This window comes from Nymphaea colorata, chromosome 11, assembly GCF_008831285.2.
Source record: "Nymphaea colorata isolate Beijing-Zhang1983 chromosome 11, ASM883128v2, whole genome shotgun sequence".
Classification (NCBI taxonomy): domain Eukaryota; kingdom Viridiplantae; phylum Streptophyta; class Magnoliopsida; order Nymphaeales; family Nymphaeaceae; genus Nymphaea; species Nymphaea colorata.
In genome coordinates this window covers 21,466,043-21,538,131 of record NC_045148.1, presented here as the reverse complement: position 1 = coordinate 21,538,131, position 72,089 = coordinate 21,466,043, and positions in this window count along the sequence as shown.

The following is a 72,089-nucleotide window of genomic DNA, read 5'->3' as shown; positions in this document are numbered from 1 at the left end:
TTCTTCAAGTTTTTGATATGCATTATAATCCGACACTTATTAGCTAATGTTTGCCACTTAAAACCATTTTTATTAAATACCATGTTTATTTTTTAGAAGTATTTGAGTAATTGCACCCCTTCACCTTTAAGTGGTGCAACTTGCCATTTCAACCATATTATGAACATGGTTTGCCTGCTTATAAATAGCTGCATCCAAGTGCATGTTGTGTGTCTTCAATCTCTTAAAAATATTGTATTTGCATAAGCTATAAATGTTTGATGCTTTTTTCTTTCTATATAAATAGAATGCATTAAACTATGACACTTGCCTAAGCCATAATTGTATGGTACTTTTATTTTATTTGCATATAGATAGAATACATTCTTTCTTCATATTTTTGATATGCATTATAATCCAAGACTTATTAGCTAATGTTTGCAACTTAAAACCATTTTTATCAAAGACCATGTTTATTTTTTACATTTACTTGAGTAATTGCACCCATTCACCTTTAAGTGGTGCAACTTGCCGTTTCAACAAATGCATTCTTTCTTGACATTTTTGATATGCATTATAATCCGATGCTGATTAGCTAATGTTCTCCACTTAAAACCATTTTATCAAAGACCATGTTTATTTTTTACATGTAGTTGGGTAATTGCACTCCTTCACCTTTAAGTGGTGCAACTTGTCGTTTCGACAATATTATGAACATGGTTTGCTAGCTTATAGAGAGCCGCAATCGAGTGCACATTCCGTGTCTATAATGGTTAGAGAATTTCAATGAAGAGTAACAACTTACAATACGTTGCTTACATAAGCTATAGTCGTTTGACACACTTTCTTTGAGCGAAAATAAAATGCACTAAAAGATGGTGTTTCTGTAAGTTATAATTCTTTGTATAACTGTAGAATGTATTCATTGTTTCAATGAAAATTTTAATGGGTTGGTGTCGGCAGCCGGCCCCACCAGCCGGCCCACACCAGCCACTATGTTTTTCTGCCATTGTTCCGAGAGAAGCATGTAAGGGAAAATGGGAAAAAGAAAAGAATGATGAAAACATGTGGCAGACCCAACTATCTCACTACTTGTCATTGAAGCTGGCAAAGGAGAAAGAAAGGAAGGATGGACAAAGCTACCCCTTCAACCACAATTAGGGATGTCAATGGATCATAGTCAAATTGGATTTACCTTTAGCCATATCTAAATCCAAATCTGGAATCCTATTTAACAAACTGAATTTGATTTGAATATAATTTTTATATTCATATCTAAATACAAATTTTGAACTTAATTTGACCTATTTTCAAAATGTAAGAACACTAGACATAGGATATTTGCTTAATAACAAATCTGATTCAAATCCATATCCAAATCCCACCCGATGTTTATGTATATCCGAAAATCTGAGTGTAAGCCAATTATTAAAGCTGAATCCAATCCCACTTTTTAATATGATATGTTTTTTGTTTTCATATCCGATTTCTTCGAAACAGATCAATTAGATTTTCTATCCAAAGCAGATATATATGCATCCCTATGCACAACTATGGATGCCAGTTGTTTGGATTCAGCGCAGACTTGGGATTCAGATGTAGGCTCTACTTTTTAAAACTGAATTTGGATCCAAGAAGCATGTGATCCCAAATATAGACATAATCGGGTTGGATCTCAGTAACACAACGCGGACTCGGGCCTGAATATGGCATAAAACATAAAGGAAAACGAATGTGATTAGTAATGGCACAATGCTTTTTTACTAGTTACAGTTCAAAATCAGGTCCATAATCAGATGTGTCCGACCTTGAAAATGGTGGGGGCAATTTTTTTTTTTTGTAAATTTTAATCATAAAAGTCTGCTAAATTTTTCTTCTTCTGCCTTTTCTTGCTTTAGTTTATATGAATACCGTTGGTCTATTGTAATAAAAATGATGCTCTTGTCACCGTGTTTTCTTTACTGATTGATGTTTTGGATTAAATTCATTTCACAATTGTGATTTTTGCTTGAGTTTATATGAATACCCTTAAGAGGTTGAAACTGCTTCCTTTTTTCCTCTAACACGGTTTTCGGTGGAGAGCAGTACACATGTTAGCTAAAGCATCACGCATCTATCTTTTGCAGTCTCCAACAATTAAAGCCATAATAAATGAACTAACAGTAAACTTTCGGTGGCCCATTTGTCTGAACAACTAGGCTACACCACTTGGGGCTTTCTTGATATGTGGGGACAGATTAAATTGCTAATGGTCAATTTTCTATAGGTTATTACAAACGGACATGAAATGCAATTTAGGTACACTACCTTGTGAAATCAAGTTTAAATTTAGCTAATCAGGTTTTGTTGAAAAATAAGAAATACTCTAGCTATGAGCCTCATATTAGACAAATAAGAGACCATAAGGACTCATTGATCTCTCAACAATTTGATTTACATTTTCATTCTGAGACATTCAATAATACCCATCATGTATATTATATTCTCACTATAGCGATAATTTCTCTTATAACACTATGACATATTTGTTAGATTATTGGTATTTGATTTTTTTAATGTTTTAAAGCAAGAAAAATGATTAATGCTGAGACACCATTAAAAATTTAAAACAAATAATTTCTTAAAAAAATGAATGACTGTCTTGAAAAAAAAAAAGATGGGCCACTATCGATAGACTTTAGGGAGTCAAAATCAGAAATTTTACACACTTATCAAGAAAGCATCCAAAGTGAAGCTTTTCTCTCTTCTTTTGCTCTAACTTCTACAAAATGAAATTAAAAAAAAAAAAGCTAGCTTGAAAGGTAATAGGTCGAAAGACTAGTAACAAAACCTAACCCTAAGTACGTAATTGGTCTGAGCCAACTTTGTGTGGCTAGTGCCACTTGATCATGCCATGTTGCTATTGTTAGAGATACCTTTCACATCCCATTCTGAGCTCATAGTTCTGTCAAACTGAGTTTGTTGGAAGAAAACCGCAAAACTGGATTAGTATGAGTCCTGGACATCATCAGCTTTGTCTCTTCATAATAGGGATGGCCAGCCTTAAGTTTGGCAAGGTCGATGGCACTCCCTCACGGCACGAACAAGTTGTACTTCTAGTCAATGGTCAGATGATGCAAACTTGAATGGGATAAATAAAATTTTGGATTTGGAAAAAAAAATCATGCATCCAAACTTTTACATAATACAATGAGAAATCCGACAAATGTGAGAAAGAGGAAGGGTAGGTGATGTAGAAGTTTGTGGATTGGGAATTTTTTCGGATTTATTTAACACCAATCATGGACCATGGCAGCCTGTGGAGAAAACACTGATTGTTCCTTGACTGACTTGTGCACACAATTACTGGACAAGCTCTCAAAGGAAAAAATTTTGTTGGTCCTAGATGATGTATGGGAAGTAAAATGGTGGGAGGAAGAGCTAGGGGGAACATTGATGGCGAGTGCAATGGAGAGAAAATTTTTGATTATCAGTAGAAAGAAATATGTGTCGGAGGGGATGGGTGCTTTTTATATGGATGAATTACAAGAATTTAATTTCCACCAAAGTTGGTACTTGTTTCTGAAGGAGGGTTTAAGAGAAGGCCAAACAGAAGAAGTTTCGGTGATGCATAAGATCAAATTTGATGGAGAGGGAATAGTAAAGAAGTGTGGTGGGTTGCCACTTGTGATTAAGATGGTGGGGTCCATGATCCGCACGATGCAAATGAGTAGGGAGAACTGGAAGTCTGTTGTGGATAGTAAGACATGGGAATGGAAGACTCCTGCATCCTCATCATCGTCCACTGAAATAGGTAGCGATATTCTTCGTGGTCTCATGCTGAGCTACGATGACTTGCCATATTATTAGAAGAGTTGTTTTGTGTATTGCTGCATTTATCCAAAGGATTATGAGATTGAAAGGGAGACATTGATCATGCAGTGGGTGGCACATGGATTGATTGAGGTTGGCATAGATGTTAAAGCGACAAAAAACCGATACATTGAAGATTTGATAAGGCGGTGTTTGATTGAAGAAATTGATTTGATGAGCATCAAACTGCATGACATTTTGCATGACCTTGCCATATATATAGGTGGAAGGGAATATGGCCATGCCTCTACTACTGAGCACACCCGCCATCTGTCATTACTTGGTGTACACGATGCAGAGGCACACAAGCAAAATATCTTGGAAGCAGAAAATAAGGTGTGCACATTGTTGGCTGATTCCAATTCTTACTTGCAGGTTTATAGTGAACACTTGACCAATTTCAAGTGGTTGAAGGTGTTGTCTTTGAGGGGATGCAAAATCGATGAGCTGCCAAAGTCCATTGAATACCTTTCACTTGTAAAATATCTCAATCTAAACAATTCCAAAGTGAGAAAGTTGCCCAGTTCAATCTGTAGACTCTGTAACTTGCAAACATTGGATTTAAATTATAGTAAAACTGAAGAGTTGCCCAAGGAAATGGGTGACTCTGCCACATGATGTATCTTGGGCTGAAATGGACATGGGAATTGAAATTTATAGCGGAAGGCTTGGGGAAGCTTACCAATTTATGGACCTTGCATAGATTTGTGGTATGCGCTGACAAAGGGGACACAAAGGGATGCGATATTAGGGAACTAAAAGACTTGAACAAACTACAGGGGGAATTGTCAATACAAGGGTTGGGGGGGACAAGAAAAGCAATTGATTGTGCAAGAAATGCACAATTGGTTAATGAGAAGCATGGCATAATTAGTTTGGAATTCTACTTTGGCATTACTGGAGGTGTTTCTGAACAGAGTGGTACTTCTGAACAGAGTAATGACCAACAGAGTGGTGCTTCTGAACAGAGTGGCGCACTGGAGGCATTGGAACCTCCACTTTGGCCGGAGTGCTTGGAGATAGGTGATTATAAGGAAAAGATGCCAGTTTGGCATTGCAATACTGAGTATACCCAGCCACATTCACTAAAGCTGGAAAGATGCCATTTATGGGAAAAACTAATAAGCATTACCTCGTTGAAAGTACTAAAGGTCATCAATTGCCCAGCACTATGTGAAATAGCTAGCACACCTGCCTTGGAGTCATTGAAGGTGGAGGAATGCTGCAGCCTACAGCAATTACCTCATCACATGCCTGCTCTCAAGTGGTTGGACGTGGCACTTTGTGACAGCCTAGAGCAATCGCCTCATCACATGCCTGCTCTCAAGTCGTTGGTGGTGTGGGCATGTGACAGCCTAAAGGCTCCTGTTAACATGCCTGTCTTGGAGTCATTGGAGGTGAGTTATTGTGACGGCCTAGAGCATTTAGATGACATGCCTGCTCTCAAGTCATTGATGGTGCGGAGATGTGATAGGCTGAAGACTCTATCTGACATGCCTGCCTTGGAGTCGTTGGAGGTAGAATTTTGTGACAGCCTAGAGTAATTACCTCATGACATGCCTGCTCTCAAGTCGTCGAAGGTGTACGGACCTAATAGCTTGAAGGCTCTTGTTAATGTTCCGTTACTTGAGGAGTTGATGGTGGAAGGTTTGCTCAACTGGGAAGGGTGGCCAGCAGATGGATTAGGGGAAACAACATTGACTTCTATGCCAAGGTTAAGAGAGGCGAATTTTATGAATTGTCCAAAGATGCAGACAGAAGGCTTGCTTGATGCTCTATTGGAGCTTGCTTGGCATGACGGTCAAGTGACTCAGCTCCAAAGTTTGTCAGTGTGTTGTTGCCTAAGTGCAAGATTGGGATGTTAATTCCTTGAGCAACTGCCTAACCTCATTGAGTTAAGGTTGGATCCAGACTCAGCAGTACTACTCCCATCGCCATTGCCATCGGAGGTATCAACATTTCTACCCTCCCTCAAGTCCCTGTCTTTGAGCGACACAAATGTTGATGAGGTCAAATTGGGAAGGGTACCTCAGTGCTTGTGGGGTCTCTCCCAACTGGAGACATTGTACCTAAACTATTTCTATGAGGACATCAGCTTGGGAGAACACTGGCAATGCCTCACAAAACTGAGATACCTAGAGCTTCAATACTTCCCCAATCTGAAGTCTCTGGTGGACATTACTACCCACCAAAATGAAAATGATGCAGTAGAAACAACATGTCCCATGGATGCAAATGAACAGATCGCCTGCCTCTCAAAGCTTGAAAAGTTGGTAACTTACATTTGTCCAGCACTCCATCTGCCGGGGAACCCAGGGACCATCTTAGGGAAAGGTTATCCATCCTAGGCTGAAGTGGTTGAGGTGCTGTTATATCATGTTACAGAACCTTTTCTGTTTCGTTGGCTGAAGCCTTCAGAATTTACATATGTCCTGCACTTGATCTGCCACAGGAGTTAAGATGCCATCTTGGAGGAAATGTAACAATTATTCGATATGTTTCAGTGTTCAAAATCGGTGACAGATTGTAACTACCTTTTTTTTGGGTCAAGTATGAATCATTTGCATTTCGTGGGCTCTTTTTTCCTCTCCCTTGTTTGATTTAGGTCTTGTACATTTTTTATGTCATGTTTTCCATCTGCAAAAGTAGAGTGAATCTGTAAAAATCAATAGATTGCAACTGCTTTCAGCAAACATGACAGAAATCAATAGGACTTGGTCATGTTGGTGTGGTTTCACTGAGAACATCAGCTTGGCAGGCCACAGGAAATGCCTCCTGGAACTGAGAAAGCCAGTTCTTTTTTACTTCCCCAATCTTAAGTCTTCTGGTGGGTGCAAATAGTATTACTCCTCAACAAAATGATGCAGTAGCAACCCCATTTCTCACAGAGAAACAGGAACAGATCGCCTTCTTCTAGAAGCTTAAATGGTTGAGCAGCTAAGAGAGCCTCTTGGAGAAAGGTGAACAATTAATGAAATGTTTCAGTTTGTAAAAAATCGGTGACAGATTGAAACTATTTTTTTTTTGGTTAAACATGAATCCTTTTTGCTTTTTATCGGCTCTTTTCTTTCCCTCCCTTGCTTTATTTAAGACTTGTAAAATTTTTAGGCCCTGTTTTCCATTTTCTCTCACCCACCACACATTTGGTCAATTAGTTCTTAGTCGATCCAACCACCATTTAATTTTTATGCATCCACATAATATTTTTCATCCTTTATTTTTCTTGACTGACACATCATGATAGTTCCAAATCTGTTGGATCCATATCCAAAACCTGTAAGGTTGTTAGCAGAGATGCTCACTTTCTATTGTATTGCTGAGTCTTCCACCTAAGGCTAATATTGGCAAATATTAAAATCTCTAAGTGGGCTTATATTCTTAACTCTTGAGAAGATGCACTAGCCAGCACTATATACATTCCTTCACAATCATTTGTAGATCATGCATTTTAAAATTTCCTTTTAATTCGGGGGGATATATTGAAGTATTAAAATTTTAAATCATTTGCAATGTGTAAGGTTCTAAGAAATCACATCAACATGTCCATATGAAGCTTTTTGGCATACTTGTTTTATAAGGAAGCAGGCCCTAATGATTGGATGTCTTCTCTCTTGGCACATGTTATGATGATTTTAATACACCAATTCCAGAATTTTAGTTCTTGCTCTATCAAACACATAATTTTCAATTTTAAATCAAAGTACCAGACTATCAAAGGGAAACTAGAGTTGGAAGTTTCATTCCAATTCTAGTTGAAGGTGAAATTTTGTTTCTATAACACAAGTTCGTCATACGCCCCCTTAAACTTAGTCCTCTAAGGCTTTCTAGAAGTGTTTATGGCATCATTGAAGGTTGTTCCACGAAAAGTTATAGGTGGCTATTCAGTTCCACAAAAAAATATGCACGCAAGGTTGGGGAGAGAATGGAACTGCTTTTGCAAAGATACAAATGGCACCACATGTTTTCTTCAATTTGTTGCATTGACAATTTGTCCCTGTGAAGAGAGAGAGGGAGAAAAGGGAAGGGGGTAGAAACCCCTTGTTTTCATGGTTTTACCATATAATTTGTTCTTATTGGTGTGCAACTTTGTGATTAAGTGGAAAATTTTAAGTTGTTTTCTCATTTAACTTACAGCACTAAAAAGAATATCTTGGTACTACAGGACAATCATACCCCAGTTTGTATCACAAGAAAACCAATTTTCCTTTTAACTCGAGTTTTGCTTTGGTACATGAATTCAACGAGTTGATGTGAACAAGTTTTAAAAAACAAGTTAGGCCATAAATGAGTTAAGGAAGTTAAGGGAGTCGAGCTCAAGCTTGATGTTGTATAATCAAGTCGAGCTCAAGAGGGACAAGCTTGGGCTCGACGCGTGTGCAGCCCTACATGGCGATGGAACGTCGTTGCTATGAGTTTAGGCATCCCGAACATTTTTATTAACAATATGACAGATAACAAAATACAAGATACCTGAGCTAGAACAAACCAAAAAAGAAGAGACATAAACCTCAAATACAAAGATAGAAACTACAACTAACCAAAAAGAAGATAGGCAAAAAACCAACCTCACTGTACAAAAGGATTACAGCCTCATTACAATCTTGTTGACAGCAAATACATCAGCTACAGAAAGCCATTTTCTGCACACCATTTCACCACATACAGACATTTTCTGCATACCATTTCACCACATACAGATCGACCGCAAAACCATGTGGTAAGGAGGAACGATCACCTCTTGATGTTTCCACTTTATACCAGCTATCATATCCTTTAAATCATTGCAGACTCTCCATTCGAGACCACTCAGAATCAAATTGGCATGATGCATAATAGAATTTCTTTGTTTCCTTATGTTCCAAAAGAGTACATGTAAGCATAAACACAGCGTATTGTAGTCCATTTATTTCAAAGACCGTTTGAACCACTGTGAGATAACTTTTTGAATAGAGTTATGCACTTCTAGCCATGACCCCTCCCCCATCATATTTTGGAAAAAATATGATACTTATATTTCTAAAAATTTTTAATTGGGCTATGTAAAAATTTTGAAAAATAATGTTCAGTACTTGTATATTTTTTGCAAATACTATTCCACCCTTCCTAAAAAAATTGCTGGCTTCCCCCTTGTATCTAGGGTCTTCTATTTTTTATTTCATGTCCATTTCATCTCAAGTTAATGAAACTATGAGAACCCCAATCCTCACACCAAATTTTCTCCTTTACTGTAACCCAAACACTGCTAAATTAAGTAACAAACCTCTTCTCATCCCCGAAAGGCAGCTTTTCCATATCCAAGAGAAATAAGCATTACTTTACAGTGTTCACAAGCTCCCATTCAAGTATTGGTGTCTGACCAAAAGAGTACATAAGGAGTTGGTGACGTCAAGAAGGCCAAGACCACCTTCTTGTATCGGACCAAGCAGACTTACAACTAAGTAACTGATGTTTCCTAATATGATGGGAATCCCCCCAAATAAAATGACAAATTCTTCTCTATAAAGTTCAGTACAATAAGCGGAAGTCTAAATGCTCTCACCAAATAACCCACCACTTGCTGCAGAACATGCTTCTCGTATAAGTAAGTGGATGGTCCACCCTTCTACAAAGCTTCTCACATAAGTCGGGGTGAGAATACCAACAAATAATGGAACCTAAACAAGTTAGGTGAAGTTTAGACAATTGTCAATGAAATCAGTTTGCAATGACCATTGTGTTGTCAAGAACATTAAAATGAATAAAAAAATGAAATGAATTTATAGTCAGACATGCTTTGGAAGTGAAATCAGGTAAAACTTGGTATAAAAAAGAAGTGGATTTTCACAACAGCCCCAAAAAATAAAAGGATGTCATTTGAAGAGAAGAAGCACCCCAGGTAAGAAGTAAATTGAGAAAGTCATTTTAGGGGCTTCCTGCCCTGTAAAACTTGCCATTGGAGGTTTCCAAATAAAACTTCCACAACACAATGATAGTAAATAAAAGTGGAGAGAGAGGGTGTGTTTGTCATCGGCCTCCATGGCAACAAAAAGTGGTTCCCTCCCTTCTCAAAGTTGACAACTAAGGAAGCAGTAGAAACATAAGTAATAATTTTCCTCACCCAATCTTCACAGGATCCCAAAAAAGAAAGACCAAAGTGCAGGAAAGACCATCTCACTTTGCCATAACCTTTTGGAATATCTAATTTCAGGATAAAAGATTGTTCTATGTGCCCTTATCCAAGCTGTTGACCGCTTCAAGTGCAAGGTGCATGGTTGGTGAATAAATCCACTTGAGAGATCAGATGCTCTTGTTCTGAGCCAATAATTCTGCTAAAACAATGTTCATTCTCTCAGCCATCAACTTAGCAACTAGTTTATAGATCAAATTGTATAATGATGTTGGTCAAGACTTTTATATCCATAATGACATGAAATTAAAAATCAATATCATATGTGTTGCATTTACCTACCTTACAAGCTCGTTTTTTATGAAGAAATTTCTCACCACTAGTGCCGCATATTTTGCGTCCCAAAATTTGTTTTGGTTCACCAATGGGATTTTGTTTTGCAAAGTGGAAAAGGGTCCACATTCATTTAAGCATTATTCTCCACTTAAATGAAGTGTGGTGCATGGTAAAGATTTTAAATTGTTTTAGAAATTTTGTATAATGATGTAGGTCAAGGCTTTTGCCTAACTCAGTTACCACATTATTAGGGCTCGATTTTATTTTGCTTAGGTTTTTAAAGAAGTGGCTGTGGGTATTCGTTAATCCCAAAAATGAATAGTGAATATGCATGTTAAATGAAAATAAAAGAGTTCTCTATGCTTGAAAAGAAAATTAGATAAGTCATTAATACCACAACATACATATAAAATCGAAAATGGGTATGCTATCAAGTCAAGTGTAGTCTGATAACAATCGTGGGTACTGCACCTTAATATTGGCCTTGGTGAAGTTGACAGATTTTGGGCGAAGTAAAATGGGACTATATATATATATATATATATATATATATATAAAGAGAGAGAGAGAGAGTCTAAAGGGAGGGGAGATAAAGGAGAGGGGAGAAGAAGGTGGACAAGAACCGGTCCATTTGACCTCATAAAGGCATCTCTAATGCCAAGATCAACCCTACTCCTCAATACCTTCATGATAAGACCCTCCAAGAATCAAACTGAAGCCGTGGTTATAGCACGCCACCTACCTAACCCGGCTGTTGTCTACACATCACTTGGTTAAGGCAGGGGAGGAGAGAGAGAGAGAGAGAGAGAAAGATAAAAGAAAAAAGAGAAAAAGAGAGATTAAAAGAGAAGCAATAAAAGAAAGAAGGAGAGAGAAAAAGATTTTAAAAAAGGAAGAGAGAGAAATGAAGAGAGAGAAGGTGCTCGCCATCCTGCAGCACCATGGAAGGCGGCCGGGAGGAGGAACACGAGATGCAGGTGCTCGCCATCCTGCATGCGCTGAAGGAGGCATCCCAGCAGATACGGGAGTCTCCCACTGCCGGCAGAAGCAGCAGGAGGAGGAGGGCAGTGCCATCAAGGCCCTCCTCCGCCTCCAGACGGAGGACCTCGCCTCCAAGTTCAAGGACCCCAAGCTTGCCGACCTCACCCACCACCTTTGCAGCCTCCGCACCTAGGTGGACAACCAGCTCCCCCGCTTCTACCTCACCATCATCAGTTCCTTCATCAGGGGCCGCGTCTTCAGCAGTGACATCATGTGCGTCGCCGGCGTCATCAAGTTGGAGATTCAGACATGGATCGACCGGAAGATTGTCAAGAAGCAGGTGAAGTCACTGCTCAGTGAGGATGAGGAGGAGGTGAAGATCGTTAGGCTGCTGTCAGTCTTCGAGACCCGGGTCTCCAGGATGCCGTGCTGAGGTCCCGAGCTTTTTCCGTGCTCAAATCGGTCCTGTGCGACATGAAGGTGTCCAGGTGGGTTAGGGAGAACTGACCCTTCACCATGGCGGCCCTGGTGACATTCAACAAGGACATGTTCGTGGGTCAGTTGGTGATGAGCCCGATGGCGATGGCCCTGGTGGAATTGGGCTCCGCCGATGGCCTCAGGGTCCTCTGTAGCTTGATCATCGCAATCAGAAGCCTCTTTGTCGATGAGATCCACCAAAGCGGGGAGCTCCCTAAGATCATAAAGGGCTTGGATTCGGAAGACAAGGGCTTGAAATCTGCTGCTTTAGATTGTATTATGGAGATTGGATACATTGGTAGAAAAGAGGCAATGAAGGCCATGATGGAGAAGGGGTTAAATTTCGTGGAAGGAAGGCATGAAGAAAAACAGGACAGCACAAATTTAATGTGGTTCGGCGTTAATAGCCTATATCCACGAAAACAGAGAAAGCTTTGTTTTTTGTTCCTTTAATTTTTTCTTACCGATGTCGTATGAATGATCTCCTTATAAAGAGTTACAGCCCCTTCTTCCCTTGCATATCCCAACGGTTTAAGATCCCTGGAAATCAGGGAGATCGAGAGAAAAAAGGCAACAGGTTAAAGAGGTAAGACGAGATTGGTAATATGATATTGATGAGATTATTGTTCTGTTGGTCCTCTTTCCAAAGATGTGATCAACCGTTAGCTGGTGAGGATGTCTTTCGAAGAAGGAGATGAACATTAGCTGCTGAGAATTTCTTTCCAAGGAGGAGACAGTGACAGAGCTTCCTTCCAAATGTGCTAACAAACTCCCTCTCAAGTTGGTAGGCAGACATCAGTCTGCCCCAACTTGTCCATAATCATCCTTTGCCTTTCTTTTCCAAAACGTTCTGTCATGATGTCGGTGAGCTGGTTTTCGCTTCTAACATGAGAAGTTGCAATGATGCCATCTTGAATTTTTTCTTGAACGAAATGATGGTCGACTTCGATATGTTTTGTTCATTCATGAAATTTGGGATTCACACCAATATGAATGGCAGCCATGTTGTTGCACTTAAGTTCCATTGGGAAGTGAGTTTCGACCCTCATATCCTTAAGGAGGGACTTAAACCAAATAAATTCACGTGTACATATGGCCATGGCTTGGTATTCAGCCTCTGTGCTGGATCGGGCTACTATGGCTTGTTTTTACTTTACCAAGTGATCAAATTTCTTCCAACAAACATGCAGTAACCTGATGTTGACTGGTTGTAATTTGGGTCCCCAGCCCAGTCCGCATCACAGTAGCCAGTAACGTGAGGAGATTGGTCGTGTCTCATTAGGATTCCCTTTCCTGGTGTCCCCTTTATGTACCTCAAAATCCGGTGTGCTGCTTCAACATGATGGAATCTCTGCTGGTGCATGAATTGGCTAATGACACTGACAGCATACATAATGTCAGGCTGCATAACTGTCAAATATATAAGTGTTCCAACTAGTTTTTGGAAACTTTCTTTGTTTTCAAAAATATCACCATCTTCTTTCCGTAGCTTGCAGTTCATTTCAAGGGGTGTGCTTGCGGTTTTAGTGCCTAGATATCCAGTATCTTTCAAGGGACCAATCATGTATTTGCGTTGACTTATAAATACTTTTTTGTCAGAGTGAGCCACTTCTATTCCAAGGAAGTATCGCAACAGTCCATGATCTTTGATTTCAAACTCACTATTTAAATGTTTTTTTATAGCCTGCATGATCTCAAAGTCATCTCCAGTAAGTACAATATCATCCCCATACACAAGCAAGATGGTTACCTTGGATTTTCTGGTGCATGTGAACGTGGTGTAATCGGTAGAGCTTTGCTGAAATCCATACTTGTTGAGTGCTGTGTCTAGACGAGCAAAATAGGCATGAGGTGATTGCTTCAATCCATAAAGAACTTTCCTTAGTTTGCAAACATGTCCAGATTGGCCGTTAACGCCTTGCAGTACTTCCATGTAGACCTCTTCTTCCAATTCACCATGGAGAAATGCATGTTTTACATCAAGTTAGAGAAGATTCCACCTTTTTGTAGATGCAACTGCAAGAAGAGCTCTCACCGTGTTCATTTTTTGCTACAAGGGCAAAGGTTTCATTGTAATCGATTCCTTCTGTCTCTGTGAAGCCCTTTGCAACGAGGCGAGCCTTATTTCTGTCTCTGTGAAGTCCATAATCACACGTCGCTGGAATTTATTTCTAAATCTATCTTGCACATGTACGAAACATTTGCAACCAAATACCCTAAGGTGTTTAAGTGACAGCGACTTATTGAGAAGGAGTTCAAGAGCACTTTTTCCTTCTATGCTCGAGTTGGAACTCGATTGGATATACAACATGCTGTCCCAATGGCTTCGCTCCAAAAAATTTGAGGTACATTCATGTGCATCATTAGAGCCCGAGCAATATTCAGAAGTTGTTGGTTTTTTCTTTCTACAATGCCGTTTTGCTGAGGCGACCTGTCGCTGGTATATTGGGGCTGTATTCCATGCTTCCTCATAAAGCTTTTCAATGCATCATTCACATATTCACCACCATTGTCATAGTGAAACATTTTAATCTTAGCACCATATTGAGGGAGAATGGGGACATAGAATTCTTCAAAAATTTTTGGTGCTTCATTCTTATTTTTGAGAAAATAAATCCAAGTTAAATGAGTCATATCATCAATGAAAGACACATAGAACTTTCAACCAGCATGAGAGTCCTCTGGAGCAGGTCCACAAACATCCGAGTGAATGAGATCGAAAGTTTTTCCAGACCTTTCCTGAATCGGCAGGAAGGTGAGGCGTATGAATTCGGCGAATTTGCATGTATTACACGCTTTATTATCATCATGGTGAGGGAAGGGAAGAGGGGATTGAGGTTCCGATCGTATGTGTCCTAATCGAGCATGTCAAATTTGATAGTCCATCCTTTGAGTCGATTTTGATTTGGTGAAAAAACTCAAAGTGTAGAGGTCACCATGGCGTCGGCCCTTACCAATCACCCTCTTCGTGCTCGGGTCCTGAAACGTTACATCTTTCTTGGAGAAAACAACCAGACAATCATAATCTTGAGTGATTTTGCTAACAGACATAAGGTTGACAGCAAGCTTAGGAACAAGTAAAGCGGAACTAATATTTTTCTTGAAGAATGTTTTTCCAATGCCAGCAACAACCATAGATGACCCATCAGCAGAAAAAATAGAACGATGCAGATCCTTATTTAGATCGGCAAGCCTTGTGGGATCATTAGTCATGTGATCAGTAGCACCAGAATCAACTATCCAGGATTTAATTATAGCGGCAGTCAATGAGACACAAAACTTACCTTCTGCGGCGTCGCCCACTGGTTGGGAAGATATTGGATTTGTTTTAGAGAATGTCTGGAAGAATTTTTCCAGGTCATCTTTGGTGACAAAGTTTGCAAGGTTGACGCCTTTGTCTGGGATTGAAGAAGATCCCTTTTCCTTCCCTTGTTGCCCCACAAGTTCCTAGCAGTGATCGCGTGTGTAACCCAATTTCCTGCAGTGAGTACAATTAAGTTTGCTGTGATTTTTCTGTGTTTAAGTGGTACCTTTGTATGCCTTGATTAGTGCCTGATTATGAAAGGCACGCCATTCTTTCTTGGCTGTCTTCTGTGGAGTCCCTTTTAGGAGGGACACTCCTGAATCTTTACCTTGACACCTCTCTCCGAATAATTTGACAAACAACATTGAATTTTGGCAGTGGCATAGTATTCAGGATTTGAGTCCTTATGGCTTCATAGTCCTCACTCAATCCAACAAGGACCTTGAAGATTTGTTCTTCTTCAAAACGCTGTTTGTAAATGACTGGATAAGAGGTCGCTGGTCAATATTGGAGGAGCTCATCATATAGACTCCTGAGACTCCCAATGTACCGCTGCAGATCTTGGTCATGGAGGGTGAGATTGGCAATCTCGCATTGTATCTGGTATGCTCGAGCAAGATTATTTTGCTCACTGTAAAGTTCTTTTAGAGCCTCGCGTATTCCGTGCGCGGTATCTTGATATGTCAACAGATTTGCTATGGATGGTTCCGTAGAGTTGAGCAGCCATGCCATAACCAATTCATTCTCTGATTCCCATTCATCATAGTTGGGATCAGTAGTGGCTGGAGCTTTGATTTTCCTGTTAATATATCGTGCCTTTGATCTTCCACTAAGACGAAAGCAAGTAGCCTTCGCAAAACTCAAATAGTTAGAACCGTTGAGTGGGGTGGAGGTAATTTTCAGGGTATTATGCTCGCTGGACTTGGCTCCCTTGAATGTTTCATCTCTTTGATTTGAGCTATCAGCATCGGCCATGATATTGGCGCTGCGGATTCCCAGCTGAAGACAGTCTGGGTCCCAGGCGAGTCTCTCTGTCGCAGGGTCCTTTAGAAACCTGTGGCACTTGTAAATTCCGTATCTCGTCATAGGATTGTCCAAAAGATCTGAAAATTGGATGAAAAATACTAGACACGTGCCCAAATCCAACGCCACCATACTCCACCTCTGAGTCGCCTCCAGTCAAAAACGTGCTCCAGAGAAAGTCACACCTCGAATGCCTGTCTGGCTGGTTTTGTGCCTGCGACAGCAGCTGCGGCACTTCTGAAATGGCGTGTTCTCCTTCAGCTCCTTATCATGTTCTCCCGGGATCTTCTGATAACCTTGCAGGACATGGTGAAGAGAAAGAACTGGGCAGTGCGAGTGGTGAAGAAATGCAGGATTTTTCCACTCCTTGTGGAGACGGTGGCGATGGAGGGTGTATTTTTGCAATTGACACCCATTTGGTGGTTGCATGGCCAAGTTTGCTATACAGTTGGAAGTGGGGCAGGGAGGCAGTTGCTATCATGCAATGTTTGAAAAGTGATAAATATTGAATTTTAGAAAATTTGGGGTGATTACACCTTCTAACAATTTCAAACTATTAGAACGTTGATTAGGAAGTACTTGTTGTTCTTAAATTGTTGTGGAAACAAATTTATTAATTGAAAAATGTCATTCTCATATTTTAATAAATAATGAATAAGTGCACGTGAGCAATGTGTTCCTTTAAAGGGTAGCATTGATTTCGAAGGTTCCATGAATCTGCCCAGAAAATTGATAAAGGTTCTTGAAACAATAGCTCTAGTGTCAAATGAACCTTCTATAATTTTGCTGCAGATTTATGTGACATTCACAAAGTGTCTCTATTGCCAAACGCCCTCTTAGCTCCTTTATAGCCTAAAGGGCAACAGAAGGCACTAAGAGAGTTTATAAACTTAGCCCTACAAAAAACGGTGGGTGAGAAGATTACATCATAAAAACATAAAAGATGGTTGTTGTATATGAAAACACCCTTACTTTGGACCGGGTTCAGATCTAGAACTTTGAGAACATTTTTAGTTGTAATATCTTTGGTTTTGATGTATATTCAAACTCCGATTTTAACTTTGGATTGGACTCAGATATTTAAATTTGGATTTGGATATATAAATTCAGCTTTGTTTTATTTTGAATTTACTATCCAATTGGGTATATACCAAATTACTTAATTTTAAGACCATATGTTAAAAGTTTGGTTGTATGGGATGAAAATATTTTTAACAACCAGTAATTTACATATCCAATCCTCTATCCTGTTTCTCGTCTTGGGACAGCAATTTTGGGCAGAAGGTTAGAGTTGTATCTTATTATCCAGTCCTTGGTGCAAGACCCATAAATTGCCCAAGCCTGATATTTAAATAAGCTTTGTGATTTTGAGAAAAGAAAGAAAAAACAAGATCACGTACTCAATTTTTTTACATAGGATAGATGAAAACCCTAGAAAAAGAAATCTGCAAACCTGAGAAGAGGGAGGCGTAGAAGATTGGGATTGGGACATTTTTCCCAGATTTGTTCAGCAGAAAAAATATATGGGACTTTGCCAGTGGGCATAGAAGCCTATGGGCTCACCATAGTCCAAAATCGGTAGAGCTTCTAATTGGAGGCAAACAAATGGACCCTTAAAGATTTATTCTCTCATAAACTCAGCAACTTGAGAAATTAAGTTTTCTGAGTTAAAAGAAAGCGAGAGTCTTGTTGTATTTATGTACTCTCCACCACGGCAGCAGTGCACCTAATTAGAGGGGCGCATGCCCACTTGCTCACCTTTGTAAGTTTGGTCTCTTCCTTAATTTCCCTAATTTCTTCACTTTCGTTTGCTCTTCCCGTCTACCCAGAAACTGGGGAGGTTGGCATTAGTAATGGACATACTTGCAGAAGCGCTCTTTCTGTTATTTTGGAAGCCATCACCAGTTTATTGAAAGAAATGGTCGGCCTCATCTTGAATGCCAAAGACGATGTCATCAACCTCCAGAGGAAGCTGGAACTGTTGCCGGCAGCCCTCAAGGATGCAGGTTGCAAGCCCTTTTCCAGCAACACAGGTGACAAAGGTCTAGACGACAGCTGAAGGCTTGAGCTTGGCAAAAGGGAGAAGGATTCTTTAACTTCGTGGAACAAGGTAAGAAAGCCTTGGACTTCTGCGCACTTGCTTTAGAATTATATTTAATTAGGTAAACCCACTTATTCCCCATGGGTTTTACATTTTTTAGAGTATGCACCAAATCTCATGTTTCATTCTCTTCTTGTGCTTTAAATTAAGCAGCCATGGCATCACACCAACATTGATGCTTAATGGCTTGACTAAAGGAGGATGGTTCCAAATCTTTAGAGATGACCACAAGAAGTGCTTTATGAGGTGTAGAGACATAAAGGAAATTATGACTCTGTGCATACATGTGACAGAGAAATAGAGCTAAAGAGAGAGAGAGAGAGTATTGAATTTAATTTATTAAAGTACCCATTTTGTTACAAGATGATACATAGCATCATAAGTAGGATTCGGATAAAGGGCACCAACATAGTTGATAGATTGGGAAACAGTGACACTGGTGAGTTGCTTAGGAAGTCTGGATGGGCTCGGCAATGAGAGAGTAGATACAGTCCATGGACTCAAGCTCCAAAACACCGACGCCATCTTAATAGTGGTACATGCACTGAGAGACCCTCGCAATGTTGAGGGCCACGTTCATGAAGGAAAGAGAGAAGGCGGTCTGTTGCTGCTGCTGCTGAGCAGAGAGCAGCTCCCTGTTCAGCCTCCTCCATGCATCCCTTAGCAAGTTCCTTGTGTGCTGCTGTGCTTGCTCCTCCGCTACCCTTGCCTCGTTCATATAAATCTGGACCGATCTAGGCAGGTTCCCTCTCCCGAATCCAACCTTCGATCTAGTGTTCAACGTATAAAGAGAAGATCATCAGCCAACCAAAACAGAAGATGAACATTGTCAACTCAGAAGCTAATACTAGTTAACAAGCAGAAAATACACTAAACTAACCCTGGATCTCTGGAGGTCAGCCGGGAGACCAACTATGATCGATGACAAGTTGATGATGTTGGACTCAGACTGTAGCTGCTGGATTGCTTGTTCCTCAATGTTTTGGGAGAGGAAGAAGTAGGCAGGGAGGTTAATAGGGCCGGTCATGGCTGCCCGGATGTTGCTCAAATATTCCTCTAGCCTTGGTGTCTGTCGGGCACGGTGCCACCTTGCTTCAACCAAGTAAGGTCTGCACAAACTCACCCACTGCCCAATAGTAGAAGAGATCAAGTCAATTAGAAAGTGAAGCTAATATACTAATGTGATGATGTGAAGAGTAGAAGAAAGATTTGATAGAGAAAGTGTCATACCGCTCCCCCATGTGTGAAGTGATATCACGGCCATGCCTCCGAAGAACTGTGTAGCTGATCTGGTTGGTTGTGTTGTAGACAGTCGCATAGAAGATCCTCAGTGACTGTGGCTGCTGCTCTGCCTATTGAAGATCCCACCTGCGTATATACAAGATACAGCACCCACATTAGCTCCTAACGATGTGAAGCAGAAACTAGAGACAGAGTTGCTACCTCTAATTTACCAACCATAATCATCCTTTACCTCTCAACAACTTGCACAAAACGTTCGAGCTCCTGAACAGACTGATGCTCGCCAAAGATGTCCTCAACGGTGGCCATCAAGTAGGAGACCCTGGCGAGTTGCATCCTGTACTGTGAGAACTGTGGCTCATGCATCTTCCCCACCACCATGAAGTAGCTCTCCACCAGCCTATCTCTGGCGAAGCTAATGTGCTCACCCAAGCCCAAGTCCCTCCACCACCTGCAAACACCCAAAACAAAGGACTCATGGTTGATTATTAGTGGACCCAATGATGCAGACCAGCAACAATGTAACATACATGATATTCATTACTGATATACATATATACATAGAATGACACTAGTTGCTGCATTATTATCAACTATTCACCAAGTTATTTAGGCAAAAGTGCAAAAATGAATTGTACCCGGATAACTCCCTGAGCACTCTTTGGTGGATTGTCTGCACCATGTTGAAGTCCAGTCTAGCAAACTGATGCAGCACTTGGCTTCTGCAGTCCGTCCTCTCAAATGTCTCAATATACTCTCGGGCCTCGACCCTGTGAACCCTTCTGTGGAGCGGAACCTGCAGAGCACGCAGTACCTGTCAAGACATCCTCTGGTCCATGCGGCTTATCCTTGCTCTAAGATGCTCTGAAGAGAAGGCCATAGCTTCTTCCAACACAGTTTCTCCTTCACAGGCTAGTTGTGATGCTTCGTAGAGGCTCAGCAACCCTCTCATGCCCTCACGAAGATTCTCAGAGAACTGGCCAGACTGTTCCCTAAATCTGCTAAAGAACTCTATGAAATGCAAAAAGAAACTTTAATGGTTATGTCAATTAACACATTTGTAATAGACAGTCTAGATTAAGAACTAATTATTGAGTCAACATTTTGGAATTAATGCATGTGTATATATATGTATACTTGCAGAAACATTATAGCCATGTTGCCTCATAATTCTGAACCGAAGTGAAGAAGAGTGGAGGTCCTCAAATTCTCTAGTGCTCGTGGATATGGCATCTAGCGATCGCCTGATCTCACTCTCAAAGTGAGGGTACACCTAAACATTCGAGTGAATCAATGAGCTTCAACTGAGCCACTTGCTCGGTTGTAGATGTTATAAGTTGTCGGCTTCTCTTCTCAATTCCTTGTAGATGTTATAAGTTGTAGATGTTATAAGTACACCTCCCTTTTGTGTTTCGATCTGCTTTCATTTTCATGTCTTTGAATTAGGATCACATCATAATACCAAAATAAACAAAATAATAGTCAGATCAGAGGTCTGGAAAATTACTGATGTTGCGCTGGTGGTGGACTGGATGAAGTCATAGTTCCATGTACTTGGCTGGTATCTGAAAGGCCTCCTTTAAGCAGCAGACCTACCGCAGCCCTCAGCCCTTGGCCACATCTCAAAAGGGAGGTGCTCCATGGCTTGAACCCAGCGTTGCTGTTAGGAGCAAGATTGGGAGAAGTAACAAAAGGAGTGGAAAGGGAGGCAAGATGAGCAGCCATTACAACAGTGTGTATTTGTTGTTGAATGCTGAATGCTTTCACTGGCTCTCGGATGACTTAGCTCAGGATTGGTTTGCTAGTTTATATAGAGCTGCATCCGAGTGTGCATTGGTGTCAATAATGGTTAGAGAATTTTAATTAGGTTCAATCTCTTAAAATGTGGTGTTTGCGTCAGCTATAAATGTTTAATGCTTTATTCTTTGTATATAAATAGAAAGCATTAAACTATGACACTTGCCTAAGCCATAATTATTTGGTACTTTTATTTTATAGATAGAATATCATTCTTTCTTCAAGTTTTTTATATGCATTATAATCCGACACTTATTAGCTAATGTTCACAAATGAAAACCATTTTTACTAAAGACCATGTTTATTTTTTACAATATTTGAGTAATTGAACCCCTTCACCTTTAAGTGGTGCAACTTGCCGTTTCAACAATATTATGAACATGGTTTGCTAGCGTATAAAGAGCTGCATCCAAGTGCATATTGCGTGTCTGTAATGGTAAAGAATTTTAATAAGGGTCAATCTCTCAAAAATATGGTATCTGCATAAGCTATAAATGTTTGATGTTTTTTTCTTTCCATATAAATAGAATGCATTAAACCATGACACTTGCCTAAGCCATAATTATTTGGTACTTTTATTTTATTTGCATATCGATAGAACACATTCTTTCTTCACTTTTTTGATATGCATTATAATCTGACACTATTAGCTAATGTTCCCACTTAAATCCATTTTATCAAAGACCATGTTTGTTTTTTACACGTATTTGAGTAATTGCACCCCTTCACCTTTAAGTGGTGAAACTTGCCGTTTCAACAAATGCATTCTTTTTCATGTTTTTGATATGCACTACAATTGACACTTATTAGCTAATGTTTGCCACTTAAAATCATTTTATCAAAGTCCATGTTTATTTTTTACACGTATTTGAGTAATTGCACCCCTTCACCTTTAAGTGGTGCAACTTGCCGTTTCAACAATAATATGAACATGGTTTGCTAGCGTATAAAGAGCTGCATCCAAGTGCATATTGGTGTCGATAATGGTTAAAGAATTTTAATAAGGTTCAATCTATTAAAAATATGGTATTTGCGTAAGCTATAAATGTTTGATGCTTTTTTCTTTCTATATAAATAGAATCCATAAACTATGACACTTGCCTAAGCCATAATTATTTGGTACTTTTATTTTATTTACATATAGATAGAACGCATTCTTTCTTCACCTTTTTGATATGCATTATAATCCTACAGTTATTAGCTAATGTTCGCCACTTAAAACCATTTTTATCAAAAACCATGTTTATTTTTTACACGTATTTGAGTAATTGCACCCCTTCACCTTTAAGTGTGCAACTTTGCCGTTTCAACAAATGCATTCTTTCTTCATGTTTTTGATATGCACTACAATCTACACTTATTAGCTAATGTTGCCACTTAAAATCATTTTATCAAAGACCATGTTTATTTTTTACATGTATTTGAGTAATTGCGCCCCTTCACCTTTAAGTGGTGCAACTTGTCGTTTCAACAATATTATGATCATGGTTCGCTAGCTTATAGAGAACCACAATCGAGTGCACAATGTGTGTCTATGTTGCTTACATAAGCTATAGTCATTTGACACACTTTCTTTGAGCAAAATTAAAATGCACTTAAAAGATGGTGTTTGTGTAAGTTATAATTCTTTGTATAAATGTAAAATGTATTATTGCTTCAATGAAAATTTTAATGGGTCGGTGTCGACAGCCAGCCCCACCAGCCATCCCACACCAGCCACCATGTGTTTCTGCCATTGTTCCGAGAGAAGCATGTAAGGGAAAAGAGGAAAAAGAAAGGAATGATAGACATGTGGCGACCCAACTATCTTTCAGGCCTCTTTCACAAAAAGAAACCATTAACCTCACTAGTTGTCGTAGAAGCTGCCAAAGGAGAAAGAAAGGAAGGAAGGACAAAGCTACCCCTTCAACCACAATTAGGGATGTCAATGGATCATAGTCAAATTGGATTTACTTTAGCCATATCTTAATCCAAATCTGGAATCCTATTTCGAAACAGAATTTGAATTGAATATAATTTTCATATTCATATCTGAGTATGAATTTTGAACTGAATTTGACCTATTTTCAAAATGTAAGAACATTAGATATAGGATATTTGCTTAATAACAAATCTGATTCAAATCCATACCCAAATCCAACCGGATGTTTATGTATATCCAAAATCTATTGGAACCCAATTATTAAAGCTGAATTCAATCCTACTTTTTAATAGGATATGTTTTTCTTTTTCATATCTGATTTCTTCGAAACAGATCGATTAGATTTTCTATCCAAATCAGATATATAGGCATCTCTATGCGCAACTATGGACGCCAGTGGTTTGGACTCTGGGAGGACTTGGGATTCAGATGTAGGCTCTACTTTTCAAAACTGAATTTGGATCCAAGAAGTATATGATCCCAAATATAGACATAATCAGGTTGCATCTCCGTAACACAAAGTGGACTCGGGCCTGAATATGGCAAAAAACATAAAGGAACACGAATTTGATTAGTAATGGCACAATTCTTTTTTACTAGCTACAGTTCAAAATCAGGTCCATAATCGGATGTGTCCAACCTTGAAAATGGTGGGGGCAATTTTTTTTTGTAAATTTTAATTATAAAAATATGCTAAATTTTTCTTCTTCTTCTTTTTTTTTTCACTTTTCGTTCTCAAAGGGCAACCCTCAGTCATGGGGACCAAAGCCTTTGACCAACAAAATTATAGAGAGGAGTACTGGAGGCAGGGGGGCCTGGTAGAGGCTGTATTTATTCTTCCATTTTAAAAAAATAAAAAAATTTATCCATAAATTTTAAATATTTTAATTTATCCTGTTTAAAATAAAATAAGAAAACTATATTTCTGTTTCTGTAAAAATTTAGAAATATAGTTTGGTTCCTACAACACAAAATTCCTAACTTCATATTTGAAATCTCTCAGCAACCCTCTACGTAAGGTTTAAAAAGAACTTATGCCCTTTGTTCTATAGTTTTCACCAATTAAAGAAAAGGAGCTTTGAAGTCTTTCCTTTTAGCCGAGCAGAATAGAAACGAAGACGCTACAGGAATTATCACTTACTACCACAAGAAGTAAAATTGTGTCAAAGAAAAGAAGCAGCTCATGTTGTAAAAGTCATCACCTTCTTTTATAATGCAGCCATGAAAAAACTCATGGCTTTCATTACACAGCAGAAAGTTTTTGTTAGATTGTTACCTTTGTGTGCATACTTTGTGGTGTGTCATATAAGGTTCCCAGTTGGCAGCTAGCTTTTTAATTATAACTATAGAATATTTGATCCACAAATCAGATTTCAAGAATCTTTTTAAAATTTTATAGATTTCAGAACTGGAGCATATCCATATGTCACTGGATGTGTAAAATATTTATATGTATCTAAGAGAGTTTCCCTAGAAATTGATAATAATTATTCAAATGGGAATGAACCTGAAAATATGTAATCAATAATGTTTGGTCTATAATAAATAAAATTATTCTCCTATCACTGTCTTTGTGACTGCTGGATGCTTTGGATTAAATTCATTTCACAACTGTTTTTTCTTGCTTTAGTTTGTACGAATATCTTTGTCTATCATAAATAAAGTGATGTTCTCATCACTTTGTCCTTTTTACTGGTGGAATCAAATTTAAATTTAGCTAATCAGGTTTTGTTGAAAAATAAGAAATACTCTAGCTATAAGCCACATATTAGACAAATAACAGACCATAAGGACTCACTGATCTCTCAACAATTTGATTTACGTTCTCATTCAGAGACATTCAATAATACCCATCATGTATATTATATTCTCACTATAGCGATAATTTCTCTTATAGAACTATGACATATTTGTTAAATTATTGGTATTTGATTTTTTTATTGTTTTAAAGCAAGAAAAATGATTAATGCTGAGACACAATTACTATTTTAAAACAAATAATTTCTTAAAAAAAATGTATGACTGTCTTGAAAAAAAAGGGGGGGGGCCACTATCGATAGACTTTAGGGAGTCAAAATGATAAATTTTACACACTTATCAAGAAAGCATCCAAAGTGAAGCTTTTCTCTACTCTTTTGCTCTAAGTTCTACAAAATGAAATAAAAAAAAACCACTTGAAAGGAAATAGGTCAAAAGACTAGTAACAAAACCTAACCCTGAGTACGTAATTGGTTTGAGCCAACTTTGCATGGCTTGTGCCACTTGATCATGCCCTGTTGCTATGTTAGAGAGACCTTTCACATCCCATTCTGAGCTCTTAGTTCTCTCAAACAGAGTTTGTTGAAATAAAACAGCTCAACTGGATTAGTATGAGTCCTGGACATCATAAGCTTTGTCTCTTCATAATAGGGATGGCCAGCCTTAAGTTTGGCAAGGTCGATTGCATTCCCTCGCGTCACGAACAAGTTGTACTTCTAGTCAATGGTCAGATCATGAAACGTGGATGGGATAAATAAAATTTGGATTTGGAAAAAAAAATCATGCATCCAAACTTTTACATAATATAATGAGAAATCTGACAAATGTGAGAAAGAGGAAGTGTGTAGGTGATGTAGAACTTTGTGGATTGGGAATTTTTCTGGATTTATTTAACACCAATCATGGACCTTGCCAGCCTGTAGAGCACTACCTTCATCTTCCTTCTCTTTCCATTTTCATAGAGTGAACAACAAGCAGATTTATTTCCATTTTCAAACATTTCTCTCACTTCTTTTCTTCTTTCTCGATGCCAACCTTGTTCACAACTCACTTTTCCATTTTCCCCATATTATTTGAATGAAAAAGCAAGTGACATGTGCAAAATATTACCTTCGTAGAACCATGTTTCCAAATCAAAAGAAAATAAAGTTAGATATGCATGATAAGGGGCTTTGTTTGTTTGAAAAATTTACTAAAAAAATGACACTTACATTTTAAAAAAATTTTAAATTGGCCTATGTAAAAATTTTGAAAAATAATTTTTGGCCCTTGTATAATTTTTGCAAATACTGTTCTGTCCTTCCTAAAACAAATTGCTGGCTTCACCCCTGGATATGCGGTTACTGTTTTGATTTCATATCATTTCATCTCAAGTTAATGAAATTATGAGTACCTCATGTCTGAACATCATCACAATCAATAAGAGAAGAACTAATAAGAAACTAGACTGACATAGAAAATATATCTCTAGCGAGAAATTCTTGCTTGTGGGTAAGAACTGCCTCCATAGCTTGCATGTGACTGTGTAATTTCATAAGATCATCTTGCAAGAGTAGTTGTTCTAGAATCCCCTATCCCCAATACTCATACCAAATTTTCACCTTCTTACTTTACCCAAACACCACTAGATTTTCCATATTCATGAGAAATAAGCTTTTGGAACATCTAATTTGAGAAGAGGAGAGAGAGGGTCTCTTTGTCATCGACCTCTATGGTACAAAAATGGTTCCCTCACTTCTTAAAGGCAACAAAAAGAAAGCAGTAGAAACACAAGTCATATTTTTCCTCACCCAATCCTCACAAAATCCCAAATAAGAAAGCCCAAAGTGCAGAAAGACAATGCACTTTGTCATAAGCTTTTGAAACATCTAATTTAAAAGAAAAAATTTTCTATATGCCCTTATCCAAGCTGTTGACCATTCAAGAGCAAGATGCATGATGGTGATAAATCTACTGGGGAGATCAGAAGTACAACTAGTTATAGATCACATTGCATATGATATAAGTCAAGCGTTTTATATCCATATGATATAGAATTAAGAATCAATATCATATGCGTTCCATTTACGGACCTTACAAGCTTGTTTGTGAGAAGAAATTTCTCACCAACAGAGCCATATTGTTTGCATCCCAAAATTTCTTTTGGTTCACCAGTGAGAATTTGTTTTGCAAACTCGAAAAGGGGTCCACCAGCCATTGGTATGAGGCTTAGTTTTTTTGTGGTATTCTTCATTCTTGGTGCATTTCCTCAACTTAAATGCAATGTGGTGGATGGTAAAGATGTTAAAGTGTTTTAGAAATTTAAAATTTTATAAAAGAAAAGAAGATGTAAGAGTCAATCCTTAAATAAGAAAATTGTTCATTAGGCATTGGAAAAGAAAGTGCGATAATTTTTGTTTGATAAAATGGTAAGAGATATATTTTAAAGAAATAATCTTAACTAATGAATCATTTGATTTGTAATAATCATTTAAAGTAAAAAAATTAAGTCAATTTTTGAAGGAAGAGTTTTGATAAAATTTTATAAAAATGCTTCAATGAAATGATCATTTGTAAAGTAAAGAAAGTTAATAGATATCTTTTGAAACACAAGTTAATCTCAAGTTTTAGCCTAACTCTATTACCATATTATCAGGGCTCGATCATGTTTTGCTTAGGTTTCCTAAAGGAGTGGTTGTGGGTATCCTAGAATCTTATGAATGCGTGGTAAATATGAAAGTTAAACGAAAAGGAAAGAATTCTCTATGCTTGAAAGAAAATTAATAAGTCATTCATACCACAACATGTATATTAAAAAAAAAAGGCTTTCACAAATGAGTTGTATGCCATCCAAGTGTAGTACGAATGATAAGGATCATGGGTATTGCACCGTAATATTGGACTTGGTGAAGTTCAATGATTTGGGCCAAGCAAAATGGGAGTTTTTTTGTGTAAAACATAATATATATATATAGAGAGAGAAAAATTAGAAGAGAGAGTAAAAGGGAGAGAAGTGTAAAAGGTGAGTGGGGGAGGAAACAAGAACCTGTCCAGTTGACCTCATAATGGCACCCATAATCTCAAAATCAACATTGTTCCCCAATACCATTAGGATAGCACCCTCCAAGAATCAAACTGAAGGCATGGCTGTAACACGCTGCCTAACCCAACCATTGTCCTACCCATCAATTGTTTAATAGGGGTGGAGAGAGAGAGAGAGAAAGAGAGGGGGGGTTTAAAAAAGAAAAAAGAAAAAAGAGAGATTAAAAGAGAGGTAAAAGAAAGAGAGAGAAAGAAAGATGTTGAAAAAGGGAGAGAGAGAATTGAAGCCATAGAAAAGAAAAGAAATTTTAGAGCGAAAAATCTAAAAAGAGAGAGAAATCATAGAGAGAGTGGGAGAAAAATAGCAGAGAGAAATAGAGAAATCCAAGAGAGAAAGATTAAAAAAAGAAAAGAAAAAGAGAGATTAAAAGAAAGGTAAAATAAAGAGAGAGAAAGAAAGAGATTTTAAAAAAGGGAGAGAGAGAACTGAAGAGAGAGAGAGAAGGGAAATTTTAGAGAGAGATCTAAAAAGAGAAAGAAGTCAGAGAGAGAGAGAGAAAGAGAAATAGAGAGATTAAAAGAGAGATTTTGCGTTTTTAAATTCTCTTTCCTGGATGGAAACTAGGATTAACGAGTTTGGAAAATAATTTAAATATTATAACAACTTCATTACATTTGTTGTAGGTCAAAGAGAAACTTAACTCATAAAGAAAGAGTAAGCAAAATCTCCAAAGCCTTTAATTTCAAGAGTTCGAAATGCTTTTGAAACTATAAAAAAAAATCTTTGTATGCATGTGTAAATAGTAAAGTAGACATCCTATCTAATCTTAGCAATTACGAGAAGACGCCTCTCCCATCATTAATGAGGAAGAATCGCCTACTCTAGAAGAAGTAGACGAAGGAAGCTCCTCCCTGATCCTCCTATACTCAAATCCCGTCGAAGGAGCATTTCTGAAGGAAAATCACTCTTTTGGGATTGCTAATATCATGACAAATGAATGGTTTATCATGAGAAGAAGGATTCAAAGGTTGCTAAAGTAGTGGTCTAAAACTAATAGTAAGGTATGTATAATGTTTAACCTGACCAGATAAAAGGTACCGATCTTGAATCTGACTTCCTCCCTTGATAATGAATGAGCATGTAAGCTTTTGTTGGCCACACGCAATAAAAGTCTTACAACAAAACAGAAGGTTTATGGATTTTTGATGAATGACAAAGCTATTGATACCTTCAATAGGATTTTTGGAGGAGCTTTCTTGATGTGGTTCAGTACCAAAGACTCTAAACAATTTGTTAATGAGAAAAAGAAAAAAAATAAATTCCAGCAACACATGAATGTTAAGGATTGGATTCAAATAAAGTCTCATGTTGCCATATCAAATTTATCGGATATTCATAATTCCAATTCGAATTTGGATTTAAATACGAAGGAAGAAAATCCATGCGTATCCACATTCAAATTTGATTTAAATTCACAATTCAAATTTTATTTTAGATTTACATCCACACCTGAATCAACTTTTAACTACAAGAGCCAAAACACATTACGATATGTTAAGAATGTACAGATATTCAAAACGTATAAATTGGGCATATGATAATTCAGTTGAAATTGAATTCGAAAGGAAACATGAATCCAAATATGATGGGATCTTTAGTTAAACTGAACTCAAATTCAAATCCAATCAAAAGTCATTTCTTAAATATAAATCCCATTCAATTTTTTTAATTAAAGTGTTATTTTTTCTTTTTTCATATCAACTAACTTTTCAGAGTAATGAGTGTGCGTTCAAATTCATTACTTGAAAATAGATGTGAATACATGCATGAGGTTGCTTCTAGAGAATTCTTACTACAACAAAAATACAAAACATCAATAATTAGTTGTTATAGTTTTAACAAATTGTTATACGAATGATTGTGTTATGATTTGAAGAGAAACAAATAAACTAATATGAGATGTTGCACCAATCCAGATAGATAATTCTCCTGAACAAATACTACGCCCGTTAACACGAAGCTAAGCAGAGATATAAAGTGGAGAATGATCAGGCCAACCTCCAAATAACTGAATCATACAACCACCACCTTTGACATTTAATAATGAAAAAATAAATGCAAAAGATCAAAACTGAAGTTGCTGAACTTGGCAATGGTAAAGAAACAAAAATATTTGTTGACAAGTTTCCAATGCTTGAGCTTCTAACACATGCAGTGCATTGGGCAATCACCTCCCCTACCTCAAAAAAGAGAAAAAAAGAAGCAAAAATAGAAAGTTGGGTTGGGGGGAGGAGGAGGAGTCATTGGCACCCTTGAGGGAGTCGAGTATAGGTATGGGCCTGCATGATCAGACCCGGGCCGGCCCGGTAACTTTGCGGGCCGGTATCGGACATTACACGCAGCCCGTTGCGGGCCCGGTAAGCCAACAATTTTTTTATTTTTAATTTTAAATACATTTTGAAGTCTGTTCCTTTCTAAAGGTTTCAAACTTTCGAAAATTGAAAGTTCGCTTTAGTCTTTGTTTTCTTCCTTGCCGTTGGCATCTCACCAGGCTGCATTGCCATCATCGTACCACCTGGCTTGCACGGCCGTGCCTACATGCCATCACCAATTTGTTGCCTCTTGTTCCAAATCCAAACCATTTGTCGCCGCCCTACTACTGGTCGCCTTCAGGACTCATCGATTCCATTATCACGAGCCTCCCCTCTCTCTCTCTCTCTCTGTGGATGGTTGTTCTCCATTGGAATGAATCCGATGTGAATGGCTGTTCTCCATTGGGCTGAATCAGGTGACATTCGTAATATGGGGAAGGTGGGACAGTGATTGAAGAGCATGTTGGGTTTGGCCGGTCCAATCGGAGCGTGAAACGGTGGAGGAAAGGAGCAAGAAGAAGTAGCAGTCTGGCAGAAGCGATGCCACGGAGGCTGCAAAAATGGGCCAGGCCTCATGCATTCTTATCATCACCCGGTACCAGGTCCGGCCTGACCTGCTAATAGTTGGGCCGGGTACCGGGCTGGCCGGGTCCAAGCCCGGGCAGCTAAAATATCCTTTAATATAAATTTAAGAGGTATGGATTTATCCCTTAGCCAAGTGGTAGGGGTGTGTGTGTGTATTAATGACATTAGGGATGGGGTACAAAGGCTTCAGACTTACGATCTCAACTATTAAATACTAAAATACTCTTAAGATAATATCTAAAAGGTTAGATTGTTAAACAAAAAAAATGTTTTGAACATTGCTTTAAATGTATATAATTTTCCACTTGGTTCAACCGTCATCTTCTGGTCTCTCTCTCTCTATCTCTGATATTACTTTATGTGAATCTTAACATTATGAGAAAGGTTAAGATATGGCTGTTGGATTCAATATGTATTTTTGCAACCGAGTACAATATGAACTTTATGCCAAATAAATTTGGATTGCAGATCATATAGTAAATTATTTTTACATAATAAAATCAATGAAATAAAAGATTAACAAGAAATCTGACAAGTCCAAAAGGGGGAACTCTAGGGGATGTAGAAGGCTTGGCTTTGGGGATTTTCAACCAGATTTATTTAGGAGCAAGTAATTTAAGAAATTAAATTTCTTCTTTAACAGAACCTATAAAAATGTGCCGATGAGTATTTTTCTCATGTATTCTCATATTATAAAGATTACGCCATGATTGATGGGAATTAAGTTAATGTGAATGAAGAAAATATAATGAATTGGAGAGAGAAAAGAAGCCACAATATAAACGTAGCTATTCTGGAAGAGAAAAGAATACAGTGTAAGGAATTACGAAACAGCGAAAGGACTGAAGCCAATGAGTAACAACTGACAGAATTGAGGGTGGAATTTGTGGAGCCGTCAAGGGCCAAATTTCATCCGTAACTTGATTCTTCAGTGCTCTACCACTCACACGAGGATAATGTGGTGGTGGTGGTGATCAAACGGACCCACCTGCTCAATTTGATTGAGGAAAATCTATAAGTCAATGAAAATTTTCGGCAGCCTGGTCATTATGTGCAGTTTTTTTGCCTATTTTCTTCGCAGCCTTCTGAAAATTGCTGCTCTTCCTCTTCCCTTCAATGTACTGAGAAACTGGGAGTGGGGTTGCAGGAGATGGGGCCAGTAATAGATGCTCTTGTGCAAAAAGCCATTTCTACTGCAGCCAGTTTGTTGAAAGAGACAAAAGACTACATCTTGAATGCCAAAGATGATCTGAAGAAGCTCCAAAGGATCTTGAAAATCTTCCAAAATGCATCAAAGATGCTGATCGAATCCTTTTTCAGCAAGGAGTGCAACGGAGAACTAGAGTTTGAGCTCAAGGATGTTCTTTATGATGCTGAGGACATCATCGAAGGATATCGAAGCAAAAATTGTTACCAACTTGGTAAGAAAACAAAGAAAATCAATGAAATGGTTGATAAAATAAAGAAAGATTGGGACCTGGTGGGTACTCTCAAAACAACACCAAAAGGGGGTTGTAAGGACCCTGTTCATGGCGAACATGACAACCCCAAAGAGGCAACCATCACATAGGTGTGCAACTGCCCATAGACTGGGAGAATGATAAAAAGGTGTTAGTAGAAATGCTCTCGTCGAATGACTTTTGTAGTAAGACTCTTGCAAACATGGTGTTTAATGAAGTTGAACAACGTTCGGGGAACGCAGGTGGTGGGTTTGTGTTTCGGAAAGGCCAAACCATAAGGATTTGGTGGGCAGATACTAAGGGAAGTGTGCAAGAGTTATGGAGAAAACACTGATTGTCCTTGACTGACTGACTTATGCACACAATTACAGAACGAGCTCTCAAAGGAAATTTTTTTTGGTCCTAGATGATGTATGGGAAGTAAAATGGTAGGAGGAAGAGATATTGGGAACATTGATGGCGGTGCAATGGGGAGTAAAATTTTGATTACCAGTAGAAAGAAATATGTGTCGGAGGGGATGGGTGCTTTTTTTATGCATGAATTACAAGAATTTAGTTTCCACCAAAGTTGGGACTTGTTTCTGAAGGAGGTTTTAAGAGAAGGCCAAACAGAAGAAGATTCGGTGATGCATAAGATCAAATTTGTTGGAGAGGGAATAGTAAAGAAGTGTGGGGACTGCCACTTGTGATAAGATGGTGGGGTCCATGATGCGCACCAAGAAAATGAGTAGGGAGGACTGGAAGTCCCTCGTGGATAGTAAGATATGGGAATGGAAGACTCCTGCAGCTCATCATCGTCCACTGAAATAGGTGGTGATATTCTTCGGTTCTCATGCTGAGCTATGAGCTTGCCATATTATTTGAAGAGTTGTTTTGCATATTGCTGCATTTATCCAAAGGATTATGAGATTGAAAGGGAGACATTGATCATGAATGGGTGGCACACGGATTGATTGTGAAAGGCATAGATGTTGAAGCGACAGCGAACCAATACATTGAAGATTTGATAAGGTGGTGTTTAATTGAAGAAATTGATTTGAAGAGCATCAAATTGCATCACATTTTGCATGACCTTGCCTTATATATAAGTGGAAGGGAATATGGCCATGCCTCTACTGCTAAGCACACCTGCCCTCTGTCATTATTGATGTACACGATGCAGAGGCACACAAGCATAATACCTTGAAACAGCAAATAAGGTGTGCACATTGTTGGCTGATTCCAATTCTTACTTGCAGGTTTATATTGAACACTTTTCAAGTGGTTGAGGGTGTTGTCATTGAGGGGATGCGAAATCGATGAGCTGCCAAAGTCCATTGAATACCTTTCACTTGTAAAATATCTCGGTCTAAGCAATTGTAAAGTGAGACGGTTGCCCAGTTCAATCTGCAGACTCTGTAACTTGCAAACATTGGATTTAAATTATAGTAAAATTGAAGAATTGCCCTAGGAAATGGGCGAACTCTGCAACTTGAGGCACCTTGGGCTGAAATGGACAGGGAATTGAAATTTATAGCGGAAGGCTTGGGGAAGCTTACCAATTTATGGATGACAAAGGGGACAGGGGGAGCCAAGAAAAGCAATTGATTGTGCAAGAAATGCACAATTGCTTAACGAGAAGCATGGCATAATTAGTTTGGAATTCTACTTTGGAATTACTGGAGGTGTTTCTGAACAGAGTGGTACTTCTGAAAAGAGTAATGACGAACAGAGTGGTGTGCTGGAGGCTTTGGAACCTCCACTTGGGCTGGAGTGCTTGGAGATAGGTGATTATAAAGGAAAGATGCCAGATTGGCATTTGAATACTGAGTATACCAAACATTCACTAAAGCTAGAAAGATCCCATTTATGAGAAAAACTAATAAGCTTTACCTCGTTGAAAGTACTAAATGTCATCAATTCCCAGCACTATGTGAAATAGCTAGCATGCCTGCCTTGGAGTCGTTGAAGGTGTACGGACCTAATAGCTTGAAGTCTCTTGTTAACGTTCCTTTACTTGAGGAGTTGATGGTGGAAGGTTTGCTCAACTGGGAAGGGTGGCCAGCAGATGGATTAGGGGAAACTACATGGACTTTATGCCAAGGTTAAGAGAGGCCAATTTTATGAATTGTTCAAAGATGCAGACAGAAGGCTTGCTTGATGCTCTATTGGAGCTGGGGGGCATGATGGCAAGTGACTCAGCTCCGATGTCTGTCAGTGTGTTGTTGCCTAAGTGCAAGATTGGATGGAAATTCCTTGAGCAACTGCCTAACCTCATTGAGTTAAGGTTGGATCCAGACTCAGCAGTACTACTGCCATCGCCATTGCCATCGGAGGTATCAACATTTCTACCCTCCCTCAAGTCTCTGTCTTCGAGCGACACGAATGTTGATGAGGTCTATTTGGGAAGGGTACCTCAGTGGTTGTGGGGTCTATCCCAACTGGAGACATTGTACCTAAACTATTTCTATGAGGACATCAGCTTGGGAGGCCACTGGCAATACCTCCTAAAACTGAGATACCTAGAGCTTCAATACTTCCCCAAGCTGAAGTCTCTGGTGGACATTACTACCCCCCAAAATGAAAATGTGCAGTAGGAACAACATGTCCCACGGATGCAAACGAACAGATCGCCTGCCTCTCGAAGCTTGAAAGGTTTGTAATTTACTTTTGTCCAACACTCCATCTGCCGCAGGAACTCAGAGACCATCTTGGGGAAATGTTATCCATCCTAGGCTAAAGTGGTTGAGGTGTTGTTATATCATGTTATGGAACCTTTTCTGTTTCGTAGGCTGAAGCCTTCAGTATTACATATGTCCTGCACTTGATCTGCCGCAGGAGTTAAGATACCATCTTGGAGGAAAGGTAACAATTATCCGATATGTTTTAGTGTTTAAAATCGGTGACAGATTGTAACTATATATATTTTTTGGTCAAGTATTAATCTTTTGCATTTCATCGGCTCTTTTTTCATCTCCCTTGTTTGATTTAGGTCTTGTACATTTTTTATGTCATGTTTTCGATCTGCAAAAGTAGAGTGAATCTGTAAAAATCAATAGATTGCTACTGCTTTCAGAAAACATGACAGAAGTCAATAGCACTTGGTCATGTTGGTGTGGTTTCACTGAGAACATCAGCTTGGGAGGCCACAGGAAATGCCTCTGGAAATTGAGAAAGCCAGTTCTTTTTTACTTCCCCAATCTCAAGTCTTCTGGTGGGTAAAATAGTATTACTCCACAAGAAAATGATGCAGTAGCAACCACATTTCTCTCAGATAAACAGGAACCGATCGCCATCTTCTTGAAGCTTCAATGGTTGAGCAGCTAAGAGACCATCTTGGAGAAAGGTTACAATTACTAAAATGTTTTAGCGTGTAAAAAATGGTGACAGATTGAAACTAATTTTTTTTGTTATACATGAATCTTTTTTGCTTTTTGTTGGCTCTTTTTTTGCCCTCCCTTGCTTGATTTAGGACTTGTAAAATTTTTATGCCATGTTTTCCATTTTCTTTTTCACCCACCACACATTTGGTCTATTAGTTCTTAGCCGAACCAACCACCATTTAATTTTTATGCATCCACATAATATTTTTCTTCCTTTATTTTGCTTGACTGTCACATCATGATAGAGTGGACAGTCTTAGTATATATATATATATATATATATATATAGTTCCACATCTTTTGGATCTATAGCCAAAACCTGTAAGGTTGTTGGCAGGGATGCCCACTTCCTATTGTATTGCTGAGTCCTCCACCTAAGGCTAATATTGGCAAATATTAAAATCTCTAAGTAGGTGGGCTTGTATTCTTAACTCCTGAGAAGATGCACTAGCCAGTACTATATACATTCCTTCACAATCATTTATAGCTCATGCATTTAAAATTCCTTTTAATTCAGCGGGATATATTGAAGTATTAAAATTTTAAATCGTTTGCAATGTGTAAGGTTCTAAGAAATCACACCAACATGTCCATATGAAGCTTTTTGGCATCGCTGTTTTATAAGGAAGCAGGCCCTACCTGCTGGGTCATTCTTGAATCACAATTTCAGAATTATGATTTTATCATATGGGTAGAATTATGAGTTGAGAATCTTAAAAGTTTTTCTTCTCTCTTGGCACATGTTATGATGATTTTAATACACCAATTCCAGAATTTTAGTTCTTGCTCTATCAAACACATAATTTTCAATTTTAAAACCAAAGTTCAAGACTGTCAAAGGGAAACTAGAGTTGGAAGTTTCATTCCAATTAGTTGATGGTGAAATTTTGTTTCTATAACACAAGATCGTCATATGCCCCCTTAAACTTAGTCCTCTAAGGCTTTCTTGAAGTGTTTATGGAATCATTGAAGGTGGTTCCACGAAAAGTTGGAGGTGGCTATTCAGTTCCATCTAAGCAGGGCCAAAAGGTTAAAAAATTGGCTTTTTGTATGCACTCTTCACAAGGTTGCACTCTAAGAGATCATTCAATTGCCATGGAATCTGCCTAAGAGAACCCATGCATTCTGTTTTAAAAACTATTTTCAATTCAAACCCTGCCCACGGAACAGGGATGTCAACAGATCAGATTTCAGTGGATATACCTTAATCATATCCGTTTTTCCAAATATTCACATATTCGGATCCAAATACGAAACAAAAAATTATATCCAAGTCTGAATCTGAAATCGACTTTTACAATCCAAATCCAGTTTTTATATTTATGTTCAAATCCGAATCCGAATCTGATAAAATATTTAATGTATATCTGAATCCAAATATGAATGTTCGTCTTAGAATTTAGATGTTCTCACTTTTTCTACAATCACATATGTCCTACAACCACATAAAATTTTGTAAGAAAATATCGGGTCCAACTAATTGACTAGGATCCGATCTGTTTGTTCATGGGCTCAAGTGAATTTTTGCACCTAAACATGGGAAGGCAACGAGGGCGTTCTTTCACATCCAACTGCTTTTCTCTACCCCTCTTTTGCCGTTACTCATGGATTCCACACAAGTAAATTACCCTTAACACTACAGACGTATTACATTATTGCCATTTTCATGGGAGGTTAAGTTTTTTTATTCCGCGCAAAATTTTGCTAATCTAATTTACGGTAGACTGTTCAAAATGCTTCTATAAAATTATTCGAAGTCACAAGGAAATAGTAAAGAAATTAATGTCATTTATTAATATATAATCACTAATTAACTTGCCCAACAACATTTTATCTCTTATCGATTTTAATAGTATTTTAAGGACAATGAATCTCTTATCGATTATTTCTTTTATGAGGACAAAGTATCTTAATTTAAGGGCAGAGCTAAGGATGTCGATGTATCTAATATCTGATTAAATTAAAATGGAACATAAAAGGATTAACATCTGATTAAAAAATTGGATGTATTTGGTTTTATAAAATGTCACTCTCGCAGTTCTGGATTTGAATTCAATTTAATAAATTTCAATGAATTTGGATAAGGGTTTAGGTTCAATTTCACACAAATATCCTTGTATATTTAATATACAAACAATTTGAAAGATGGCCAGTCCTTCACATGTCAAAATATGGTCAGAATTGGATTGCACAATTAAAGGATGGATTCAGACTTGGATCATGTTAAAATAAAACTTTTGTTTCACACAAATAAATTCAGACTTAGATCATGTTAAAAGAATTGGACTATAAATTCAAAAATTTGATTCACACAAACTTTTGTTTCATTAACATTCAAATCTTAAATCAAATCTAAATATGTGAACTACTGATATGTAGAATAGGGTAGTGCCATACATTCAGTTTGAATCTGATCCGATGGGTATCATCCTTTCGCCGGCCATACACCACGCAAGGTTGGGAAGAGAATGGAACTGCTTTTAGAAAGATACAAAGGCACCACATGTTCTCTTCAATTTGTCGCATTGACAATTTCTGCTTGTGAAGAGAGGGAGGGAGAAATTGGGGGGGGGGGGGGGGGGAGGGGGAGCAAAATCTCAAACCTACTTAAAGTCTTAAGAGAACACTAAAGTGATTTCCAAATGATTTACAAGCTTTTCAAATGATATTTACTAATTCCACTTTTTCCTCAAAACATTTCACATTTTCAAGCAACCCTTCAAGAGTCCTTTCAAAAGTTTGAAACATCAAACTTTCAATATTTTCTACATCGCATATAGAATGAAAAGGATGTTTAAGTTAAAATGAAATGCATCAATGATGAACATAGCCCTTGGATTGATTACCCCAGTAAAGCGCATGTGCAGCCCTACTTGGCGATGCAACGTCGTTGCTACGAGTTTAGGCATCCCTAACATTTTTATTAACAATATAACATGTTGATAACAAAATACAAGATACCTAAGCTAGAACAAACCAAAAAATAAGAGAGACATAAACCTCAAATACAAAGATAGAAACTACAACTACCCAAAAAGAAGATAGGCATAAAACCAACCTCACTGTGCAAAAGGATTATGGCCTCATTGCAATCGATTGTTGACAGCAAATACATCAGCTACAAAAAGCCATTTTCTGCACACCATTTCACCACATAGACATTTTCTGCACACCATTTCACCACACACAGATCGACCGCAAAACTGTGTAGTAAGGAGGAAAGATCACCTCCTGATGTTTCCACTTTATACCAGCTATCATAACCTTTAAATCATTGCAGAATCTCCATTCAAGACCACTCAGAATCAAATTGGCATGATGCATAATACAATTTCTTTGTTTCCTTATGCTCCAAAAGAGTACATGTAAGCATAAACACAGTGTATTCTAAGTCATTTATTTGAAAGACCATTTGAACCAGAGTTATACACTTCTAGCCATGACCCCTCCCCCCTCATATTTTGGAGAAAATATGATACTTATATTTTTAGAAATTTTTAATTTGGGCTATGTAAAAATTTTGAAAAATATTGTTCAGTACTTGTATATTTTCTGCGAATACTATTCTACCCTTCCTAAAAAAAATGCTGGCTTTGCCCTTGTATCTAGGGTCTTCTGTTTTTTATTTCAAGTGCATTTCATCTCAAGTTAATGAAATTATGAGTACCCCAATCCTCACACCAAATTTTCACCATTACAATAACAGAAACACCGCTAAATTAAGTAACAAACCTCCTCTCATCCTGAAAAGTCAGCTTTTCCGTATCCAAGAGAAATAAGCATTACTTTACAGTGTTCACAAGCTCCCATTCAAATATTGGTGTCTGACCAAAAGAGTACATAAGGAGTTGGTGACCTCAAGAAGGCCAAGACCACCTTCTTGTATCGGAGCAAGCAGACTTCCAACTAAGTAAATGATGTTTCCTAATATGATGAGAATCCCCCCAAATAAAATGACAATTTCTTCTCTACAAAGTTCAGTACAATAAGTGGAAGTCTAAATGCTCTCACCCAATAACCCACCACTTGCTGCAGAACATGCTTCTCATATAAGTAAGTGGATGGTCCACCCTTCTACAAAGCTTCTCACATAAGTTAGGGTGAGAGTACCAACAAATAATGGAATCCAAATAAGGGGAAGTTTAGACAACTGTCAATGAAATCTGTTTGCAATGACCAATGTGTTGTCAAGAACATTAAAATGAATAAAAAAATGAAATGAATTTATAGTCAAACCTGCTTTGGAAGTGAAATCAGGTAAAACTTGTTTAAACAAGAAGTGGATTTTCACAACAGCCCAAAAAAATAAAAGGATGTCATTTGCAGAGAAGAAGCACCCCAGGTAAGAAGTAAATTGAGAAAGTCATTTTAGGGGCTTCCTGCCCTTTAAAACTCGCCATTGGAGGTTTTTAGATAAAACTTCCACAACAGAACAATATTAAACAAAAGTGGAGAGAGAGGGTGCATTTGTCATCGGCCTCCATGGCAACAAAAAGCGGTTCCCTCCCTTCTTAGAGGTGACAACTAGGGAAGCAGTAGAAACATAAGTAATAATTTTCCTCACCCAATCTTCACAGGATCCCGAAAAAGAAAGACCAAAGTGCAGGAAAGACCATCTCACTTTGCCATAAGCTTTTGGAATATCTAATTTGCGGAGAAAAAATTGTTCTATATGCCCATATCCAAGCTGTTGACCGCTTCAAGTGCAAGGTGCATGGTTGGGGAATAAATCTACTGGAGAGATCAGATGCCCTTGTTCTGAGCCAATAATTGTGCTAAAACAATCTTCATTCTCTCAGCCGTCAACTTAGCAACTAGATTATAGATCAAATTGCATAATGATGTAGGTCAAGACTTTTATATCCATAATGACATGAAATTAAAAATTAATGTCATATGCGTTGCATTTGCCTACCTTACAAGCTCGTTTCTGATGAAGAAATTTCTCACCACTAGTGCTGCATATTTTGAATCCCAAAATTTCTTTTGGTTCACCAATGGGAATTTGTTCTGCAAAGTGGAAAAGGGTCCACCTGCCATCAGCATGAGGCTTAGTTTTTCTGGCACGTTGTTCATTCTTGGTGCATTTCCACATTCATTTAAGCATTATTCTCCACTTACATGCAGTGTGGGGCATGGTAAACATTTTAAATTGATTTAGAAATTTTAAATTTTATAAAGCAAAAAATGATGTAAGAGTCAATCATTAAAATAAGAAAACTGTTTGTGAGGCATTGGAAAAGCGAGTTCTATAATTTTTTTTATAAAATGGTAGGAGATATGTTTTAGAAGAAATATTTTTAACTAATGAATCGTTTGATTTGGAAAAATCATTTGAAATAAAAAATCAAGTCAGTTTTTGAAAAAAGAGCTTTAATAAAATTTTATAATTTTTTTTAATGAATGATCGTTTGTGACATAAAGAAAGTTAGTAGTTATCTTCCAGAACACATTAATCTCAAGGTTTTATCTTAACTCAGTTACCACATTATTAGGGCTCTATCTTATTTTTCTTAGGTTTTTTAAAGGAGTGGCTGTGGGTATCCGTGATTCCTATAAATGGATAGTGAATATGCATGTTAAATGAAAAAAAAAGAGTTCTATTTGCTTGAAAAGAAAATTAGATAAGTCATTCATATCACAACATACATATAAAATCGAAAATGGGTATGCTAAGAAGTCAAGTGTAGTCTGATAACCATCATGGGTACTGCAGTTTAATATTGGCCTTGGTGAAGTTTACAGATTTTGGGCGAAGCAAGATGAGACTATGTATATATATATATATATATATATATATATATAAAGAGAGAGAGAGAGAGAGAAATCAAAGAGAGAAAGATAAAGAAAAAAGAGAAAAATAGAGATTAAAAGAGAAGTAATAAAAGAAAGAAAGAGAGAAAGAGATTTTAAAAAAGGGAGAGAAAGAACAGAAGAGAGAGAAGAAAAGAGAAAAAGAAATTTTTAGAAAGAGGTAGAGAAGGAGAGAGCTAAAACGAGAGAGATAAATCAAAGAGAGAGAAACCTGAGAGAGAAATAGAGAAATGAAAAGAGAGATGTTAAGTTCAAAATTCTCTTTCATGGATGGAAACTAGAATTAACAAGTTAGGCCCCGTAATGCCCTTCTGTGTTGAGCATGGCGGGGCCTCTTGGTGAGAGCACTCTGCTAAACACCGAACGCTCTCTCCCAGTAGCATGCTCGTTATTGCCGAATCTGGCCTGTAAGTGCCTCCTCATTGGCTTGAATTTGATTGAGTCAATGAGGTGGGTATTTGGTCCTGCCACCCTGGGTAGGCCCACACTAGTCCTAGCAGCATGGTTAAAATTAAAAAAAAAAAAAAAACTGAAAATTTCATATTTTTCTAAGGGCACAATGACCTTTTTGTAAAATGAATTTTGCTCCCGTTTTGACAATTTTGGGTCTGCTTGAATCTGAATCAATTTTTCCCAAACCTGGAAGGGTCCAGGTCGATGTCAAATGCCCAAATTACGGATAGAATTTGTGCTTTCAGTCCAGTTTTAGATTTTATAAAGCGAAATTCAGTGAGGGGAGTTTGTGTGCGTGCTCGGGGATCCAACTTGAAATATGATGCTGGAGATTGGTTCTCGGGCTTGGTTTTTTATATTTGGATAATTTGGCACAATTTTTTATCTAAAGCTGAGAGTTGGATTTAGATCTAAGGCTCAATTTTATACTTGGATCTTAAATTTGGTTTTAGACATGGATCTATGGATCCATTTTTTCTTTAGATCTTGGGTTGGATCAAATATGAATACAAGGCTCTTCAATCTAGACTAGGTGGATCTAGATATGGACGGAGGGCTCTTTTGCAATCTAAAGGTGGTTTTGGATCCAAATATGGGTCGAGGGATCTGACTTCTATTTACAGCTAGGATTTGGATCCAGATATGGCTCTAAGGTCTTGTTTTCAGTTTCTGTATGATTTTTTGGACTGAATCCATGTCTGAATGTGGGTTTGAACTACAAAATATGTCTAGATTTGGGCTGTGCTTGAGTCTAAACTTCTGAAGTTAGATCTAAATGGGTCCAAAATCGAGTTGACAATACAATCAGATAATAAATTGATCAAAATAAAGGAAAATCAAGGTGTTTGCAGCTAGCAATCTTTCATATTTTGTTGTAAACTCACCATAAAATGTTCAAAAAATGTTGATTATGCCTAACAACGGTTGGATCTATCCTCCACCACTGGCAAGACAATCATGTGGTGGCCGAACTAATTAAACGGACCCACTAACTCAACTTGATTTGAATGAGGGGAATGCCTAAGTCTACAAGTCAACTATAATTTTCCGCAGCAGCCTCATCTTTATCATCAGTTCTTGCTTTGCCTTTCCTCCCCTCCATATTCTACAATCCCCTATCCCCAATACTCATACCAAATTTTCACCTTCTTACCATTAACCAAACACCGCTAGATTAAGTAACAAACCTCTTCTCGTCCCCAAAAGGCAGATTTTCCATATCCATGAGAAATGTGCTTTAGTTTATGGGGTTCACCCGCTCCAATTCAAGTATTGGTGTCTGAGCAAAAGAGCCCGCAAGGAGTTGGAGATTCTAGCATGAAAAGTTCTAGTAAAGAAAACACTGGAAATATCACCAGAAAATATAGATGGAAAACCCTGCTGAACATGTAGAGTTAGACCAGGGATAACATGAACAAGCATTTGAGCTTCTGTCAAGAGTCTTTTTGTGTCCATTGCATATCCAAAAAAAAAAAAGGTATTACATGCACAACTCTTAGTATCACAGTGCAAGACATTTATCCTAGCTTCCGCAAGAGTACGTAGGCTCAACAAAGGGCAACTGCATCCCCAAGGGGGTTGGTGCCTTAGGCGGGTGGGGGTGGGTAGACTGCTAGTTTCCATTTTGAATCTCCATTGTGTCAACTCCCTGTGCTGCAAAAGGGAGGTGCCGATATGAAAATTGATCCATAATGTGGGCACCTTTTCCAGGGCACCAAAAGCAGACTCGGACTTTACGGGGGCTTTATTAAAAAAAATGACTTCTAATACTCATTCTGCTCTCCCAAAAAGGGGAAACGCGAAACTTTTTGACCATTTTTCTGAGTTTCTTTGATGAATTTAGCAAGTTAAAACTTTGGGAAGCCTCATATCAGCCAAGGAGTACATGTCCACTCTTCATTTCCTAAAATCTCATTACATGTCTTTATGGTTGCAGCCAGTGGTAGAGCCAAAAAGTTCTGGTTGAGGGGCACTTGAAATGTAAGATTCAAATCTTAAGGGACACTGATATGTAAAAAGCTGAAAATTAATGAAGTTTTTGTGTAAATAGTTTAATTTTTTTGAGTTGGTGTGGGCAAGTGCCCACACTATCAATAATGTAGCTCTGCCACTAGGACACAGAAGCTAAGTTTTCACTAAGGTCTACACGCTACGCATCCCCATTTTTGGCTGCTGTAAATATAATTTTTTATTAATACAAGTCTAGAGCCTAACTGCCACCATCTTGCATACGAAACCTGAGCTGCTAATTACCCTATATCTAGAGATGTCAGCATATCCGATTTGGAACAGATTTCTGACCAAACTCTATCGAAAAAAATCAGATATGAAAAAAGAAAATTTCTGGTTAATAAGGCAGATCATATTTGTATTTAAGAAATGACATATGATTAGATTCAGATATGCATAATATCCTATCAATTCGGATTCATCGGATTTATTTTTAAAGAAATATCCTATATATAATGCTCTTAAATTCTAAAAAAATGGCTAAATTTGGTTCAAAATTCGGATTCAGATTCAGATATGAATGTAAAAGTCAATAGTGAAATCAGATTTGGAATTTAAATTCAGATATAAATTTCTTTGTTTTTCAAATATGAATATTCAAAAAAGTGGATACAGTTAAAAGTATATCTGATTTGAATGCGATCTGCTTGCATCCCAACTATATCCACATAAATTGTCCAACTCAACTCACAGATCAGAAGACAAAGATGCAGCCCCTAGGAAATGAATTAGCATGAGATTTTCAATTGGAAGGAATGCCACAGGCAAGCTTAGCATCGCAAAGAGGTTCTGATACACTCTTTGTTACACATATCAACGGCCAAAAAGAGCAGCAAATAAGCCAGATGTGGGCTGGCAAGAGCAGTTGCCGGCATGGTCGACAGCTTTTCAATGAGGAGTGGACTTGGATTGTAGATCTGGCATTAGGAGCTGCCACCCAGGTTTAATTGTCATATGCCATCAGCCATAGGGATGTCAACGATCAGATTCGAATAAAATATGATCTTAACCATATGTAGCTGCTTTTTCAAATATTCACGTGTTCATATTTGAATTCTGATTTCAACATGAATGAATCAAAGTCATATCTAAGTCTGAAATCCAATTTTGCAATCTGAATATGATCTGAATCCAACCCTGCATTCACTTCCAAATCTGAATTTTGAACCAAATCTAGCTGACTTTCAATATATAAGAGTGTTAGATGTATGATATTTGTTTAAAACTAAATCTGATCTGAATTTAAATCTGATCAAATATTTACATATATCTGAATCCGAATCCAATAGAATGTCATTTCTTAAATCCAAACCTGATCTGATTTTTCCATTGGACATTATATTTTTTTTTTCTATAACTGGTTTTTCAGAATGGTTTGGTTGGATATCTGATTCAAATCGAATATATGATTGAAGCAATACTTAACGAACAATATACTAGACAAAGTAGACCATGTAATCACCGGAATTTATTTCTAAATCTTTCTTGCACATGTACGAAACATTTGCACCCAAATACCCTGAGGTGTTCAAGTGACAGCGGCTTATTTAGAAGGAGTTCAAGAGGAATTTTTCCTTCTATGCTAGAGTTTGGAACTATATTGGATATATAACATGCTTGGCTTCGCTCCAAAAAATCTGACGTACATTCATGTGCATCATAAGAGCCCGAGCAATATTCAGAAGTTGTCGTTTTTTTCTTTCTGCAATGCTGTTTTGCTGAAACGTCCCGGTGCAGGTACATTGGGGCTGTATTCCATGCTTCTTCATAAGGTTTTTCAATGCATCATTCACATATTCACCACCCTTGTCAAAGCAAAGCATTTTAATCTTAGCACCATATTGAGGGAGAATGAGGGCATAGAATTCTTCAAAAATTTTTGGCACTTCACTCTTATTTTTTAGAAAATAAATCCAAGTTACATGAGTCATATCATCAGTGAAAGAGACATAGAACTTAAAACCGGCATGGGAGTCCTCTGGAGCAGGTCTCCAAACATCCAAGTGAATGAGATCGAAAGCTCTTTCAGACCTTTCATGAATCGGCTGGAAGGTGAGGCCTGTGAATTTGGTGAATTTGCATGCATTGCAGGCTTTATTATCATCAATGGTGAGGGAAGGGATGAGGGGACTGAGGTTCCGATCATATATGTGTCCTAATTAAGCATGCCAAATTTGATAGTCCGTCCTTTGAGTTGATTTTGATTTGGTGAAAAAACTCAAACTGCCGGTGTCCAAAGTGTAGAGGTCACCATCGTGTTGGCCCTTACCAATCACCTTCTTCGTGCTCGGGTCTTGAAACCTTAGATCCTTCTTGGAGAAAACAACCAGACAATCATAATCTTGAGAGATTTTGCTAACAGATATAAGGTTGTCAGCAAGCTTAGGAACAAGTAAAGTGGAACTAATATTTTTCTGGAAGAATGTTTTTCCAAAGCCAGCAAGAACCATAGATGACCCATCAGCAGAAAAAATAGAACGATGAAGTTCCTTATTTAGATCGGCAAGTCTTGTGGGATCATTAGTCATTTGATTAGTAGCACTAGAATCAACTATCCAAGATTTAATTTTAGTGGCAGTCAATAAGGCACAGAACTTACCTTCTGAGACGTCGCCCACTGGTTTGGGAAGATACTAGATTTGCTTAATAGAATTTCTCGAAGAATTTTTCCAGGTCATCTTTGGTGACAAAGTTTGCAAGGTTGATGTCTTTGTCTGGGATTGAAGAAGATCCCTTTCCCTTCCCTGGTCACCCCACAAGTTCCCAGCAGTGATCGCGTGTGTGACCCAATTTCCTGCAGTGAGTACACTTAAGTTTGTTGTGCTTTTTCTCTGTGTTTGAGAGGTACCTTTGTATGCCTTGATTAGTGCATGATTGTGAAAGGCATGCCATTCTTTCTTGGCTGTCTTCTATGGAGTCTGTTTGAGGAGGGACGCTCATGACTCTTCGCCTTCACACCTCTCTCTGAATCATTTGACAAACAGCATTGAATTTTGGCAGTGACATAGTATTCTGGATTTGAGTCCTTATGGCTTCATAGTCCACACTCAATCCAACGAGGACCTTGAAGATTTGATCTTCTTCAAAACGCTGTTTGTAAATGACTGGATTAGAGGTCACTGGTCGATATTGGAGGAGCTCATCATATAGATTCCTGAGTCTCCCAATGTACTGCTGCACATCTTGGTCATGGAGGGTGAGATCGGTCGCATTGTATCTGGTATACTTGAGCAAGATTATTTTGCTCACTGTAAGGTTCTTTTAGAGCCTCCCATATTCCGTGCACGGTATCTTGATATGTGAACAGATTTTTTATGGATGGTTCCATAGAGTTGAGCAGCCACGCCATAACCATGTCATTCTCTGATTCCCATTCATCATAGTTGGGATCAGTAGTAGCTGGAGCTTTGATTTTCCTGTTAATATATCATGCCTTTGATGTTCCACTAAGAACCAAGCGAGCAGCCTTTGCAAAACTCAAATAGTTAGCATCATTGAGTGGGGTGGAGGTAATTTTCAGGGTATTATGCTCGGTGGACTTGGCTCCCTTCAATGTTTCATCTTTTTTATTTGAGCTAGCAGCGTCGGCCATGATATTGTTGCTGTGGATTCCCAGCTGAAGACAGTCTGGGTTGCAGGCGAGTCTCTCTGTAGCTGGGTTTTTTAGAAGCCTGTGGCACTTGTAAATTCCGTATCTCTTCACAGGACTGTCTAAAAAATCTGAAAATTGGACAAAAAATACTAGACACGTGCCCAAATCCAATGCCACCTTACTCGACCTCTGAATCTCCTCTAGTAAAAAATGCCCTCAGCTCCTTTTCATGTTCTCCCGGGATCTTCAGATAACCTTGCACGACATGGTGAAGAGAAATAACTGGGCAGTGTGAGTGGTGAAGAAATGCAGGATTTCTCCACTCCTTGTGGAGACGATGGCGATGGAGGGTGTATTTTTGCAAGCGACACCCAATTGGTGGGTGCATGGCCAAGTTTGCAAGCAAAACTTCTCACTCTCTTTATCTCTTTATTTCACCTCACTCCTCCTCGAACCCTCCCATACACAACCCCCTCCCTTTCTCAATCTATCTATGAGAGCATTATTGAAGAGAGAGAATGCACACAAACATACATATGCACACACACATGAGAGATCAGGAAGCCAGGGTGTGTTGATTTAAAGAAACAGACTATAATACTCGCACAACAACAAAGACAAAATTGATAAAAAGAAAACACATTAAGAGATAGTACCTGGCGCAATGTATCCCATGGTTCCAAGGGTGGTGGTAAGAGTCGATGACTTGTGACCAACTATGAACTTTTCAATGCCAAAATCACTAATGTATGCAGTCATGCTTTCGTCTAAAAGTACATTAAGTGACTTCGGATCAAAATGAAGTATGGTCTTCGAGTAACCATGGTGAAGATACTCTAAAGCACAAGCAACATCAATCATGATTTCCAATCATTGGAAGAGATTCAAGTGATGGGCACCCGAATGTTGACAGACTTTGAGGCTCCCAAGGGGCATGTATTGGAGAACTAGAGCCTTGAAATCTTCATTAGAGCAAGACTTAATGACTTTAACAGGGTTTCGGTGGCTGGTTTGTCGCAAGATGTTGCATTCAATGTCAAAAGTTTTAGATGCTTCTTCAAATGAGAAATTAAGGACATTAACATCCACTGTCGTTCCATCTGCTAGAATTCCTTTGTACACTGAACCAAAGCTTCCACTCCCAAGAACGTTTGCATCACTGAAATTGTTCGTTGCATGCAATAGCTCTTTGTAAGAAATCACTGGGAGTGTAACTTTTCATAATCTTTCAATGTTGTAAGGACGTTTCAACAACCCCCTCTTTCTACAGCATGAGATACCATTGAGTGTGCAAACAAAGACCCCAAGTGCTGACCCACCAATTGTGCAAGCGGTAATGACTCTGGCCGCATTGTTCTTACTTTGCCTCTCTGTTTTGTCTAAGCACAATGGGACATGGAATTTGCGAGCTCCACAGAGTTGAAAACATTGTGGACAAGTCCAAGACCTGGATGTGTTGAAGTTTCTCCAATGATTTTGGTATCTCACCGGAAAGCTTGTTATGGGAAAGGTCAATAGTGTCAAGGTTTAGCATGTGATCAAGTTGTTCAGGAATGTGACCATCAAATGTGTTCCTAGAGAGATTCAAATACTCTAGCATTTGGAGCTTTGATAATGATGCAAGAAACTCCCCACTCAGCTTGTTTGCAGAGATATCCATGTGGTTGATCGTGGCAAAATTCCCGAGACCCAAAGGTAGGTGACCAGTGAAGGAGTTGTCCCGCAACTATAGCTTCAACAAGTCCTTCAACTCACAAATACTAGGCGGTAGTGTTGATGACAAATTGTTTGATGTTAGATCCAGCTCTTGCAAATAGTGAGATTGTTTATAGAGCTTGAAATTGACCCAATTAGCATGTTGTGATCAATATAAAGAACATATATGTGAACCAACTGGTAGATCGATAGTGGGTTGGGGCCTTCTAATGCATTGTTATCAAGATACAATAGCTGTAGGCTGTGCATCTGTCATATATTTGGTGGAATGAGCCCTTTTATTTTGTTGGAACTCTAATCTAAGGAAATTAACTTGGTGAAGTTGGCTAAGGCCAATGGGATAGTACCTTCAATAATATTAGAGGGAAGATGAAGTCTCCACAAGGTAGTTGTGAGATTTCCAACATAGGCCGGAAAAATGCCATTCAGAAGGTCTTGTGACAGATCAACTTTCTCTAGCAGTCGACAGTTGGTGAAGGATGTGAGAATGGAGAGCTCACGGTTGCCAGGGACATTGGTCAACATATTTCCCCAAAGGATAAGGTGCCTGAGTTGTGACAGACTACCTAATTCTAATGGTATCGTACCACTAAATTTATTGTTTTCTGCAGCAAGAAGTTGAAGTCTTGTAGCATTAGAAAGAGAAGCCGGGAGCGGGCCATCAAAATTGTTTGTACCCATATAGAGTCCTTGGAGGCAGGAAGCAGCCAGCATCGTTTGGGAGATGCCCTGTTAGTTTATTGGTCATGAAACTCAAAGTCTCAATAGCATATAGGTTAAACAAGCTCTTAGGTAGTGTACCGGTGAGATTGTTCATTTCCACACTAAATAATGTCAAACGGGTTATGCTTCCCAACTCGGAAGGGATGTTCCTATGCATATGATTTTGACCAACATTAAGGTGCTCCAACTTTGACAGGTTGGCAAAAGTGACTGGAATGGTGCCGGTGAGCTTGTTACCATAAAGGTTTATGTGCTTGAGTTCCAGCAAACTGCCTAGGAACTCTGGAATGCTTCCATAAGATTCATTTTCTATTACCGAAAGTACTTGGATACGAGGACAATGGCTCAGTGTTTGCGGGATCAACACTTCAAAATTGTTTTTGCATATGAAAAGATTCTCTAACAGAGGGAGACGACTAAAATCAATGAGAAGTTGACCATGGAAACAGTCATTCGAGAGATCAAGAACCTGTAAGAAGGAGAGATTGATGATGTATGGGGAGAGAGTACCTTCAAGTGCCTTTTCAGAAAGGTTCAAAGCAACTATCCTTTGTGAACCACGACCGCATGAAACTCCAGTCCAGTCACAAAAGGAAATGTTGGAATTCCAATTTGATAACACATTATGAGGGTCCTTAGTGACGAGGGATTTGAAAGACAGCAATGCGAATTGATCAGTCACGTTGCTCAGAGAAACAAAGGCTGAGGGAACCTCCCCTTGACCGAGAACCACAATGAAGGTGAACGAGGACAAACAAAAAAGAAAGGCAAGCAGCTGAGGCCGGCCAGTGGTTGCCATGTCTGTCCAATTTTCTATGCAAAACATGCACGAACAGAAGAAGGTAGGTCTTTAATTTATGTATGGATTAACTTCTAGAAAATTTGTGTGTTTCTTTACAAATTGAAGAAGACTCAAGTCTATTACTTTGAAACATATTGCCTCACAATTTCAAATCCAGCCGCACAACTAATGATCACATCCACAAGACTTTCTGTTGGCTGCCCTTATCTCATTTTCCTTTACCAGTTTTCCACTCTATTCAGTCCAAATGAAAGTTACCAATTTGAATTTTTTTTTTAAGATTCCCAAAGCTGCGCTTCGACCATAGTCACAAAGATTGTTTTTTCCTTTTAAGTGGAGGGCTTTTTCACATGGACGAGCTTAAAACAGATAAAAATAATGGAAAAATATGGTACATTTTTTGAAAAAATGGAACAAATTTAAAAGTCAGAGAAAAATCAAATAAATGAGAAACTAATAAGGCTACATTAAAAAAATGGATAAGAAATAAATAGGAATTAGAAAGTTGAAACAAGCAGTTTGACAATAAGAAAGAGTGAAAAAATGCCTACAGTGAAAAAATGACAATCAATTTGATTCTGTACACCTGTTATTGTTTTTTTATTATTTTTTATACCTTGTTCAATTATGTTTAAAAACAATATAATTTTTAATATTATTTTTTGACTCGCAACTACATCATCTAAATCACCGGACTGGAGTTAGGCCAACTTTATCCAATCATTTCAAAAGCTGATTTTTTTTTTCAGTGTCGCAGTCACTCTGTTGTGGCTGGCTGTGTTGAATATGAATGCCTATTGATTCATATTTTTTTTCAACTTCGTTCACCATGATTGCACAGAGAAACAAGGGCTGAGGACGTCTTCCTTTGGCCAAGTAGCTGAGGCAACTAACTGTCTGACCGAGATGAGATTCCTCTTCAACCCTGGGACATGTCTGACATCTTTTAACTTCCATACATGCCCATTCTGCATTTTAATGTGAACCTCACCTTTTTCTACAATATCCAGAGGTTCATCATCTGCAAGGTATACTCTACCAAATTTTCCTGCAACATAATTATGCATACTTTCATTAGAATACGTTGAATGGAAAGATGCGCCAGAGTCTAAAATCCAAGACTCTATAGAGCTGTGTACACTCAAGGCAAGTGCATCAGCTATATCTTCTGTTGCTGCATTTGCTGAATCATCTTCACGATTTGGGTTCTTCTTCTTCAACAACCTGCAATCTCTTTTCCGGTGTCTTGGCTTACCACAGTTCCAACAGCCATCACTTCGAGGTTTGGATTGACTCCTTCCCTTAGATTCGGACATTCCACGCTCTTGGTAGCGTTGATTAGTTCTGCCCCTATTTTGATCATTTAGGGCAGAACCGAGGGGCTCTCCTGCCTCTCTTCTGCGAATGTCCTCACTAAGTATTAAATCTCGAACACCACTGAACTTCAATTTGCTTGACCACGATGAACTACTCACGGCGGTCACAGTGGCACTCCAACTCTCTGGTAGAGATGACAGTAAAATTAAGGCTTGAACCTCATCATCAAACTTAATATCGACAGAACATAATTGAGAAGTAATAACATTGAACTCATTTATGTGATCTGTAACAGAGGCACCTTCAGCCATTTTCAAATTAAATAATCGACGCATCAGATATACCTTATTCGAAGCAGAGGGTTTTTCGTACATATCTGTTAGCGTCTTCATCAGACTTGCTGTCGTCTTCTCGTTAACAATGTTGAAGGCGACGTTTCTCGCCAGCATCAACCGGATGTCTCCAAGGGCTTGCCTATCCAGCAACTGCCAATCTGCATCAGCCATTGTTGCAGGTTTCACTCCCATGAGTGGTTCATGCAGTTTCTTCTGATACAAGTAGTCCTCGATCTGCATATTCCAGAATCCGAAGTCTTTACCGTCGAACTTCTCGATTCTGACCTTTCATTCTTCCAGCGCCATTGTTCCTACCTCGAACGAACCGAGCTCTGATACCAGTTGTTAGGAACAACACAGAAAACTCTCCTCTCACACTCTCAAGAGGGGGTTAGAAGCAACAAGGAAGAAGACAACGATTTACATGGTTCGGAGCAATAATCTCCTACATCCACGGTCGCACAGATCTCTTGTATTCTCTCTCTTAGAAGAACACAAAGACAGACACTCAACAACCGGCGACCATCCTCAAAACATAAGGATTAGGGCAAACCCGCATTTGTACAAAATGACATATATGCCCTTACATAAGGAAAAATTTCCTTAAATGACATATAACGCCCCCAAACCCCCAAGCTGGATCCGCGGTATTGCAAATGAGTGTCCAGTATGGATCAAGTTCCATACACCAACAATCCCCTTCATCCTCTTTTCCTTCTATGTCGACCATGCAATGAGGACGAACGACTATATTTACAGCCGCTGCAGCGTCACTGCGAATTACACGGATGGAAGTGCATTTGAAGTAAATATGCACAGCCTCTTCTCCACCTTCACCAACGGATCTCTTTCTATTGGTTTTTCCAATGCCATAGTGGGCGAAGGATCAGATACAGTCTATGGCCTGGTGCAGTGCAGGGGTGACCTTGGCCAAGATAGCTGCAAGGATTGCATCCGTAATTCCACCCAACAAGTTGTCTGATACTGTCCTTATAATATGGATGCCATCATATGGTATGAAAAGTGCCAGCTCCGCTACTTCGACACCAACTTCTTTGGTCTCCTAAATTCTGATGATTATGGTTATCTGTATTGGAACAATGATAAAGTGGAAGACCCCACATATCAAGCAACAACAGAGCCTTGTTCATGTTTGCTACGGGCAACATCACGTACACCGTTTGGCAGGCGATATATGTGTTGTTGTAGTGCACCGGCGATACCAGCCTCGCTGATTGTAAGCAGTGTTTGGATACCACCAGGTACCAGATCCCAAAGACCTGTGACTTAGTGCCCGGCTGTGACTTTGCCACCGGAAGTTGCTGCGTGAGTTTTGATACGGAGCTCTTTTATGGTTCCCCAACAACTCCAACCTCATCTCCTCCAGCGCCTCCATTAAATTCAAGCCCAAGCCCATCTTCTAATTCACTACCTCCAAGCCCAAGCCCATCTCCTCCACCACCTGCATCAGATTCAAGCCCTCCACCAAGCAGTGCATCCAACACTACGTCAGGCAAGTCTCTCTCTCTCTCTCTCTCTCTCTCTCTCCGATTCATATGGCAATAATATATTATATATGCAGGCCAGCAGAAAAGTGCAGGCAGAAAACACATGTATATCATAATCGTCATCTCTGTCTTGATGATTGTGGTTCTTATTACTTGCTTAATTTGCGGCTTTTACTGGTGGAAGACAGAATTGTGTTGCCTTTGGAGAAAGAAGTTGAAACCTCACGGATTGCAGAGCAAGGAGGAAGAAGGCCATGGTTTAGAACAACAAGGTTGGTAGAAACCGGAACCTTATAAATGAGAGAAAGACAAAGGGAGAGATAGAAGGAGAGGAACTTGTTTAAACACTGGTTTAGCCGTTCAAATATCTCACAACAGTGTTACAGAAAATCGGTAATATCTCACAACAGTGTTACAGAAAATCGGTTTTGTTCCCGAAAAAACAAAAAAAATAAGTCTGCTGAAAAAAACAGGAAAAAACGTTTTTAGCCAGACTGAAAATACACGTCTTTTGTTTTTCAGTGTCTTCTTCAGGTTTTTTTTACAATCTTTAGAACTTGCCAAATTTTTATTTTCATATTTTTTACATTTGATTTTCAGTTTTTTAACTTCTTTTAAAATTCACCAAATTTTTTTCGAGAAAACTAACTTTACCGTGTTGTATAATACATTTACTTGAACCTACGAATAACGGATGTAATTCATTGCATGCATAGAAAATAGTCTCAGACAAAGCTTTCAATATTTCAACCATAATCCAGATTTGTGACAACTAAAGTCACTACCAACAAATTTTTTTTATCAGCACGAAAGTTGGCCACGCAAGAGCTTAATGACTTCGTTGACAGAGTCCTTGGCATGGAGACGGCCAATCCAAGAAAAGTTACCATGTTTATGCAGATAAAGAGAGAGACAGTTTTGGCAAACCAACCTCGGGTTAAGGGATGTCAATAAAATCGACTAAGAATCGAACCATATAAAAAATTTGGATTGACACAAATATTGGTCAGATTTGAGTTCAGAACAGAGATCATGTTAAATAAATATTATATACCCAATGTGTCTATTCTATGGTCCGAATTCAGTTTAAACATCAAATTCGGTTTCAGATGTCAGACCTCCATACAGAGCTTGACCGAAGCAATTTTCAGTACGCCAATGCATGAAAGGAAAAACCAATTTGACCTCGCATGTTCCTGCGGCACCATTACACAATTAGCCTATTTACCTTGCTTCTTTGTGGAGTTCATTTCAGCTTTGAGGAGAGCAGATGCGATAGATGGTGCAACACTCGATTTGGCTATCGTCAGAGCTGCCACCAATGATTTTGCACTAAAAAATATGCTTGTTTTAGCTTTTGCTCGTTATGTTTTCTTTTCCCTTTAAGGGGTCGTCCTGTAGTGTAGTGGTGGAACCAGAGATGTTGTGGGAGGTGGCGACTGGCAATAGCATGCCATGAGTTTGTAGTTGAGGACGATCTGTTATTTAAATTTCAATAGGGGCACTTAAAAATTATTAATATGCGAACAAGCAAATTCTAAATGCGCGACTCTGCTACTCAGAGTAGGTAGGGAAATCGAGTGCTTCATGACAAGAGTAGAGTTCCAGTGAAAGTGCTCGGCGATTAGCGGCCAAAGGTTGCAAAGTGTGTCCGTTTGAGCAAGAGAACTTTACTTGTGTGCATGTGCCGGCAGCTGTCCATACAGGTCCATAAATTTTGTTTATTTTCACATTGGTAGTCAACAAAAAATTGTTTATTTGTATAAGGTACGCCCTTTAATTATTTGCCTAGTGCCCTGGCTGTAATCATTTCACTATGTGTATGGTTTTTCAAATGTGTATCCCTTGGCCAAAGTTGAAGAGGGAGACCATCTGGAGGTGACTATCAGGTGAGTTTCAGAAATGGAGAGGTTGGACTCATAGTACACTTGTAACTTGTAAGAAGCAATAGTTGTGTAACGGCACGGAGTTCTCTGTTTTGTTTTCTTGTATAGAGATTATATTTCTATAGCAAACTTTAGTTTGTTCATAGAGATCATATCTTTGCTAATGGAGCAACGTATCCTAAGTCACATGAGTACTTAAATAAGGTTCACATACTCTTGTTCCTGTATCCATACCTAAAATGGGTTCTTGGATACATTTAAGTACTTTTTAAATAAAAAATAATCCAAATTGCTTAATTTTTCATGATTTTTAAATTTTTTTCCAACTCAGTTTTCATTCTATTTTTAAAGTTATTGTTTTTTAACATGTAATGTCTTCATGTAAAATCACTTGTTTATTTAAATGTTGCTTTAATTTTCATTTTTTTATTATTTTTTCATATATATATATATATATATATATGTACATCAATATTCACATCTCCTTAAGTTGCCGTATTAGTATCTATATCTCTACCCATACCCATTACTTAGGATGTACCAGGGAAGTATTGCCAGTAGATTTTTTTAGAAAGAAAATTTAAGAAGGATAATTGATTCGACATGATTTTTTACTATGAAAGCCCACCATCGACCTTGTAGTCGATGGGTGTCCAATTCCATTGTTTATAGAGCTATCACAGCGATGCAATGCTTAAATCAAGGGTTCCAAACCCGGAGAGGTTTATAAATATATCAACATCATGAGTTTTGCATGGCCTCCATAACAACAGACTGCGCAAATAGTCTTAGCATTATCATCTCTCAAATTTCTTTCAATCTTCTTGAAAAAGGCCCTTCTTTCTTTCTGTTTCTATAGGTCTCATCTTTTTTTTTTCCCCTCTTGCACCTTCGTTCTTTCAGTTTTATTGATAAAGTAGGGCCAACACCCAGCAGGGGTTGCAGCAGCAGCTAATTACCATTATCTTACTCTAAGATAAAAATTAATTCTAGGAAGATATGGTTCCGGAAACTTCCAGACATTGATGCATATATAACTATTGGTGCCCCCACGTTTTATTATGATATATGCAGTAGCATAGTTATATATAAGCTGGCATGGGCATAGCAACAAAATTTTTATTTATTTTTACATATTTTCAAATAGATGTTTTACAATTATTTACTTATTTATATATGTTGTGCTCCTTCAAGAATGAAAATTTTTACAATAGTGCTCCATAACAAAAACTTTCTGGCTACCCCACAGGTTATATGCAGTCATCTGCATCAACTTGATGGTTCATAACAAAAAAAAGCTATGTAGCTTTGCAATTTACTTGAGTAAAAGTGTTGCCTAGTATTTATATATGTTGTACTTTATCTTTTAACGTTGCGTATTTGCTTAGCATTATCAAAACAGAAAAGGACAATTCACCTTTAATTTTGTTTTTCTTTGAAAGGGGAGCCAACCAAGCGTATGCAATTGGATTGGCCAGTACGTTTCAAGCTCATAAATGGCATAGCCAGAGGAGTAATGTATCTTCACGAAGATGCAAGGCTGAGAATTGTTCACAGGGATCTGAAAGCAAGCAACATTTTATTAGATGAAGACCTGAACCCCAAGATCTCAGATTTTGGCAATGCAAAGATCGTTGACACAGACCAAACACAAACCGAAACACTTGAGATTATGGGAACTCGGTTGGTTGTTGCTTGTTGCTGAAATTTCTGATACTGCATTTGCAAAATTCAGATCGTATATCGACATTAGTATTCGAGCGTCCACAGCCCAAATTTAACTGTCAGCTTCCTCCACGACTACAGTTACCAAAAATTATCAAACTGATTAGGCCATCGGTTGCTATTAACTTGTCCCGGTAATGTAGGTTTGCTAGATAATCTTAATCTTGGAAAGCTGCATTTTGTGCCCACTTTGTTCAATCAGTTCCAACAAAAAACTCGGTTACCATGAGATGGCCCAAACTCTCACTGACCTGAGAGCAAGCATACATTAGACCCAACCTGCTTATTATGCTCAGATCGGTACCTAAAAAGGCTATAATCTAGAATACAGGACATTAATAAGTTTCACAACTTTTTCATTCAGAATTTGTATGATAAAGTCGTTTTCTCATTAAAAGTTTTGCTTTACATTTACCTTCAAGGAACATGTCCTTTTAGCTTCTGACTAAGTTCCAGAGTTATCCATATTACCAGCTGTGGTGGCCCAGTCAAAAAATTGATTCGAACATTTATTCTCATGGATCCTAACTTACTGCTTGTATGCTTCAATTTAATTCCTATTGGAGCAACAAACGATCGACAACTAGCGTAGATGACCATCAATGTTTTCGGCAATGCTCATTACGAATGCTTTCACACCTGAATCATGTCATTAGGTCGTTCAAAAAAAATATTGTCTCTCCTCTTCCGTACTAAAGTTACACCTAATGCATTTACATGAAAACGAACTTGCTCATGAACTTAAGAAGAAAACAGATTCACCTGTAGCTTTAATAGTTTTTGTTTTTTTTCAGATTTTCATCTTTTTCTGCAGTGGATATATGGCACCTGAGTATCTTCTTGAAGGAAGGGTGTCAGTAAAGATAGATGTTTACAGTTTTGGTGTTTTGCTGCTGGAGATGATAAGTGGAAAAAAGAATTTCTCCTTAATCCAACAAGAGACTCATGAAAATCTATTAAATTATGTAAGTGATTAACATTGTTTTTGTGCTTCTACTGTTTTGTAGGCACAATTTGTATATTACTGGTATTATTGTTTAAATTGCATGAAAATACATATGTAATTTTGGATTCGCTTTCTTTTTTGATCTTCTGCACCCAATAAAGCTCTCCGCCACATAGGTAAAATTGTTGTCCATTCCCAGTAAATAATCCAAACCTTGTTGTTTTGGTCTAGGTATGGAGACTTTTGGGGGGAAACAAGGCTCTGCAAGTTGTTAATCAAATATTGGAAGGAACATGTGACAACGATGAGATATTAAGATGCATCCATTTTGGCCTGCTATGTGTTCAAGAAGATGCATCAAGCAGGCCCAGAATGTCCAAGGTTGTTGCGATGCTTGAAAACAGCTCCTTGATCCTTCCATCCATTTTGCCTCCTGCCCCCCTTACCTGGAAAATCAGAAACCTTTCTTTGGGATCACAAACGAGCTCAACTATATAGGTACTGGTTCCGAGCTTTGTTCATCTAATTATTGAAGCTTTGGACCACTCATTTGAGGAGGAAGTAGAGATTGTAATTTGTTCCCTACCTTTCAATGTACAATTTGTTCCTTTGGCGTATGAGCTTTGATCTTCTTGGTTCGTTTGTCGTGGTTGTGTTTTTTCTTTGTAATAGTTATCAGGATATGGTAAATACAAGAGTTTGATTTACTATTGTGCAGTACAATGTCTAACCTCATGTTCCTCTAAAGATGAGATCAATAAATATCTTCTCATCCTCGTAAGGACAAACCAATTGTTTCCCTACAGTTTTTCAGAAAGATGTATATTTATGTTTTAATTCAATGAAACTTCCCTACCCAATCTTTTTCCAAGATTTACCACTGAGATGGGAAGTAGGTTTCTCACTTGATGAGAAATGGGTTCTTTTGCATTTGCCACAAGTTTGTGTTTGTTTTGTGCCAGTATGACCAGTAGAAAGAACTTTGGAAAATTTCTAGTAAAGAGAATCTAGATGTTCTGGTTGTTATGGCAAACGAGTGAAAAGGGGAACATTATGTTTTAAATTCCTACTTGATGTGACCGTTAGATGTTACCATGTTGTGCTAGCTAACTAACTAAGGTAAAGTACATTGACCATGCTTATAGCCTCCAATTTGTCTTATAATACAAGAAAATTATTGCCCTTAAATTTTGTATAGGATTGTTGTTTCTCTCGTGTAATAGCTGACTTCTTCTTCAGTGAAAAAAACTTTTGCTCATTCACAAACTCCGTTTTAAATGGAGATTGGACATTGAAATGGTGATGGAGTGGAAAAGACAATGGAAAATTTTAACTTTGCCGGCCAGTTTATAAGATTTAGTTGGTGACTTGAAAACCTTGCGGTGATAAGGCTGGATTATTGGCGCAGGGCTTGTCCGGTCAAATTGGATTGGATCCATTTAATTGGATTCAAGTTATTCTCATTGAGTTGCTGAGTTAATTTCGACCTTTTTTAATTATCATTTCGTTGGATTTCTGTTATGAATTTAGGATGCATTTTTTAAGGGCATGTTTCATTCCGCTGAAATCAGCAAACATTAATTAACCCAGTTTGCCCTAGTTTTCTTGTTGATTATAGTTTTTTCCCTTTTCTTTCTTTCCATTCGTTTTCTGTCTTGTTCAACTTTGTTGTTTTGTTTACATACTTCTATACTGTCGAATTTATATGAGCTTGTTTAATTTTAATTAGATCTTTTTACATATGTTGTTCGTTTGGTTTAGGAAATAAAATATTGAATATCATCTACTCTTTGACTTGCCGAATCAATTGAATCATCAAATCAACCAATGCAACAAATTGATGGTTAGATCATATTCTCAAAATTGATTTTACGGTATTACTTTTAAAATGGATGCGGGTGAGTCATGGTAAGATACTTGTGCAGATGGGTGCTGCCAAGCATTATGGTGGGGTTAACTAGCTAGCTGTACACTAATTTGAGGTGCTGGTGGGTTCGAGTGAAACTCTTTAACCTAAGTGGACTTGGTGTCCTGTAGGTGTGTGGACCAACGAGGCCAACCCTATGTACTCGATTGATTGATAACAATGACAACATTTTCTGACAGCCAGGCACTGGAGTGAAGTTCACCAAATTATTGCAACCCGGTCTGTGAAGTAGTCAGTACTCACTGTCCACGAAAGCGCTAGGACAAGGCAGTGGATAGAGGCTGGGGAACTGAGAACGTGGACGCAACGCATCTGTTGGTCAGTTGCACACGAAGACTTTCAAAACCAGTGTATACTTTGCTCACCAAAGACTTAAAACTAGTTAAAATATGAAGAGGTCCCCATGAAAAATTGGCCTCTTTTGAGAATCCTCCTCCTCCTCCTATTAGGTTGGTGCAAAAAATATCGAGTTAAAGTCAAGGTAGACTAAGTACTCCATCCCGACAAATCCTGCAGTGATGTTCAAAATGCAAGGAAACATATGATTAATGCTCATAGTGACCTCTTCAACCACTCTATGTACGGGGGCTACCATGTTGTGACTGTTGTTTTGTGATTCACGGTGAATGTATTCATCTAATTATGTTAAAAAAGGACGTCACCAAGTTGAAATGCAGCCGAAAGCAGACTTGAAAGTTTTAGGTGGAAGCTTGACTTTTTTACTGGACAGTAGGGCTCCCTACTGACTCGAAAGCTTTGGCTCTTTTACTGGATGGTAAGGCTCCCTACTCACTCAAAAGCTTAGGCTTTTTTACCGGATGGTGGAGCTCCATTTCTCACTCGGAATTTATGAATCAAACACTTGTGTTCAGCGTCATCTTTTCCTTGGTAGATAGTATTGTTCAATTAATCGTGATTGCTTGTCATCAAAGTAGACTGGGATAACTTTCTGTTCGGTTATAATCAGTTTTTTAAGATGGGTGAATAAGCTGGGCACCGGTTGGGCCGTTGCCAGGTACCGAATACCCGACTAGACAAAGTTCTAAGCCTAGACCTAGAAAAACGAGACCTGGGCTGGCCTGACTTGTTATTAGATGGGCCCAATAAGCCCGGACCGGGCCCAATAATGAATTTTTATTAATTTATATATATATATTTATAATATTTTATTACAGTTAATTATTTTATGTATTATTTTATATTAAAAAAATTTAATGTAATTGGATCAGGCTTGAGTTCAGGTTTCGGGTTTTTCGAGTGGATCTGGGCCCGAACCCGAGTTTTAGATGTCGGGTCGGCCCAAGCCCGACTCGTTACTGGACTTGGCCGGGCCGGGTCAATCCAAGCCCGACTCATGACCGGACTGGGCTGGGCCTGCCCACAGGCTTACCCGTGAACTTGACACTTTCCCATGTTTTTTTTTTATTCAAAATGGATACAAGATAAGTTAAAAGTATGAAAAAGAAAGTTAAAGACCTAAGGTCGATGATCGTTAAACGAAGTAAATATTTGAATTACCGTTTCTCAAAAATAAGAAAACCATTCATAAAAAAAATGTATATTTTAACATTTAGATGCATGCATATAGGTTGAATGTCATGTGGGGCTATAGGAAAGGTGAAACTATAATGAGATTTTTCCTTTTTTTATCCAATCGTTTCGAATTTTAATGGTCAGAATTTTACTGTTACCTAGCTTTCTAGCATTGCGAAACTTAGACAAGGACTGGAAATAGTGACGTGAATTTTTGGACAAGGGGATGCTTATCTTCTTCAAGTGTCTATATGATGCAGCTTTTGTTACCTTAGTCAATTCCAACTAGAGGCTCCATAAGGTGGACAACTTCGGGTGCTATAATTGTAACGAAGTTCAGTTTTGATTGGTTTGATTCCTTCATTGATGTTTTTGTGAATACCTTTCGCCATTTATTGCCATTTTTATTGTCTCAACACCCGGCCCAGTCGGTATCGTTGAAAACATTTAATTCAAAACTTGATGACTTTTGTACCTAAAGAAACATAGTAATAGTGCTCTTTAAATATCTCAATATCCTCTTTACATGTGCTAGAAGTTTATCCATTGGCTTATGCATGAACTGACATTATTAACTGAATACTTAATATCTAGTCTAGTGAAAGCAAGATATTGAAGGGCAACTGTTTGTTGATAACTTGTTGGATTCTCAAGAGGTTGTCCGTCATCCTTGATCAATCTGACGTTGAGTGCCGCTGAAGTACTTAAGGGCTTTGAGTCTTGCATCTTGATCTTAAGTAAGAAGTTCATATATATATTTCTTTTCAGAAAGGAGAACCTTATCATTACGTCTTTCAACCTCAACTCCCAAGAGAAACTAAATGGTCCCGAGTCCTTAATAGAGACATGTTGTCCAAAATCTTTGATTATCTTCTTGATTTCAACATGTGAGATACCTGTCACCACTATATCATTAACATATATTAGCACCAAAATTTCGCCCTTCTCTTTGTTTCTGAAGAATAGCAAAGTGTCACCCTTAGATTTGGAAAACCCATGTTGTTGTAAATATTATTTGAGACATTCAAACCAGGGCTTAGGTGCTTATTTTAAGCCATATAATGCCCTTTTGAGTTTGCAAATGTGATATGGGTACCTTGTATCTTCAAAAAATGGAAGTTGTCGCATGTAGACTTCTTCATGTCATTGTTCACGAAGAAAAACATTATTTACATCAGCCTGTATCTCATCCTTTAGTAACCGCAATAGATAAAACCATTTTCATAGATGTGGGTTTAATCACAGGACTATAGGTCGCAAAGTATTTTACTCCCTCTTGTTGGCTGTACCCTTTAACGACCAACTGAGCTTTGTATCTCTCAAGTACAAACTCCCAAGTATTGTGTTTGATCAAGGCATCATATTCTTCTCTCATAGCATTTCCCCATTTTGGATTGGAGATAGCTTCAGAGTTCAGATGGCTCACATTCATCATCAGTCACCAAGTTCATTCATTATGGTGACATTAAAACAATGAGGTGACGTGACATAGACTTTAAGTCGTCTAGGGCCATCTCGTTATCTAGTAACCATAGGGTGCATCCTTTGAGGAACACTAGGAACGATAGGAATGGTTGACGGCTCATTGCCAACATTAGAATTTGGAGAAAGTGACACATCTTGTAAGTTGTCCGCAAGATCGTAACATTTTGTACCGGAGGTAAATTAGGCAAACAAATCGAAGGGAAATTGTTACCATCACCATGGCCATCAGCACCCTTCTACCTCTGGCTTTCAAGAGTGGTCGAGCAGTCTTGTAATGGGAGTATGACTTGGCTATATAAAAATGTTCCTTCATCAAATTGGACATGCCTACAAATATTGTCACGACCCAATTTTTGACACCAAATTTTTTTCTTCTTTAATATAAATGCGAAAGCAACATTGAGTCAGAAATAAAACTTAAACAAATCAAAAACACTAGTTTATATCAAAAGTAAAACACTTGGACCCAAACAACTAAATTAACCACAAATCTCAAAACCGACGTAGTGTCCAGATTGCCAATGGCCGTCGATCACAAAGCCTAAGGTTGTCACTCCATGAGCTAGAATCTATCATGAACTACCTGTAGAGTAGAAAGAAGGGTTAGAATTCTTCTGAGTATGGAAAAATTCAGCCATGAATGGAACATGACCCAACAAAATACTATTTGGTCTCGTCACACAAACACGTATGAGACCTTATAGTCTACGACCATAAGTCATTAAATCTTAATACACAATAGAAATACGACTCATTAACAAAAACAAGGTGTACACAACCTCCAGATAGTCGTAGACTTCCAACAGTGGTTCTCTGACAATGTCATGGTCATTGTGCCCAGCAACAATAGAAATCCCTGTGGGTGCTCACGGGCAGAACAGAACACATCTTTACCAGGCGATCCAACAGATCCAGGGTAACCTGCAGTGAAGCCTCCTGAGATATCCCAGATCGCTGCTGCAGCATGGTACCTCTAGGAACCCAGGGTGAGGGACCAGGAGACGCCTTGCTCTCAAACAGAAACAGCAAAATCCCGGACCCTTGTGCCGCCCAATACCCTGTGGGCTCCCAGTGCAGGCAGAGGAGTGTGCGTCAATAGTGAGCTCAGGTGCACCACTACCTCACGGGACGAAACCAAACACTGGGCAAAAACACAAGCTTGCACTTGCATGTATGACTGCACGCAGTCCACGTTTCGCCTTCGAATTTCAAATGTGAGAGTTTACCATCACTAGACATCGGCTAGTGTCTCTCACAGAAACCACCCTCACGCTCGGCTTCCCAAACAGAATCAAGAAGCCATTTTCTAATAATGGCAACAAAACAAAGTCGAGTAGAGAAACAACATATGGAATATCACGCCAAGAATTCTCAAATAAAACAATCATTCAAAAGCAAGAGATTTACATTTTTAAACCCTTAGAACGTGGCCTTCTCTTTCTACTTTCAGATTTTATTTTCAGAACCCTTTGTCTGAAATTCTAAGTAAAAATGAAGGTACCACAGATCAATAATGCATAATATTTCGGTTTTCCACTGAAATTTCAAACAAATCTTATAAAAACCTCCTTTGAAATTTTTTAAGAACTCGGAGAGCACTACTTTGCAATTTCGCATGAAATCTCTGACTTTAGTTGAAATTAACTTTCGCAAGCCTCTTTCTGAAAAAGTTTTCAGCAAACACGTTGTGGCATGGATTTCTGAAAAATATAACAGTCTTTCTGAGAATTTAGCTAATAGGGTGGACCCACTTTGATATTTTCCAACTTTACTATAAATTTTGGTCGAACCCTAATCTTCCTCACTTTCTCACCCAATTTTCTCTCTCTTCTCGGCGCTCCTTCCTCGTCTTCGTGTTCGTCCGGTGGTGGAGTCTCCTCCTGTCTTCAAAGAAAACAAAACCAGAGAGGGAGAGAGAGAGAGTAGAGCTCCTTGCGTTTGGGTCTACCACACCGCACCAACCATCCAACCGATGTTAGAACTTCCACTGTTCTTCCACCACCCAAAACCAGAGAGGGAAAGAGTGCTCCGTTCTTGCGTTTGGGTTTCTCACGCCGCCATGCCACCGACTGACCACGCCTTCAGCCGGTGCTACCTCATCCTCTCCTCTCATTCTTTTAGCTCTGCCATTGCTGCGACAGGGATGGGCCACAGGCAAAAAGGGAACTGCAAGAAGACGATGCTACATTCCAGTTTTTCCCAAGTCGCCTCTCTGCCACCCACGTGAGAAAAACGACTGGCTTCCAGTCGGGCGGGCGATTGCCTCTACTCGTTAGTAAAACCTACCATATTTCCTTCCTCTCTTCCTTATTTGCTTGCTGATTTTGGGTTTACCCTAAGTCGAGCAGAGCAGGCCTTGCCCTCTGTCAACATCGTTATGGACTGCTCTCTTGTTCTTGTTTTTTTTTTCTATTTAGTAACATAGCCGGTGACCAGACCCTCCGTTAGGGCTTTGATTTTTTTTTCCTATATCAGATATGTGTGCTCTGTTCTTAGGATTGAATGTGGTTTGGTTTCTCACGGATGAACACACATAGCATAATACAGGAACCGAGGGTTTCAAATCAACCAATCTAGACATATGAATATAGAGATTCACTATTTTAACATGCATATGACTATATCTATCCACAGAAATTTTAAGTAGAAAATACCAAGGCTACATGTTCCATCCATAACAGAAAATCCCCATACCTTTGAAAATCTGAAGCGAACTTCCAGCAGCAACCTCTGCTTCTGGTTCTTTTCCAGCAGCAACCAAATCATTCTATGTTCATTAACACAAATAGATGATGACCCCTTCGCTTCGTGTACTTATTTCTATTCCACAACTGTGTAAAGAGTCATCACCGACTCTCTTGGAAGAGTCGAGATGACTCAAGAGGCAACGAGCCTCTTTCTTTTGTAAGGCGGTGCTTATGTAATGATTAAAGAAATAAAAAATAAAAAATGTGGAAATTGGTGGAAGCATCCACCACCGCCTAATGCTCCCTATATAAGGGTGTGTGAAAAAGAATAGAAAAATCAGGTTGAGTGGTCTTGGTTGCTCACTTTGTGAGTTGAGCGTGTGCTCTTTTTGTGAGCTGGTGAGTGTTAGCTCGTGTGTTCACTTCGTGAGCTCGAGTGACAAAGTTTCAAGTGTGTGCTGCAAGGGTGTTGGTTGTCTTGGCTCACTACGTGAGCGGAGGTGAGTTTTCTTGAGTCCTCCTTTGTAATATCCAGTTTGATGAATAAATAGTTTACACTTTAAGATTACCAATGGTTGGTTTTTAGCACACTTTGTGAGCTATTTTTGTTTGGTTATTAAGTTCTTATTAAGGATACTTTATCAAAGTTATTATTGAGAATCATTTTGAACGTCGAGACTCTACCGGATTTTCTCTGCATAAATTTGGGTTTAGATCTAAGTTATATCTAGGGCCCACATTCATTTTTCTTACAAGTGGTATCAGAGTGAGGTTTAGTTTAAGGGCTGACTTACTAGTGAGATTAATTGGGAAAATTATATTCTAAAATTATGGTGACATTAGCAGTTGCATTAAATAATATTGAAAAACTTAACAATAGCAATTATGACTATTGGAAATTTTGTATGGAGTCGTATTTTCTAGGATAGGAATTATGGGAGATAGTTTTGGGATCAGACACTAATATTCATATCGATGAGGAAGCTAAAAAGAAATGGATGATCAAAGCAGGGAATGCTCTATTTGCAATTAAGGTATCAATGGAGAATGATCTATTAGAGCATATACCTGATGATAAGACTCATAAAGAAGCATGAGATGCATTTGCAACCCTATTTTCTCGAGCTAATGATGCCTGCCTACAATTGTTAGAAAATAAAGTAGCTACATTAATTCAGGGAAACATGTCGACAACAGAGTATTTTATGAGGGTTAAAAATATTTGTAGGGAGATATCTCAAATTGACCCTGAGTCTAAAATTAGTGAGGCCAGTATGCGGAGAATTCTTGTTCGTGGACTTCGTCGAGAATTTGGTACTTTTATAATTGGTGTTCAAGGTTGGCCAATTCAACCAACATTATTGTAGTTGGAGAATCTCTTGATCAATCAAGAAACATTAGAGAAGCAGATGGCTGGGCTTTCTCTCAAAAGAAATAATGAGGAAGCTTTGTTTAGTAAGGGCCAGAGATTACGTTGGCCAGCTAAGCTAGTCATTAGGTCTCCAAGTACGAATATTGATGAAAAGAAAGAGAAAAATGTAGAAAAGAAAACAAGAGAAACTACATAGCAGTGGAGACCAAAGAAGAAGTGTTTTAGATGTGAAAGACTGGGTCATTTTGCTTGTGACTGCAAAGTCAAAATAGATGAAGGAAATGCAGTCATGACAAGTAAGCAACATGGGGGAGTTAATGAGACTGTATAGAAAAGTTCATTTCTGTACTCAATGGAGGTTAAAGAGGATATTAAACAAGAAAGATGTAATTCCGCCCATACAAAACCATTTAAAGAAAGAGAAGAGAAGATCAATGATCAAACTGATTGGATAATTGATACTGGATGTTCAAATCATATGACTGGTGATGAGAGCAAGTTTGTAAGTATGAAAGAATATGATGGAAATCGAGTTGTTGTTACTTCTAACAACACAAAGCTCCCAGTGGCACATATTGGAGAAGCAGAGGTTGTAGCCAACTTCAGTAAAGACCGGATTTTACGGAACGTTTATCATGTTTCAAGAATGACAAAGAACTTGTTGTCTGTGCCACAACTTACAACTTTAGGGCATTATGTATTGTTCGGCCTAAATGATGTAAAAGTTTACAGAAATGAAGATGTTCGAGGAACTTCCATGTTTGAAGAAAGAAAAGTTGAGTCAATATATGTCTTGTCAGCAGAAACAACATATATTAACAAAGCAAAGAAGCATGACACTGCAGATATCTGGCATGAGAGACTCGCTCATGTTGGATACAACAAACTCTGGGAGATGTCTAACAAGGGGCAGTTGATTGGCCTGCCAATGCTTGAAGTACGAACAAACAAAGTATGTTCTGGATGTCAATATGGGAAGGCACACAGGAGGCCATTCAAAGAATCCAAGTACCGAGCTAAAGCACCATTCAAACTTGTGCATTCAGATGTATTCGGCAAAGTACCAGACCCACAGTTGCAGGTAAGTGGTATTTTATCACATTTATTGATGATTTTTCAAGATATACTTGGGTCTATTTTATGAAAGAAAAATCTGAAGCACTTGAAAAGCTTAAAAAGTTTAATCAAATGGTGCAAAAAGAACCTGGGTATAGAATTCGGTGTTTACGCGCCAATAATGGTGGCGAATATATATCAGACATGTTTATGACATACATGAGGCAACATGTTATTCGAAGACAATTTACATTTGCCTATATGCCACAACAAAATGGAGTGGCAAAATGGAAAAATCACCATATAGCAGAAACATGTCGAAGCATGATGCATGCAAAGAACATGCCACCGAGATTTTCGGTCGAGTGTGTCAGCACCGTTGTACACGTAATTAATCGACTACCAATGCCGAGATTTAATTTTAAGTCTCCATATAAAATGCTCTATAAAAGGAAGCCATCTGTGAGTTATTTTAGAGTATTTGGTTGTGTATGTTATGTTTTTATATCTGAGCAGCACATGACTAAGTTCGACAAGAAGACATAGAGGTGTCTCTTTGTCGGATATGATCCATATCGAAAGGGATGGCGATGTGCTAATCCTAGCACAGGGCAAGTTCATGTTTCTCGCGATGTCATCTTCGATGAAGCATCATCCTGGTGGTCAGAAGAAAAGAAGGCGCTTCCAGATTCTCCAATTTTTGAGAGAGATGTTCGAAACAAAATACAATTTGAGATGAAGCAATGAGAGCCTGATTCAGAAGTCATAGAAGCAAGACGACTAGATAAATAAGTTCATAGCCCAAAACAAGAAGAATGTGCAGATCCATGGAGAACAGGAGTAAGTCCTGTCCAACAAAGAAGTACAGAAGAAGAAAGACCATCACAACTTGAAGAGCCAGAAGAAGCACCCATAACACTAAGAAGATCAACGAGAATACCAAAATAAAATCATAAGTATGCAGATGCAGACTGTACCATCATGGAGGAGATCGAGCCAGCTTCTTTTGAAGAAGCAAAAGATGTTGAAAAATGGTGAACAATAATGAAAGGTGAAAAGAAGGCATTTGAGCATAACGAGACCTGGGAACTCGTACAATTGTAAAGAGTCATCACCGACTTCCTTGTAAGAGTCGAGATGACTCAAGAGGCAACGAGCATCTCTCTTTTGTAAGGCAGTGCTTATGTAATGATTAAAGAAATAAAAAATATAAAATGTGGAAATTGGTGGAAGCATCCACCACCACCTAATGCTCCCTATAAGTAGGGATGTTTGGCATATTAAGGGTGTGTGAAAAATAATAGAAAAATCAGGTTGAGTGGTCTTGGGTGCTCACTTTGTGAGTTGAGCCTGTGCTCCTTTTGTGAGCTGGTGAGTGTTAGCTCGTGTGTTCACTTCGTGAGCTCGAGTGACAAAGTTTCAAGTGTGTGCTGCAAGGGTGTTGGGTGTCTTAGCTCACTATGTTAGCGGAGGTGAGCTTTCTTGAGTCCTCCTTTGTAATATTCAGTTTGATGAATAAATAGTTTACATTTTAAGATTACCAATGGTTGGTTTTTAGCACACTTTGTGAGCTATTTTTGTTTTGTTATTAAGTTCTTATTAAGTATACTTTGTCAAAGTTATTATTGAGAATCATTTTGGACGTCGAGACTCTGCCGGATTTTCTCTGCATAAATTTGGGTTTAGATCTAAGTTATATCTAGGGCCCACATTCGTTTTTCTTACAAACTGCAGCCTGTGTGTGAGGACTATAGTTGGCTGAAACGCACCAGAAAAATGCACTGTAGAATGTCATGACTAAAGGAGATGAAGTCACATTTCTGTAACGCAATGTGGGTCTGCGTTACAAAAATGAGGCAACGAACATTGCCTACTCATCATCGCTGGGGCGGAGGCAGGGGCCATGCCCCCTTAAAGACTTTTAAAAATTCAAATTTTTATATGTAAAATTAATTTTTTTATTTAACTTTTTAGATTATGTTTCTGTTCTTATTAAAATTTTAAAAATATAGTTTGGCCGATAAGCATCTATGGACCTGCTCGTAGGTACTCTGCTTCTTCTTCGTTTTGTTGTTGCCTTTTCAGATTCGTAGCTTGCATTTGTCGTCGTCGAAGCCAGTGGCCGGTGATCATCAAATAATCGTCACTAGCTGTCGTCGCCAGTGCCAGTGGCAGTCGATCATAAAACAATTTTCCACATTTGCCGTCAGTAGTAGCACTATTCGCTGATCTTAAGAAACCGTAAGTCTTCCTGTCCTTTTGTGTATATGTTGTATGGACACTATGCATGTGTTGCGAATCTGATTCTCATTTGTTTCACGAAGGACTTTTTGTGGGAAAAAATAGGCATATATTTGCTTCAATTGAGTGAGAGAGCCTTAATGGATCCCAGTTTGCTACCTAACAATCCAATATGTACTTGGAAAGTGGAAACAGGGGTCTTGATTTCCTACTTTTGATGGCTGGAGTGTCTGTTCGTTTCAACAAGAATTTATCTCTTGCATTAATTACTTGAATTCGCTTGAATTGCTAATCAACAATGCTAATGTTTATGAATGCTTTTTATCAAAAAGTGTTGATATTATTAAGGCATTGTTCTACCAAGGTGTCATATAAGCATGTTTGAACGTTTTAACCATGATCTGTTGGAAGATCCAAGAAGGCTACAAAGGCAATCATTAATTCTGAATAGAACGATAGAAATTTCAGATGTTGGACTTACGTTTTTGTTTAAACTTAACAAAAGAGAATGAGCACTGTTAAAAGGAGTGTTCTGGAGGATTCTTTACCCTCAATTGTGGATAAGAACAGTAAAATTGCTTTCCGAAGGAGTTTGCTAACACTTTCTGCTAGATCTGTGAAGATGTGGTACTCTTGAAATTCAAAAATTAATTTTTTAAGTCATTGTATCTGAGATTAAGGTTATTTGGATGGTTTTTGAGTTACACTATTGTTAAAGCTCCAAGGATATTCTACCACTGAGCCAGAAAGGTTTTCATGCTCCATGTGTATATGAGGCATGCCTGATGCATACAAAGGACATCTATGGTTTGAACTGAAACCACTTGTTTTGTAGGATAGAAGGAAATGTAGTTTTCTTAATTTCATGTGTTCCTTGATGAAGTGCTTTAAAACTACGCCATCTCTTTCATTTGGTAGCGATTCCATGAGGAATTAGGAAGGTGAAATGTGGGTACTAATGAACTTGTGATTGTCTCAGCATGATTTGATGTGTAGATACACTGTGATCTTCCTTCGGAATGGCACGGATCATTGTCTGCCACCATTTCTACAGACTTGTTGGTGTCAATCACAACATTGAGAACATACCATGAAAGAAAGCATAACATTGAGAACTTTGCTATTTCCCTGCTTTGTCTTTCTCTCTCTCCCTCGCGTTTCTGTTAGCACTTAATTAAACAGACTTATGAGCCCCAATAAGAGACAAGGAGCTCACGTTATTACTGTTAGCTTGCATGGAATAACTAAATTCAAATTTCTCATTTTTTTTTCTAATAAGGTAG